This window comes from Myiozetetes cayanensis, unplaced genomic scaffold (assembly GCF_022539395.1).
Source record: "Myiozetetes cayanensis isolate MyiCay16 unplaced genomic scaffold, myiCay2020 scf5-8, whole genome shotgun sequence".
Taxonomy (NCBI): Eukaryota; Metazoa; Chordata; class Aves; order Passeriformes; family Tyrannidae; genus Myiozetetes; species Myiozetetes cayanensis.
The window spans coordinates 59,503,766-59,575,145 of NW_026087742.1; the positions used below are offsets into that span (position 1 = coordinate 59,503,766).

General features: G+C 41.2%; 2 protein-coding genes across 2 annotated transcripts; both read left to right on the forward strand.

The window, feature by feature from the left end:
* The first annotated feature begins 326 nt into the window (after window positions 1–326).
* Window positions 327–12,730, forward strand: SLC25A30 (solute carrier family 25 member 30). Its single transcript, XM_050334078.1, has 11 exons — window positions 327–476; window positions 1,046–1,134; window positions 3,060–3,138; window positions 4,993–5,140; window positions 5,777–5,871; window positions 6,150–6,235; window positions 7,591–7,690; window positions 8,561–8,681; window positions 9,204–9,339; window positions 10,308–10,388; window positions 11,090–12,730. Exons 2-11 carry the CDS (start codon window positions 1,114–1,116, stop codon window positions 11,129–11,131), a joined length of 909 nt encoding a protein of 302 aa, XP_050190035.1. The 5' UTR covers window positions 327–476; window positions 1,046–1,113; the 3' UTR covers window positions 11,132–12,730.
* Window positions 12,731–14,840: 2,110 nt separating this feature from the next.
* On the forward strand, window positions 14,841–45,550 carry COG3 (component of oligomeric golgi complex 3). The gene is made up of 23 exons (XM_050334054.1): window positions 14,841–15,008; window positions 17,103–17,249; window positions 17,791–17,852; window positions 18,886–19,051; window positions 19,869–19,943; window positions 20,065–20,157; window positions 20,458–20,583; window positions 22,810–22,890; window positions 23,104–23,147; window positions 23,352–23,478; window positions 23,980–24,071; window positions 26,529–26,668; window positions 27,875–28,035; window positions 30,355–30,460; window positions 32,207–32,331; window positions 33,958–34,047; window positions 35,891–36,011; window positions 38,306–38,394; window positions 38,494–38,628; window positions 39,834–39,909; window positions 41,346–41,473; window positions 42,071–42,169; window positions 43,384–45,550. The coding sequence occupies exons 1-23, from the start codon at window positions 14,841–14,843 to the stop codon at window positions 43,411–43,413; spliced, it is 2,481 nt and encodes an 826-aa protein (XP_050190011.1). The 3' UTR covers window positions 43,414–45,550.
* Window positions 45,551–71,380: the final 25,830 nt, after the last annotated feature.

Below are 71,380 nucleotides of genomic sequence, written 5' to 3' on the forward strand. Positions count from 1 at the left end.
AACCGAGGGGCAACATCAATGTCCTTGTGGTTAATGCTGAGGAGAAACCCTAAGGGGCGAGTGACCTGCTCGTTAATCGGGAGCGCTGAAATACCTGACACAGCCGCTCCAGGGCAGGAACGCCAGTGGAAAACACTACCCTGCCCCGCCAGCCCAGCAGCCTCCCAAGGCCAGCGGCGAGGGGAGACCTCTGACTGCAAGGTCAGGGTGGTTAATCTTTTCCCAAGTTTATTTACAGGCGGCCTCGGCGTTCCCTTCTAGCCGACTGCGACTCTACTCCCACCCCACCATCCTCGCTCCCGGCCGGCTCGGCCGGCTCGGCCTCTGGGGCGAGCCCGCCCCGGGGCGGAGCTCCGCGTTCCCCAAAAGCCGCCGCGGAAGAAGGGAGCGGGGTCGGGATTTGGGAGAGGGATCAGGGTTTGGGAGCTGCGGGGATTGGCACGGCAGGACGCGGGGGTGGAGGAGAGACCTCGCTGGTGAGTAGGGAAGGCGGCAGCTGCTGCCCCTCAGGTCGTGGTGGGGTGGGAGCCCATCTTTTGTGTGTAATTATTTCTACGGTCCTTGTTGCCTCCCTAGAGCCGAATCCATTTTAGGTAGCTAAAACTACTGTAAACTGGAGTACACCGTGAGCTTAATACGGTGACGGTGTTTTTAGCCAATGTATAATTCGGTATGTGACTTTTAAAGCTTGTTCCCCAACAGGGGAATATCGAGCTATTTAAGCAATGCATTCTTTTATGAACCCCGGGGCTTTGGTTCTATTCCGGTCGCGCTGTGGTTAAAGGCAAGCAGACTTGCTTATGACTTTTGCAGAAAGCACGTGGATGAATCTCTGTATTGGTTCAACCCAGCAAGTATCCCCACTGTCATCACTGATGTTCAGGGAACAACAATATATGTTTGATAAGGACAACATCTTTCTAGTAAAACTGAAGATTTCAATTTTTTCTTTAATGATGGCTGGATTCCCTTTTTAACTAGTTTGCCCCTCACTCACCTGATATGGAATTCTTCTAAAGAGACGCTTATTGTTTTTTTTGTATAGGGAAGAAATTCTGAGTAAGAAGCAAACCAAGAATTCGGAAAATGAACAGAAAATGAAACAGCTGAGCCATGGGACGAAATTACTGGCTGGTGTGTTTTTTGGGATTTTTTTTTTTCCTCTGTTATCAGCTCTGCCTCTTTGCTTTAATTTCTCCTTCTTCTTCCTACTTTTTTTCTAAATTAAGGAAAGCTAGAAAGAAGGATGTAGGATAGAATTGGAAAGACTCTTACAGTTAGTTTTCCATACCAGGAGAGGAGACTAGTAGACTTTCAGAGCTACAGACCTTGACCTTCACCTTGGGATATGTCAAATAAGAGTGCCCTATAAAATTTCTGCATTAGAGTATCCTACATGTATATTGAAGCTTCAACTAATATTAGTAAATATATGTGCAAATTGAAAACTCTTTTTGGCAGTGCACAGAATTACATAGAAAAAGTGAGTAGGCTTCACTGGTTAGGCAGAGTGAAATACGAAATAAACAGAAAAAGGATATATTTTACTTTTATCAGTGTTGTGGTATTTGTGATAGATGAAACTCTGTTTTAGTGTGTTGGGGCGGAGGGAGTTAACTGTCAGTTTTGACGAGTTTCTCAGAAGCAAAGATCAGTGTGTGTCTGATAGTGGGGAAACCAAGTTTGGCTTTGTCTCTGTTAATTGAATGATCTGTCATTAATCATGGCAGAACAGAAATATGAGGAACTTGGAGCTAGAACTGGCTTCCCTCTATATAGTGTCATACCCATGTGGCTCTGCTCCATTTGAATGGAAAAGCTGGCATAGTCTGTGCCTGTGGTCCTGACCTCTGTACTGCACTTTTTTTGGCAGTATAGAAGGGTGTCCTTAGTTGCCTTTTCTTTGTTTATCTATTTTTTACATCAGCAGTGTTCTAAAAAGTAAGATGGGTTTCTGTGCACATAGGTGTTGAGTATTTGAAATTGTGTGCTTTGGGGTTTCATTGTACTGTGTGTCAGAAGACCCAGGCAACTCTTCATGAAGTAGAGATGATAAAAGGAAAACCAGGGCTGCAGAAACTGCTCAGGCATGCTTCTGCAACTTCTGACACTTTGTTTGGATGCTGGATTATTGACACTTCAAGAGGAAGTGACTAAAGAAGGTTCAGCTGTACAAAAGGCTAACAAAAAGTAACTGGTCTATTTGTGATATTTTCCAGCTGGGCTGTACAGGTGAATAAACAAAATAACAGAGTGTGTAAGTGCCAAGGGAAGTACTTTCAAGTACAATTTTCCCATAAAATTAATTGGTAAAAGATAACTGTAGAGTCCAATGTTTAAAAGGATATTGTAGAAAAATGGGAAAGTATTTATATTATGAGAAAGGGGGAAAATAAGCTGTGGACAGACCTGCTTGGTTTTGGGAAAGGCAACCTTGTATTGACTGGACTAACTCCTCTATTCTTTTTTTCGAAGATAATTTAACATCTTGCAAAGCATATGCCATGGTTAATTATACTTTGTAGTCACTTTGCCAAATTCAGTTAACTGACCTCTAAGTCAGAGCAGCCTTTTTTATGTGCAGTGCCTTATACACCTGATTACTCTATTTTCGCGTAATGTGCACAAGAACGAATATTGTCAACACCTGTAGCAGAAATAGCTCTTAATGGAAGCAAAAGCTTTCTTAAAGGAAGCTTTGTCATGACAGTGTTAAAAGTTCCATTTGACTGCAGGATGTAGTCAAACTAGTTCAGCTTGGTAAAAATCCTTGGAGGCTATTCACTGCAGTGCTCCTTAACATCGTGCCTGGGAGACAAACTGCTTTAACCTTTCATGGTGAGGAGAGTCGTGGCCCAAATACATAGTAGACATTGATTCGAACCCATAGGCCTTTGTACAGTATTCCTGACTTTCTTCTGATTGTCAGTGGTATTACGTGTTTTTTACACTTAGTATGTTTGAAAGCCTCATTTTAAGTGGACCAGGCACAAAATTTTATTAAGTGTTAGCATGTATAGCATGTACTTACAGAAGCATAAAATCATCTTACTTCACAGAAAGAGGAACCTATAATGCCAACACTAAACTGGAAGCCCTTTATCTATGGAGGTTTAGCATCAGTGACTGCAGAATGTGGTAAGCATTTCCTTTACCTGTTCACATTATTTTCTTGAATCAGATAGCATGGAACCAAGCTTGTTTTAAATAGACGCTTTCTAGACAGTAGTATATGGTGGTCTAGAGCACAGGAGTTTTTTTGTGTAATGCTGACTGAAGATTTGCTCTGATCTGTGTTACCGTGTCAGAATGCTTGTGTCCGTAAGCCCTCATCCGCTGTGAGTCTTGCTTTAATACAAATTTTGCCTTTGCATTTTATTATTTGGTGTTTGTTTGATCTATTCCTAGACATTGGTCATGAGTAAATACAGCTTTTGCTTTGCTACAGTAGACAAGCTAGATTTGATTAGATTTGAACAATTACTCAGTTTGTGAGCAACACAGAATAATTGCTATAGTGAGACAGTGCATCTGATATTTTAGGCCTACTCTAAAAAACAACCTAAAATATGTACATCCTTATAAAGTCATATCTGAAATGCATGTACATGAAAATAAAGGAAGTGTGGACTTTCATATTAGCAGAACATAGTTGGGCATGCGGTTGACTTTCATGGGAAGTCTGTCTGGTAAAGTAGATGCAATATAATAATAATAAATGGCCAGTCTTCACGAGTGAAGATCCGGGGAAGGTCTTTACACCTTCCAGCCTGTGCATTGGATTTTTTAGGTGAGACACAGTGTGCGCGGAACTGAGCCCACCCTTTAATCCTAAGGTTCATCTGCCAGGGCCAAGCGAGCTTGGACGGTGGCAGCGAGGTCCTTAGGACGTAGGTGGGTTGCCTTTAAGGGCTAACGAGCCCCACCTGCCCGGGAGTGGCCCTGACCGGGAATTGAACCCGGATCTCGGCAGTGATAGCGCCGTGCCTTTACCACTAGACCACCAGGGGCTCCTGATGCAATATAAAATTACACACAAAAAAAAAAAAACAAAAAAAAAAAACAAAAAAAACCAAAAAAAAACCCTACTATTTTGTTTTCATAGAATTGTAGAGTAGTTTGGGTTGGTCTTCTAGTCCAATTTCCCTGCGCTGAGCAGAGATATCTTTAGATGGGGTTGCTCAGAGCCTTGTCCAATCTGATTTTGAATGTTTCCAGGGAAGGGAAGGATTTCTACTTTCTCTTCTGAAACTTGTGCAAAGTTTAGTTTAAAACCTCTCTTATTTGACTTGACTGAACATGACCAATAATACCAAAAGCTTTGTAAGGAAGACAAACAATTCACAAAAGCTTTGTGTGTCTGGTAAACCTTGTTAGAACAGATGTAGTTAATCTCGATTCCTGTTAGTGCTTAGGTCTGTATTGAATGTTGAGGTAGGTGGTTCTTTTCCTAAAGATAAGCTCTGAAAGGATATGCTTTCCGAATCCTTTCATAAAGAGAGCATGGAGAGTATGAACTGAACGTAGCAGTAGGAAAGCAATAACAGAAATAGGTACTGCTGCTATTGTTTTTTGGTTTTTTTTAGAATCTATAGAGCATGTCCTATGGAATTTGTTGCCTTCAGTGATGTGCTCTTCAAAGGTGTTGGTAGAATGCACATGCAAACTCTGTACTTGATTGTGACTGTAGTATCCTATTCAGTGTGGCTGTTTACAACTGGGCAATACCATGTTGCCTGAAAATACAGTGAATGGAGAATGTAAACACAGGGAGTAGGTAGGGGTAGGCCTCTGACAAGCTTTTATGAGAAACAAGGTGATATAGCATGAAGCACTTGTTTAAAAGAAAGTCTTGTTAAGAGACTTCTTTCCCATGGGACTATTTTTATATATTTTGGTATATAAGAAAGGTTGCTGTTTCATATATGACATTCTTTGTTGTCTTTGGTTAGGTAAGTACTTACTTAATTTTCTCTCTGATTTTGCTTTAAGGTACTTTCCCCATTGATCTGACCAAAACACGTCTCCAGGTTCAAGGTCAAGTTAATGATGCCAAATATAAAGAGATCCGCTACCGTGGAATGGTGCATGCACTAGTCAGAATATGCAGAGAAGAAGGATTGAAAGCCTTATACTCTGGGTAAAATTAACTGACTTGCAGCAATGGCTTATGAATAGTCTATTGATAAGTATGAGCCCACAGTGTGTGAATTTTTGGATTTTAGAATTAGAAGGTATTTGGTTAGCCTTAATCTGGAAGCTGAAAGACCAATCTAAGATCACTTCAGTGTTTGCAATTTGCAATAGAATTTTGTGTTTTAAAAAACCCGTCAACAAAACTTACTTGGAAAAAAATAGCTAAGCATACAGGTAGTTATTCTCTGCAGTGCTGCTGTGGTTGTTCCATCTTGCAGAAGAAAAATTGAATTAACCTTTGTATATAGGTGAGCATGTTTTCTTTAAAACATGTAGGATGGTGGGGGACTTACATTCTGGACATGCCTACCAGCTATTTTGTAGATCACAAGTTGAAGCATATGGTCTAATAGTAATCCTTACACAGTTCATTCCTGTTCTTGCAGGCTTTATTTAAAACAAACAAACAAAAAAGCTCCAAAGCTTGTTTTGTCTATAGTGAGTTTAAATTGTCTATTTAAATGAACCAGTCTTTCTCTGGTAGGTATCTTGTGTTCAGTCTCTCCTGCTCTAGAAAGTGTCTGCTGATCAGTTTTTTTCGATCTTGAGCATAAGCATTATCGCTGCTTTGTTTTTACAGGATTGCACCTGCAATGCTACGGCAAGCTTCATATGGAACTATAAAAATAGGGACTTACCAGAGCTTAAAAAGAACGTTTGTTGAGCGTCCAGAAGGTGAGTGGTTATTTTCCATTTAATTGAGGACTGATTTGTTTGAAGCTGGCTGTTTCCATTTGGTATCTTACTGAAGCAGTTTGAACAAGTCTGCTGAGAAGACATTCCTTGTACCAGTTACAACAAAATGAGTCAGCAAGGATAACTTGTCAGAGCAGTTTTTAAGGCTTCTGTAACTGGCACTCTCTGGTTAAAGGAGGGGAAGCATCATCCTGCCCTGATGCATCTTAAGATTTGTAAATCTGCAGCTGAACTCTTTTTCTCTGTTTGCGAAATAGATGAAACCCTGATGATAAATGTTCTGTGTGGCGTTCTTTCTGGAGTAATCTCATCATCTATTGCCAACCCTACAGATGTCCTAAAGGTAATTATGTAGAGTTTGTCCTTGGTTTTTGTTCTCTCATTGAGGAAATGCAGAATCTCTTGATGAATATAGGATTTGTTTTGTAGGCCTATTTATTCTCATCTTTTAACTTCTGAAAAATCAGTAACATCCTGAGTTCTTGGAACCTCCTTCTTGTCCATACTAATTATTTGGAAGTATACATGAGGAAACTGAAGGCTGGGGAGGTAGTTGGATACACATAACTGTTTGTGAGAGAATAATATACGATAATTCTTTTTGACTTTCATGCTGTAGTGGTTGTGTGGAAGCCACGCTACCTATTTTATCTGTACTGCTTGGTAACACTGTTTTACACTAGGATGTTTCTAGAGCTCAAAATAGGTGAAGATCAGTTCAGAGGGAAGAGTTCCAGTGAGTGCTACTTGGACTGTATGATCCTTTAACACTGTAGAGAGGCTTTGCAATCCTATATTCCACGGAAATAGTGTTCCAGCATCAGTCATTTAAAGTGAATTGGTGAAATGACCATGTCTTTAACTGAGCTAAACTGACAGATTAGCTCAGTTGGTCAGAGCATGGTGATAATAACACTGAGGGTATGGGTCTGATCCCTGCATGGTTCATTCACTTTAGAGTTGGACTTGATGATCCTTATGGGTCCCTTCTAACTCAGAATAATCTGTGAAGTAATGGGTGTCAGTTATTTGAAAGGGTTGATTGTATTTATCTTACAAAACTGGAGCTTGTGACTTAAATAGCTACTTAAAAAAAGTAAAGAAAACTTTGTTCTGAAACTACTAAAAAACTTAACCCTTCATAATGCTACTGTGGTTATGTAGTGGCATTTCAAAAATAACCTTGTATTTCAACTCTGGCTCCAATTACTTATTTCCCAAAATTATGTTTACTTACCAAGTTGCTTGTTGCCAAACTTTTACTTGGAAGTTACTATGGCAGGTTTCTAAGGGCTTTCTTAGAAATCTGTAAGGTCAAAGACCATGGTTCTCACTGGCTGAAACATTAATACCTTAACCTTTCATTTCAACATGTTCCTGTGAGAGCACTGTCAAGGGCATCCTGCAGAATCTGTCTGTCAGTCTAATCTAAATGAAGTATACTCATACAGAAATAGAAGTGACTTAATGCAGCTAAGAATTCTACCACATACTTGTTCAAAATTAGCAGCTGTGTTTGGGTAGTTAAGGTGAAAGATTATGGTTATGACAATGACAAAACTCTTAAATTTATATTCAAAAGAAATTGACTTTACTACTTAAAATTGTGACTTAATAACAAAACTGTATTAAGCTATTTTCTTGGTTGTATGTTTGAAAAGTGTTTACCTTTTAATTTTGTCTTCAAATGAATCTCAGATCAGAATGCAAGCCCAAGGTAGTGTGATTCAAGGAGGAATGATGGGGAACTTCATACAGATTTACCAAAAGGAAGGCACTAGAGGATTATGGAAGGCAAGTTTGTTTTTTTTTTTTTTTCTTCTTAACTATATCTTAACACTTTAAGTACACTTTCTTGCTCAGTTGAATTTTGTGTATTTCTACAGCATTCTCAGCTAAATTATGGAGGAGCTAATATGTATGTCATTTGTCATGACTGCTTCACTACTGGTGTCCCAGTGCTTTTAGATGAAGAGTTACTGCCAGTTGTGTTCAAGGATTAGCTGCCACTTAGAAAAGGGAAAACAAATGTAGGCTTCAATTAGGGTGACTGGCTCTAGGTCTAGCTCAGCAACTTTTTGCATGACACCTGAATGTTCTGTCTGTTTTAAAACGTATACTGAAGAACTGTAGCAGAGGTACTAATGAACATCCCCTCTATCTCAGGATTCTCATATTCAGTCTTATAGATTGCCTCTTTTGCCAACTACAGTAAATGACTGTGTAACAACTGAAGACACAAAGTAGACAATTGTTCTGAAACAGCTGGAAATAGAAATGTTTTTCTATTAGTGTGCTTTCCTCTGCAAAGTTTCTTGATCTCCTGTTTTCTGTTCATGTTATTTACTTTGTCAGTTGTTCAGTTAGCAGAGAAGGAACACAGTTTTTGGTGTTTTAGCTGATTGTGGATGCAAGAATTGAGAAATTAAGCAGAGAGAGGAAATAGCATAAAGGAAATGAAATCACTATTCCTTGTGGAAAAAATTTATTTCAAATTTGTGGTTTTGGAGCACATACAATCTAAGATTTGTATTAATTAGCCTTATTTGAATTAATAATGTTCTTAACGTATTTGTGGTGTTGCTTGGTATTATAAGAGCTTGGCTTTTCTGCTAGTGCACAAAGGTTGACTTTAAACTTCAGCTGTATCCTTTCTTTTGCCAGGGAGTATCACTGACAGCACAGAGAGCTGCTATTGTTGTTGGAGTGGAACTGCCTGTGTATGACCTTACCAAGAAGCACATAATTATGTCGGGATTTATGGGAGACACAGTATATACTCACTTCCTGTAAGTTTGTGTAACTGTGTGTAGTTCATCATTGGTTAATTCTTGTCATGGGGGATGAGTATTTTGATTTTTCTGTCATCAGTCTAGATGTAAATATACTTCTGATAGGTTTATAACTTTTAATATAATAACATCTCAAATGGCAGCACGTGGCATGGAAGCTAATTTTATTTAGGATTTGGATTTAACTTTCTTTTGAAATATGGAAATTTGTTTTGTGGGGGTTCTGAATCATTCAGCTGTGCAAACTGAGGTTAGAATTTGCTAGCAAAGTTCTAGTTAGATATTATTCACAGGGGCACAACATCTCTTCAAGCCTACTGTATAAGTGCTGCATAGCAGGTCTTCAAAAACCTGCTTTTTAGAGTAAATGAAAAGTAATTTTTCATATCGATTAGCTGATGTAACTTTTAGTTAAAAGCATTAAACAGCTATCACTACTGCGTGTTTCCTGAGGAAGGGGAATTCTTGAGCATCTTTAAATGTGATAGATAAAATTTCATTAAACCTTTCTTTCATTAGCTCAAGTTTTGCTTGTGGATTAGCTGGAGCCCTTGCATCCAACCCAGTTGATGTTGTAAGAACACGCATGATGAATCAGAGAAGCCAACATGGGGGACACTCAAACTACAAGGGCACTTTGGATTGCTTGTTACAAGTAAGTAATTTATTATCAACATAAATACTGCTGCCATCAATCAATGGTTTTGGAGTAGAGCTCAATTTTTCTGTTTCCCTAGAATTCCATCCTAGTAACTTAGGTATGCCTTTTTGCCATAATTCTCAAAGGGACTAAACTGGCAGTAATGCACTTGGTGGGGAAAGTATCTACTGTCTGGACAGAAAGGCAGGAAGAAAGTTGGTGTCTGCTACAGGCCCTTACTTCCTTTTGGTGCTTGGATGAGGAGACTAAGGCTCTCAGCAGCACTCCAGCTTACTAAACTTTGTACTATGTCAGGCTGATAAGAAATGATAATTTTCAGTTCTTGAAGAACAAGATCTTCTGGGACAGATGTTTTTTTTTCTCTGTTGCTTACTGCATAATGGAAAGCCTAGTACAGCCAGAGGTGAGGTCCGTCTCTGATCTTGATTACTTGATTTGGTTTCTTAAATCTCTAAATTTGGTATGAGGTGGGAGCATGGCAGTCTTTTACCTGGAGAAGAATGGATAGTAAACTATTGGTGTCCAACTGTTGACTGAACAGTCTAAGTCTCACTGTCCAGCAAAATTTTTTTAAGTCCGTAAAGCAAACTGAAAAATTTCAAGGAAATGCCTAATATGAGCTAAAGGCTTACATGCAGAACTCTGCAAGGCTTTTTCTTATTTGGGTGGGAAGAAGTCAAGGAGTGCAATGTGGATTAATTTGTGCTGGGTACCGAATTACATAGACTGCAACTTTACCTGCCAGGTAATGCTGCAGGCATTACTAATCTTGGTTTTATCTAGTGAAATTTTTCTTTGTCCCATCATACAATGTGTTTAAATGAAGGTTACAGGACTAAGCCCTCCTCTTTTCTGGTATAGTCCTGTTAGCTGAGATGCTGTCTAGATTTCTCACTAATAAAGAATTACGTAAGTATGTTCTTATTCTGTTGTTTGTTTTTTTGTTTTGTTTTTTTTCCTAGACATGGAAGAATGAAGGCTTTTTTGCTCTTTATAAAGGGTTTTGGCCAAACTGGTTAAGACTTGGTCCATGGAATATCATTGTATCCTTTTCAAGTGTGTTCAAGACTATTAAATTAGCCATACAACAGCAAGTATTGCTTTTCACAGAATACTCAGTGTGGAAAGTGTCCTGTCAGCACAGATACTCCCTTTTTATGAATAGGAAATGGTGTAGTTGACAGGTTTTTTTTTTTTTTAGTCAACTGCTGCTGGTCAGCTTCACACAGAGTGAGTATTAAAATGTGATCTTGCAAAATAATTCTCTGTTCTTACAATGTCATGCCTGTCCATTTCCTTAGTTTTGAGCCTAGTTTTAAATAAAATTGACCAGATGAGTTAGGAATGAGGACTATTTCCAGAACATGGGAAACCGTTGGCAATTACTGATGCAGTCTTTTTGTTTATCTTAGTCTCACACAATTTTGGTTTTATTTCTAGAGCCAGCTGATCAGAGCCCTGGGAAGTGGGTTGGTAGTAATGTTTCTTTGCCATGAACAAACCTCCCATAGCCCCTCAGAGCTAAGTGAGGAAAGACTCTAAGGGCTTTAGGAAAGTAATTGGCAACACCAGCCTTAAAGCAAGTTTTGTTGTTCCGCCTAGTATTGGGTAAAAAAAGTGGCTAACCTGCAGAATGGCATAGGAGGGAACAAAGTTTTGCATAGACACAGCTGTCCTTTAGTAGTGAAGTGACCATTTTGCACTGCATGAACAGGAAACAGTTTTCCTCAATGAGCTGACCCAGTTCTTTCTGACATATGAACAGCTGAAGAAATTGGATGCCTGACATGCTGAGCTGCATATGGAATTTTGTTAATGTACTGTCTGAGTTTAGAGCAATGTGCAAGTTGTCTTGTGTATTTGCTCTTTATTGTCTGAGCTGCTGGCCAAAGGAAGAGGTCACTGCAAGACTGTTGAGTGAGAAGAACCTGGAGGTGATTTCAAGGCAAACTGGCTCCTGTGACCATGGCTTGTGGACTATGCGCACTATTTTCTAGACCGAACCAAGCATGGTGGAATACCTTCTGTCAACTGTTTCAGTGCTCTTGAATGAGAAGATCTGTAACACAACTTTATGCTGTTGAGACTCATGCACAGTTTTTTGTGAGAGGCAAAGAACAGGTTTTTTTCTTCTGTATTTCTGTAAGGAAAGGAAAAAGATTTCTGTAAAGGAAAAACGATTTTTCTAAAAGGTAGGCAGTGCCAAGGAGATGGGCGTTTCCTGCTTTCAGAAGTGTATGCAATTTGAGTGTAAAATCTTAAGGCTTCTAATTAATTGGAAGTGTCACAAGCCATCTTTTCAGGCTTTCAGGTCAGCAAAATACCTACTGCACTGCAAAATACCTACTGCGGTACAAAATCTGCTTCTCATTTTGGAGCTTTCCTGTGTTCTAAATCCTTAGATGTCTGTGTAATCTGCTGGGAATAATCCAGCTTCATTTGCAAGTGTGGTTGCTACAGTTGGCAGTTTTGCATAGCTTGAGGAAAGTGTTTTCCAGTGTACCATGATGATTTTTAGCATAAGTGATTCTTCAAGATATTCATATGTAAATTACAAGTAGGAATGAAGTTCAGACAAGTTCATGAATATCTGCTGATCTTGCAGAGAAACTTTCCATGCCTGTTATTGTTGGGAAGAATTACTTGTACTGGTTACTGGTTGTTACCTGTAATCTGACAGGTGCACCAAGCAGTTCAGGCTGTGTCATGTAGGTGTCTATGTGAAAAGAACTATCCCCTCCAAAGGTAGGTCTCCTATAAAGGCTGCTTTCCTTCTTTAAAAAGACGCCCAAACTACTGAGCACTTCCATATACCACAGAGGGCTCAAGTTGCTGTTACATGCAGGGAAACACTTTATGCAGAAATCAACCACAACTTTTATAAAACATCACCTTTGGGCTTAAGGGCATATCAAAATTCCAGGGCCTTTAAATAGTTACATTCTTATTAAATGCTGCTGTTTGATTCCAGGAAAGGGAACGGTGAGATGCAACTCTTATGATGAACCTTCTGTGTTTATAGCAGGTAGCAAAGCAGGATGCACAGGTTTGGATTTTTTTGTGGCACTGTGTTAATCTTTTACACATTTTTCATAGAATCCTGCATTCCACTTCAAGAATTTTCATTGCGCTTTCAAAACTATTATAATCACTTGTAATTACTAATTTTGAATTCACAAATCAATTTTTAAATGCACAAGGCACTTTCTTTCCTAAGGTACAATGTTTTCTATATATATATGGTTATGCTGATGTGCAGTGGTTTTTCTTACAACTATTTCTGTACTTTCTGTGCTTTAATAGAAAGACTTGTAAATATTTTTGTACACTATATAAGCAAAGTGTATGTTTGACATTTTTAAGCTTATTAAAAGTGTTAAAATCATTGTGTAATGACTCTGAACTGCTTTCAGTTTCTATGTTTTAAATGGCAGGGGGAGTAGGGCTCAAATACTTCAATGTGATTAACAAAGGAAAGCTGTTGGTTATTTAGCCAAAGCGGACTACAGCTGCTGTAGTTAAAAGCTTATGTTCCTGTAACTTACTGGCTGAACAACATGCATTAACCATAGGTTTTCACTGTTCTTTGGCATGTGTTGAATTGCAGCACAATTTCTCACTCTGTTATGAAAACTGCATTGGTCTGGAACAGATCAATCAGCTTAGTTTTGTGTAGCAACAAAATAATTTTATTACACTTGTTACCAAAATGGGTTTCTAGAGTTCAGGGGTGGTAGGACAAGTGTGATTGACCAGCTCTGAGGGGCTGAGGAACATACCAGTTTGGACTGACAGGGTAGGAGTGCATTGAATCAGTTAATCTGTGGGACAGCTGGACAAGGTGGACTGGGATTAGTTGCTTAGCACCAAAGGCATCCACACAGTGAAACAGGAGTTCAGGATCTCAGCTGAAGGTGACTACTGCAGTGAAGACCACGAGCTATTTTCAAGCTCTTTAATTCTGATGTACCTTAGGATTTACTGTGTAATAATAAAGTTGGGTGGCGATGTGTGTGTGCACTGTCAAAATGTCTGTCTTTACCTGCCCACCCTGTACTGCCTCAGTGCTGTCCTGATGCTTGAGAGAGAGCCACTAGTGTGGGAAAGGGTGTGATGATTCCCTGCTGTGGGCTAGGTAAGTGCTGGAGCCCATGGAAGGGACAGGCAGATAGGAGGCCTTTAGTTGCCATGTTAAACTGGATCACTGGCACAGCTGCAGCAGCCAGACCCAGATGTTAACACCAGTATTTCCATGTGGCTGAGCAGGGTGGCCTGGAGAGAGGCACTGTGACCTCTAGGTTTGTCCTGTAGGTTCTCTACCTCTGCCACCTTGGGAAAACAGACTTCAGGGAATGCAGAGAACAAGCCATCTGCCAGACTGCCCATGAGTATCCCTGGTAGAGCCATGGACATGGTGGTCCCTGCCTGGAAGCACTTCAGGGCTGCCTGTGCCTGGAGGTTCAACAATATCAAGGGCCAGGTCCTGCACTTTGGCCATAACAACCCCCTGCACCGCTGCAGGCTGGGCACAGAGTGGCTGGAAAGTGGCCCAGCAGAAAAGGACCTGTGGGTGCTGAGTGACAGCTGGCTGAATGTGAGCCAGCAGTGTGCCCAGGTGGCCAAGAAGACCAATGGTATCTTGGCCTGTATCAGAAATAGCGTGGCCAGCAGGACTAAGGAAATGATTGTGCCCCTGTACTTGGCACTGGTGAGGCTGCACCTGGAGTGCTGTGTTCAGTTCTGGGCCCCTCAGTTCAGGAAGGACATTGAAGTTCTGCAGTGTGTTCAGAGAAGGTCAACAGAGCTGGGGAAGTGTCTGGAGCACGAGTTGTATGAGGAGAAGCTGAGGGAGCTGAGGTTGTTTAGCCTGGAGAAGAGGAGGCTCAGGGGAGACCTCATTGCTCTCTACATCTGCCTGAGAAGAGGTTGTAGCCAGGTGGGGGTCGGTCTCTTCTTCCAGGTGACAGGATGAGATGACAGAGTCTTAAGCTGTGCCAGGGGAGATTTAGGTTGGGCATTAGGACGAATTTCCTCAGAGAAAGGGTGATTAGACATTGGAATGGGCTCCCCAGGGAGGTGGTGGAGTCACCGTCCCTGGAGGTGTTTAAGGAAAGATTGGACGCGGCACTCAGTGCCATGGTCTGGTTGACACGGTGGTGTTCGGCCACAGGTTGGACTCGATGATCTCAGAGGTCTTTCCCAACATTTGTTGTGATCCTGCGGATCCACCCGGGCGCGCCGTGATGCCGCAGCCCCCCCGCGGTCCTCCCCGGCGCCAGGGGGCGCCATCCCGGCCGGCCGCCCCTCCCTGACGCGCATCTTCCCCCCGTTAATGACGCTACTGCCGCGCGACGCGGCGCGACGCGCGCCGAGCCTCCCCCGGAAGCGCCGCCCCGCTCCCGGCGTTCCGCCCCGCTCCCGGCCCCGCTCCCGGCCCTGGCCCCGGCCCCGCCGGCAGCAGCAGCGGCAGCAGCGGCAGCGGCAGCAGCAGCAGCATGTTGGAGCCGCCGCCCGCGGAGCCGCCGCCCGCGGGCAGGGACGTGCGGGACCGCCTCAGCCTGTGGGACCGCCGCCCGCAGCCCACCGCGCCGCTCAGCGAGCGCCAGACCGACTCGGTGCTGGAGCTGAAGGCGGCGGCCGAGAACCTGCCCGTGCCGCCCGAGGTGAGGCGGCGGCGCCGCCCGGCCGCGGGGTGGCGGGGGGCGGGGGCGGCGGCGGTGCCACGTCGCCAGGCCTGCCCGGCCCGGCCGGCGGGTCCTGCGGGGCCGCCGCTCCCCGGGGTTCGGGGGCGCAGAAGCGCTTCGCGTGCTGGGTTGTCCCGGCCACTGCAGCTGGGAGGGCTCGCCCTCCCTGCCGCCTTCCCGGGGCGCCTCGTGCCCAGCGCCCGCCCCGGCCCGCAGGGTTTGTAGGCAGCGCTGGCAGCTTTCCCCTGAGCATCCCCGAGCCTGCCCTCGCTGCTTCCCTCAGCTCACCGAAGTTTGCCCTCTCGAAATTGAGAGCTTTAGTCGTGGAGCTGCGTTCTTTTGGTCCTTTTAGTGTGATCCTCATCAATGCGTAGCTGCTGGCGCCAGTGTTACTTCCTGGTACGACTTGCAGGCGATCCAGCGAGGGTGTAAAGCCAGGAATAGCGGTGAAAAGCTTAATAACTTGTCAACGCCATAGAGGATGTGGTCTCCCGCTCAGTTGTAGAATAGTGAACTCTGACAAAGTGATTATTTGTGAACGCTCCCTTGTCCACAAAGGGAATTGGAATGGAATGTTTGCATTCCTTAGCTGCACTTTTCATGAGAGGCTTTGTATTTGATACATTTAGTACATCATTACGATGTGAGCAGCATCGTAGCACAAGATACAGTGCTATAAAATCAAGAAAGTTGGCTCTCAGCAAGTGTCAGAAAGCTCAAAATAGCAAAGGGGGAGTGTAAAGCAATTCCTCCCAGAAATGCAGCTGTTTCATTTCATTCTTCCTGGTTTCGTTTCTTGTGTAATTGTCTGCAAAAGGTAAATATTGGCAGGCATCCAAAGTGATTGTAGCAGGATGTGCTGCTGTCACAGGATGTTTTTGAGGATCTAAACCAGCTTGGCAATAGGGCAGGTACCCTATTTGCTAGTCAGGACAATGGCGATACCAAGACATTGAGTTCTTCAGTGGATTGGGACAGTGACATCTCAGCTGTTCTGGGAAATCAGGGTCTGATGGACTTACCTCTTTCTCAGTAGTAGACATGAGAGAAACCCTGGCTCCACTGCTAGGGTCCTGCCTGTTTTAGAAGGCAAAGGAGAGAGGTGTGTGCAAGTTGAAAAATATACAGCAATCTGTCATTTCTCGAATAGTTGAAATCCTGATTGTCCTTCCTTTGTTGGACTAATATTGCCAGGCAGGGATTATTTTACTAAGCAAGTTGTTTTCCAGAGAGATACCAATTTGTATTTTAAGTAGTGTTTTCTGTTTGTTCATTACTGATGTTTTCAGCAATTGAAAACATCCAGCTCATCATGTTATTTAAAAAGACTATTACATTAAATAAATGTATATAACAATATTTATCTTCTTGAATTTCTTCTATGTAAGCTAATTAATAGTCTCTGGTCATAATTAAATACAATTTATCTCAAGTTACTTTTATTCCAATATTTTTCTCACTTAAACAAAATAATTGTGGCTAAAAAATAATTCCCATTCAGCAAAGCTATTCCTTTTCTTCTGAACGAATTGTGGCAGTGTTAAGTCTTGAATTTTCCTTGAGAAAAAAAATCTGACAATTCCCGTGTGATGGTGTTGCCAGGTACCGTGGACAATAGGTTTGCTGTTTTTTTTTTTTACTTCTATGTCAGTTCTGAGTTCTTATGCTCTCAGATACATCTCTCTGCGTTAGAACCTGTTATACTGGAAAATAAAATGTAGCTTATCAACGTCAGATACATGTACCTTCAGTTTCTGTTCTTAGACAAACATGTACTTACATAAAATGCTGTACAGTGTTTTCTAACTGTTACTTAAAAATGTTAGGTGTTTCTGAATGAATAGGTGGTTAGTTGTTGGTGTAATGGTTGGACTCGATGATCTTCGAGATCTTTTATAGCCGTACTGATTCTTTGATAATCATATCGATAGATAAATGTCCACTGCATTTGTTTCTTCAAAAGTAGACGCCTGTAATTTTCTCATCTTGTTGCTTTGGATTGTGTTGTAGTTGAGCTGCATGTACTAATTCTCTTTGAGTTCTCTAACTAAAGTTTTTGGGTTTTGTGAGCAGCTTCCAATTGAGGATTTGTGCAGCCTGACGTCCCAGTCACTACCTGTTATGCTGACGGCTGCGGTGCCAGAATCCACAGAGGATGTCCTTTTGAAAGGATTTGCAGCACTGGGGATGGAGGATGAAAGAATTGAAACAGCACAGCAGGTAAGTGATGCTGAATAATCTCCAAGATGCTGTAATCTTTGGAGAATTATGTTAGTTTCTCTGTCTCTCACTTAGCTTTTGGTGGGTTTGCTAAATTTTAGGGCTGTTTTCAAGAAACATAAGGAGGAACATGGGGGGGAAAATTGCTAAAGTCTCAGCTTTTAAGTGACAGATACTTTTCCCATTTGGAGCGGAGTCCTATGTGATAGTAAGGCACCCCTTCAGTAAGGTAGTGTTGCTTTTAATGTAGAAGAATGTTCTGCACCCTCCCCACTTTCTAGTGTGACATCCTTGTTCTTGTGCAAATAAAACCAGATGACATTCAGTCTTTCCCATTTTAATTTAGTGAAAGCATAGAATAGAATGCTTCAGTTAGAAGAGAACTACAGTGAGGAATTTGTTTCCTTTATCAATAATTGAGTTCTGAAACAGCTCTGTTTTTAACAAAAGGTCATCTTCATTTCATAGATCATAGATTGGATTTTTTTTTAATTGATTGCATGTGATATCTATATTGTTCACACCATAAAATCTCTTCTAGTTCTTCTCCTGGTTTGCTCAGGTGCAAACTCAGATGGATCAAGATGATGGTGCCAAGTATAGGTATGTGTTCTTCCTCAGTTCCTTTCACTGTAAGCAGTTCAAACCTTGAAGGACTTCACCTTGTCCATTTATGTCAGCTCGTGTTCAGATTCAGCTGGGGGGGAACGGGGGAATGTGTTGGAGCAGCTGAAGCTTTCCAAGGCAGTGTGACTCACTTCCATCCTGAAGGCCATTGCCCTTGTGGCAGAGTAATTAAAGGGGACGCAGATTTCCTTCTGAACTGCCCAGTATATTAAGACAGATGGAAATTAGTTTCGGCTTACAGACAGGGCTGTACACGAATGCAGTCTAAGTTTTCCCATACTTTTTCAACTGCTGCCGCCATTGGAATGGCATCCTCTGAGCATGAGACTGTGTAAGCAGATGTGGCTGGTAGTCATTTCTGCTGTCACCATTTGGCTCACCAGTGACTATGGCTGTGATCCTTTACCTGCATTCCCTGCATTCCTTGACACTTTTTGCTCAACTCCAGTTTGGAGGCTTGTCATTCTCATCTGTTTTTGCCTAACTGACTTTCCCATCAGAATCAGAAGAACCCCTTCCCACTGACTTTGACATTTACTCCTTGAGAGTCTGAAGTACAGCTGAATGGCTTAGCTAAATCTACTGATGGCTTTTTTTGAAACTGGCTTGTGTTTTGAGACTTTACAAACTTGCCCTCGGCTGCAAAGAGGTGCTCCTTTATTTCCTCTTCTGTTTTTTCTCTGCTTTTCTTTGGGCTGTGTCGTCTTCTTTTGCTCTGACATTTGAGGACACATGACTTTTCTTAAAAGCAGAGGATTAGGTATATACTAAGCCCATGATCAGATCATGAAGAACCTAAAAAGAGTAGCAGCCTTGCTATTCCAAACCCTTTAGCTCTGTTATTTCTGCAGTTCCTGAAACGTCTGCTTATTGTGCACTCTTGCTTGATGCAAGTGATCTTTTATTCCTAGAGAGGGAAAGGTGGTGGCAGTGTCCCTGCAGGCAGCTGGATTTGCAAATACAGAAAGGGAAATTTTACTTCTGTTATCTGTTGATTCTCTTTTTCTAGACAGATGAGGGATTACTTGTCTGGCTTTCAGGAACAGTGTGATGCTATCTTGGATGATGTGAATAGTGCCCTTCAGCACCTGGAGTCACTGCAAAAACAGTATCTTTTTGTGTCCACAAAGACAGGAACACTGCATGAGGCCTGTGAACAGCTTTTGAAAGAGCAGGTAATCTTTGATGGGATGATTACTGGAAACTTAAAAGACATCTGAAACAAAAGTTTCTTTTTCTCTGGCTTAGAAAACTTGTGAGCTATGGTTACAATCCTTCCATTTGCTTTGGACCTCATTTTTCGGGTGTGCTTCACCTGTAGTTAGGGTGCCAGGCTCTGCAGTTGAATGTTCAGTATGTGTCAATATATGCTTTAATCAAGAAAGATAGCTAGCTGAGGTCAGCTTTTTTAACTGATGCCTGACAAGTGCAAACTCTCTTGAGATTAACTTACAGAAGTATTATGAAAGAATCACTTACAGAGAGATTTTGTGCTGGTTATCACAAGGAGAAAGATCTTTTAAAGTTGCGAGCTTATTTCCCAGATACTTTGTTTCCCCTCATGAACTGCTCCAACAGTGATATAAGGAACAAGTGTTTTTAGTAAGACTGGATAAGGGAGAACTTTTTTTAACTCTCCAATCCTAAAATGCAGGATTTCTATTATTCTCTTTTATACTGAGGGCAGCGTTGCTCTTTGTATGCAGTAGTGCCTGTGGAGTACTGACAAACCTGTAGAATATATTTTTTTAAATACACTACTGAGAGTAATGTGTCATTCTCTGGTAAGAGAGAGCAAGAGAGCACTGCTGTATTCTGCATCTTTTGTTGTACTTAATTAGTTGCAATCTAAGACTGTTTAACAGTGGTGCGTGCTGAGGGCTGAAAAGGAGGTTGAATAATTTATATGTATATTTTTAGATATATAAATATATATATTTAAGCTACCTGCTGGGATGCTGATGTTCTTTTATTTATTGTTTTTTTTAATAGTCAGAACTTGTTGACCTGGCTGAAAACATTCAGCAGAAACTTTCTTACTTTAATGAGCTGGAAAACATAAACACTGTAAGTAATGTTTTACTGTTAATCATCTTAGAAAATGAAAGCGTACCAGTCTTTTGAACTTTGTCGCCAACAATAAGGTGTTTGGATTCCATACAATGACACTTTGTCTTGTTTTCCAAAGAAATTGAATTCCCCTACGCTGTCCGTGAACAGTGAAGGCTTCATTCCCATGCTGGCTAAGCTTGATGATTGTATTGCATATATTTCATCACATGTAAGTAATTGTGTATTAGTTTCAGCTAAATCTTCAAAACTCTGTGTTTGTACTATTTTTGTGGGGTTTTTCCTATAAAAACTTCTCTTTGCCAAATACACTAGGAAGTCAAATATGATGGTTTATAAACTTTGGAAATTTTTACTGAATATGCTTATTATCCTGTTTAATTTTTGTAAAATATTGCTTTTAGTTAGTATAATCTAGCATTTCTAGCTACTTATAAGAGTATATGGAGTTTTGATAAATTTTTGACTCTTACTGTTTCTATTTAAAACTGCTTTTTTTTATTTCTTTCAGCCAAATTTTAAAGACTATCCTGTATATTTGAACAAGTTTAAACAATGCCTTTCTAAAGCTATGCACCTTATCAAGACATACACTGTGAATACACTACAGAACCTCACAAGCCAGTTAATGAAAAGGGTAAGAGTGAATCAGGAAGTGGTAACTTGAGCTGTACTGAAATGTGTATTGTAACACTACACAGTTTTCTTCTCTTTTTAAAAATATTTTAAGGGTGGAAGGTGTCAGCAGGTTTTCGTGAAAATAGGTTGGTGTTATGGTTTTTGTATAGGTTGTCCAATTTTCAGCCAAAAATAACAGAGACCTAGTGATCCAAAAGATTTCAAAATAGTAATGATTAAAAGATCTTGGAATTTGAAAGTGAAGTAGCTGAATGGAGGTAGGTGAGCAGTGAAAGCCAGGGATGGATAAATGGCTGTGTTAGAGCAGCAGTAGCCAGCTGGCCAGACAGTTTGCTTCCCTGGACCAGCTTGTTCACTGTAGCTCTGAATCAGCTGCAGTGCATGTTGCTGTCTCTGTTGCCAAATAAGGAGGGTGCACAGGAGAAATAGGGGACTGTGGGAGTCTGTTTTGGAGATTAATTGCTTTGGAGACAGAGAGAGGTTGCAGGGAATACTTGGAGAAAGTATACAGGAGCTGGGTGCTATAGGATGAGAATTGTTAAAGCACAACTCTGAGTTTGTGCCATGACCATTTCAGTATTATATTCCAGTAATTTTTTGGGTGCTCTTGCTTATCTAAATATTTCTTTTTTTCTGCAGTGGTTTGTGTAGCTGCAGAGAACAACTGTGACAGGTTCCTCCTAGTTTTGCCAGTGCCTTTTGTTTTGCTTTAAAATGTTGACAGTGATACTAGAGTGTTCCAGGAAAAAGTTAGGTATTTTCTCTCACTCATTCTGGTGAGATTTAAGCATAAAGGTGAGTAGGGAGGTTTTTTACTCTCACTAAAATGTTACTAGTTGTGTAATACAATATTTTGGCAGAGGAGAAAGGAGAGAGGAATGTCTCTTTCTACCCACTTTGATTCTTCAGATAATTGTCATGTGCCTTGTGCTCAGTCCTATTACAGGCAAACTTGGTGTCCTGAGGGATAACCAGTGAAATTGAAAGGTGCTAGAATTGAGAACTGACAGACCTAGAAGAAGGGGATTTTAGTGTTCATGGAAACTTGCAAAAGAATACTCCTGGAGTGAAGATCTTGGTTAACTAGCATTGAACATCTTTCATGTTTGGTACAAAACTAGGTTTTATTATAAAAAAAGGTATCACAGCTTGGTTTGATGCCAATGGATTGCTATGACTGAGCTGAATTTAAAGAGAATTGAACATCTCTGATAAGAATAATGTTTACAGAGAGAAGTGTGTAACTGGATTTCTGGATTTGAATTGCCACTTTGGAGTTTTAAGTCAGGAAGGATACCTCTTGTAGGAGTCAGATGACCTCTTTCTTCCCACGTACATGGGGACTTTGTAGATGTTCTGCATATTCCTTTGAAACATCTAGTGCCTGCTTCTGCTGGAAGTGCAGTACTGAAAGAGTGGTTTTTAGTCGAGATTTCCTGTTGCAACAAAACAAGAAGCCTTGTCAGGACTGTAAAGGGACTGATGAGATCTGGATGTTCTTTGTTGTTACTCACACATGAATGTTTTGGGATTTTGGTCTGTGTTTATAAGTGGGTGATCAGGTTGCTCATAGGGATAACAGCAGGAGGTGGGAAAGGTGGAAGCATTTTCCTGTCCCCACCATGTTTCAAAAGACAGCCATTTGATTTTATCTGTGTCATCAGTAGGGATAAGGGGAAGAAAACTTCTTCCTTAGTGGCTAAATTGGGTCTCTACTCTGCTTCATTAGTGCTAGAATTTATCCAAGTTTGAGCTCTGCCCAGCTGGGCTGGGGGCCTGCAGGGAGCTGCCTCAACACTTGATATTCCAGTTGGAGCTTAAATGCAAGCTGAAACTTAGCTTCTCTGCCCTGGGACTGGCAGGTAAAAGGGAAGTTCTGTTCCACTGTAGTACTGCAGATTAAGGACCAACAATCTGTGCTACTGTGGCAGGTCCAGAGAGAATTGTTGTCTCTAATGGAGAACGTCGTAATTACTGAAAATGTTACTTTTGCTGTAGAGGCTGTTGGTTGAAACTTTTGTTTTGGGTTTTGTTCTTCCATCTGACTTTGAGTTCTGAAACCAGCATGCCTTTCTTGGTGGGAGGTGGCAAAGAGCTGTTCCACTGGCAGTATAAGCATAAAGAACCAAGACCCTGTTTTAGAGCCTAATTATCTTGGCCATTATATACTAGAAGCCAAATATAGTAGTTTGCTGTCTAACCAATTACTCATTTCTTCTTTCAGGATCCTTCAGCTGTGCCAAATTCTGACAATGCCTTCACGCTGTTTTATGTAAAATTCAGAGCAGCTGCTCCCAAAGTCAGAGTAAGTAGGCTGGTAACTAACTTTTGAAAAGGAACTTACGAAAATGGGGTTAGAATTTATTAGTGTGAATGCTAGGATTGCATATTGTGTGAGTGTGAATATCCAAAGATTGTATAATTTGTCCATGGAAAAATACTGCAAGCAGTTTTCTAATTATTACAGAAAAATAATGTACTAATAATACTTTTTCCTTTTTTTTTCTTTTTTGAGTAGACTCTAATTGAACAAGTAGAGCAAAGATCTGAAAAAATGCCAGAGTGAGTATGTCTACATAATATGTCTTCAATAATTTGTAAGTCTTCAAAATATTTACTTTTAAGTACTGTTAAACATGTTACTCATTTAAAAGAAAGTTTTTAAAATCATAATTATATAGACTTAAAAGAGAGTATTAGAATGCATTTTATGTGTACCAGAAAATGATATTGAGGATGCAGCTTCTGTTCTGATTTCTTGGATAGGTATCAACAAGTTCTCAATGAAATCCATCAATGTTACCTCGACCAGAGGGAGCTCTTGCTTGGTCCCAGTATCGCTAGCACTGTTACAGAATTAACCAGTCAGAACAACAGAGATCATTGTGCTCTGGTAGGTAAAGTAGTCTTGTATTATGTGGTTTTTGTTACATTTTAATCACCTCTACCCCAAGTAAAATGTACTTATTTAATTCGTTCATTTACATACAAAATTGTTGCTGTTGTCTGTGGGTTTGAATCATTAAAATTTTACTAATATTTTCAAGCATCACGTGTTTTGTTTCTGTACAAACTCCATCTTGTTACAAACCTCACAAAGGGGGGAGGATTAAAAAAAAAAAGGCATAAAATGTGGGTACTTAAATTTCAGAAACGAAAAAGGGACAGCAGTTGTGCAATGAGTTTTTATTTGTCTAGTAACATCTTTTCAGTCCATAGTTTTAGAGTTCATCTCATTAATTTTGAATTTTACAAAGCTTCAATTTAATCATAGCTATAATAATAATAATAACACAATATGTGATATATAGTTATAATACGTGTAATATCTCTTGTAATACTGATGCAGGAAAAGTAATTTAATAATCAAGTGTTGGTATTTCTGTGAATACAGGTACGAAGTGGTTGTGCCTTTATGGTCCATGTATGCCAGGATGAACACCAGCTTTACAATGAGTTCTTCACAAAACCAACACCAAAACTGGAGTAGGTGGTACATGCTCGTTTTGTTTTACTGCATGTTGTATTTTTTAGTATGCTGTGACTGTATGGGCCATTCACTTAAGCGTTGGACTTGGTGATCCTTGTGGATCCCTTCCAACTCAGAGTATTCTGTGAAATCTGTGAATATAGCAGAGAATATTATATGGCAGATAGGGCTGTGTTGAAGTGGTTTGGTAAGAACCAGCAAGAAAAAACCCCAACTTAATCACTTTATGCATCAGAAGTTTGTTTCCTTTTTCTTCTAGCAAAGCTAATAGTTTGCATTCTCCATAAATAATCTGTGCAAGTGCTCCATAGATGGTCTGAAAGAGATAAAGACACTCAGCTACTTTGAAAATATCTGTAGAAGTTTACAGTGCTACAGCTCTCAGTTGTTTTTGTGCATGCTCTATGCCAATGGTTTTTTCATCAAGGATTTAGTTAGAGAGTTGCTCTTACTGTCAGAGAATATTTGCATGTTGCCTGTGGATGGGCTAAATTGAAGGCAGGGTAGTGAATGCCTGACTAGAGCAGTATCTGCGTCTGCTCTGCCTAGATCTAGGAGAGGGATAGGATGCTGCTACACATAGTAATTGCATTGTAAAAGTATTGTAAGTTTTTTACAACACACATGCAATATTAGAACAATTGAATAGATTTACACCCCTGCTGCAATTTGCTGTTATGTTTTAATGATACTTAATTTTGAAATTTGTGTTGGTCATATTCCCTTAGTGTGAATTTTAATAAAAATGTGTTTCTATTAATATAACCGAGACACTAGTTTTGAGTGTTACAATGTCTTAAATTGAGTGCAGTTTGAGTTGAATAAGTGTGTAACCTGGAAAAAGTATTGCCCGCTACACTACCCACACTTTAAAGGTAAAGGAAAACCAAACCATTTAAAAGCCTCACTAGAGATAAGCCACAGTGCCAGAGTAGTACCAGTCTTTCTCTTTCTTGAGAAATTGGTCCCACAAAAATCATGGGACATGCTCAGAATTTGAGTTGACCTAACTAAATTGGCTTAAGAGTTTAGCTCTCTCAGTCCAAATCCTGGAGTATATATCCCTAATTGAAATTAGTGTAAAATATTCATACAGAAATTTCATCACTAGTGCTATTTCACATCAAGTATGAGAATAAGGCCTCTGATTATTTTTGAATCTTGGTGGAAAGTAGTTACCTCATTTCCTAAGAACTTGCTTCCTCATTTTTGCCTACATCTAAATAAAGTACTTTAAGAAAAACATTTCAAATAGTAACTACTTCATTAGGTTTCTCTTAGCATAATAAAGAGCCTCTTTGTTTTGTACTGAAGTGCTGAGGTGCTCTGAAGACATAACAGCCAGGTGTCTATGTACAGATAAAAGTTTACCAAAAATCTAGCCAAGACTAGAGATCTGAGATTGAGTGTTGTATTTAATAATAAGGCTGGTGAAACTTTCTCCTTTCTTTTTGCTTTTAACATGGAATTACTGTTTTACCAAGTTGCTTGTAATGCTATGGGATGCAAAGGAAGAGACATTCAAAATTCAAAATGTTTCTTCTGTGAGTATTCTTTTGTGAGCATTTTTGTTCCCTCTCTGAGAGGAACAGAAGTGTCCTTGTTGACAGACATTCTTTGTGAGTTAAAAAAAAAAAAAGTTCAATAAACTGAACATCTTTATCACACTGTAAATATTTAAATACTCTCGGTGTTTATATTTCCAAGTCTAACTGGGGATTTACTTGCATTTTCAGCTACTGCCAATTGCATTATTGCTTAATCTGTGATTAGTGAAGGGAGCACTGAGAACAGCAAAAATGTCTAGAGTGGGTGCTACTGGTGTTTTTTAACCAAGATATGCATCACTTTCAACATGAAAGAAAAAAATAAATTGAAGTGGGATTTCTGGTGTTTCATATTGCATTGATATCATAACTTCAGTTAGATTGAAAGTGTGCTCTGCAGTGTTGGTAGTTGTTACCAAGTTCTCCTCCTGCGTCCCTTTTCATGTTCTCCTGGTTCTAATAAACTACTGAGTGCTTGGAATCAGATGAACCTTTTCTCAAGGGGAAATTGGGATTAGGATTCTGAGCTCAGCAGGAGCATTTCTTCACACAGAAGCCAAGTAAACCAGTTTGCAGTATCTTTCCTTTGTGACAGGTTCAGTTGTTGGTTGGTGTGTATGGGTTTTTGTTTGTCTATTTGTTTTTTTTAATTTTATTTTAAAATTACTTAAAATATGTGCCACCATTTTTAAGCAGTTGTTATCCTACATATTTTAAAAGACTTTGTAGAAAATAATGGGTTCATGTTTTAAACAGTCCTTTTTAGTGTCTTCTATGGCACTGTGTTGCTTTGTTTTCTCACCCTCATTTCAAAAATCTTTGCCACAAAATAGTCTGTGCTTGTGATAAAATTATGTTTTGATACCATGCGATCCTGAAAGTATTTTGCTTTGTTTTACTTCATAGTGAACTCTTGGAGAAGTTGTGTCTTTCACTGTATGATGTCCTGAGGCCAATGATCATCCATGTCATTCACTTAGAGACGCTTTCTGAACTCTGCGGGATTCTCAAAAATGAGATGCTTGAAGATCATGTACAGAACAATGGTAACTTGGAGATGGAAGCTGATTGTTTTTAAGTGTCTTCTTAACTGATAAATTACTTAATTGCATAGGCAAAACAATTCCTAGATGTTTTTTCTTTCTAGTGTATCTTAACATTACCTCATCTGTGACATGAAGTATGTTTTTTCATTTATAGTAAAGGTCTGTATTTAGGGGTCTGTGTATAGCATCATTTAAATTATTATACTCATGTTAGTCCTGTTTTCTCTAGATTGTACAAATGCAAGGAAGCATCCACCCAGTGCATATGCAGGATTGATTTAAATTAACTTTTGAAATTAATGAATTGCTTCACTTAGTCCTGCTAATGCATCATCCGTGTAGAGCTTTCTCCATAATGATGATAAAACAAAGGAATGCAAACTGATTTGTTTTTAAATTCTCCTTGATGTCATGTTTCCCAGACTAGAAATTGTAACTTCAGCAGAGGAATTAGGTAGCTGGTGTAGATTTTGGAGTTGTGTAAGTGTTCAGGGCTTAAAGTCTCATAAGGCTGACCTTACCTGGTATTAATAAGACCAGTGCATAATGGAATCCTTTCATTGTCTTAAACTTGCACCTGGCAATAAACAGAAATCATACTGATTTCAGCACAGTATTGCTGAAGCTGTGCCAATAATCATGAAGAACTGCTTACTTTTCTGAAAATATAATTGTAACACTGCTGGGAATGAGTCAAAACTTGCTGACCTAAACTTTTGGCTAATCTTAAGAACTGTCTTCATACTACTTAAATTTGGGCTGATACAATAATTCTTAGGTTGGATGTGAGCTGCTTTGTATCATCTGTTCTGGTAGGTAGCTGAGTTATCCACTCCCAACAGTCATACCACAGACATTGGCTGTGATAGAACCAAAGCCACCTTGCTTTGTTTTTCTCGCTGAAATGCCACTTAATATACCCACGTCTCAAATAATTAGAATGCTTAATTCTGACAAGGCCTCTGATATAATCAGTGTGAGGTTGAATTTTCACAGTCTAATGAAAATTTGGGGAGCTAAAGCAACTGCATCATGGAGTTCAGTAATTCCGTGTTTGTCACAAATCTGTCTGCATGCTGCTGTTCCAAAAATAGTCTGACTTCATCTGCAGCAAGCAGGTTTTTGACAGTTCTATATGTGATACTTCAAACTTTTGTTTCTATTAGCTGGTTTTGTAATTAACAAATTTGTGCCTTTCTTTGTCAGCTGAACAACTGGGTGCATTTGCAGCTGGTGTCAAGCAGATGTTAGAAGATGTACAAGAGCGTCTTGTCTATAGGACACATATTTACATTCAGACTGATATCATAGGCTACAAGCCTGCTCCGGGCGATCTCGCTTATCCTGACAAGTTGGAAATGATGGAGGTATAGCATCAGCTTTTTTATTCTCCTTGATTGGTTTTCTTTTTATATGCAGTGTACAAGTTCTGCAGTGCAGTGCTTTACAGCCAGGGTTTTCCAGTTCTTAGGTATATTTAGTATTACTGGCATTATCGAATTGGCACCTGCTGATTAAATTATGACCCTGAAATTTATGACCCTAAAATTTTTATTTACCCTTATAAGTAGTAGGTATTACTGGTGTATTTTTTAGTTGAGCTGGAGGTGAAGAGTAACTTTAGACAGTCACAGCTGCAAGTTTGTCTTCAGAATTACCGGTCAACTAATGTTTGATGGGCATGTGTGCACGCTTGTTCAGGCAGTGTAAGGGGAGACTTTGCTTGCAACTTCAGATAATTTAACCTGTCAGCAACAATTTCCAGTAGGCTTTTTCAGGTTCTTATCAGTATTAACCATTTTTGTAGTCATTCCAGGACCTTTAAGTCAGTGTTCCTGTTGAAATGGATCAAACTAATTCTTCCTACTTTAAAAGGTTAATACTAAATTGATGAAAGATTTCAAAATGAAGCAACTCACAGAAACAAAAAAGTGGCCAATGAGAAACTTGAAATTAGTTTTTGACTAGAGCAAATGCATTTGATGTGCAACTGAAGGATAGCATTGCATAGAAGCAGTAAAGCATAGTAAAGATTCCCACCTCAGGTAACAGTTGCCCTTCACTTCATGAGAGGCCCCAGCTGTCAATGGATTGAGTTGACTGAGAACGGCAATTCCAATGTCAACTGGCAGGATCCAGATTTTATTGCTCTATTCTGCTTTCCATCTAGATACCAGAATAGGTGGTGGTACTTAGAAAATTGTAGGACTTATTTCTAGCTGACCACTTGGTAGAGAAGCTGTTGTTTGACTTCAGAATCAGAACATTACTTATCTAAGCACATATATAAACACATTATAGCTGTAATATATATATATTATTATTTTTTTTTTGCTGTGGGCTGAAAGAAATGAACGTTGTACCTTATTGTGCTCAATTCTTGAGCAAACAGACAAAACACTGTGAGAAGCTTCTTAGCAGTGAACTTAACATTGCTATGACATTGTCTTTATACATGTCTAAAGCTTTTATTATGCTACAGTTTATGCTTTGGTGATTGCAAGGGACATGCATAGGGTTTTAGGATAGCGTTTACAAACCTTAAAGCTAGTGAGTTTGCTGAATACATGCTCTTTTGAACTGAAAGTTTAAGGACTAATAAGCGTTTGAAGACAAATCAGAAATAGTAACTGAGAAGTCCACCACACGAAATGTCACTAAATGGGATCCCTCCATTCAGAACAACTACAGATCAGAAGATTTACTAGTATAACTGTTAGGAGTGCAGGTTTGTTTGGTTGATTTGGGGTCTCTTATTATTTATTTATTGTGTTGCTAAAATTGTGTGTATAGAATTGGATTAAAAAATGATTGTGAGACCTATTTCATGTTAGCTGTAACTTCTCTAGGCAAGTAATGCAGCTACTTGGTCTATATGGGGCCCTGTTTTCTAACACAGGTCCTGTGGACCTTCAGTTAGAAAGTTCATTCCAAATTGAGAAATTATGCTGCTGTCCTCATAAGACTCCAGTTGTTGCCTGGTTTGAGGTTCATTTTGCTACTTGATTGCTTTTAGACCTCAAAACCTTGCTATTTAGAGAGACCTTCTGTCTTAGTAAATTAATTATTAAAATGTTAAAAGCATAAGGCAGAAATATTTCTTGTGCTGTTCTGCTCAAATATTAATGCAGTTCTTTGCCCATTCTTACTGCCTCTTGTTGCTTTGAAGCAGACCAAGTAGTGAAAAATGTTGAAGTGTGGAAATGTTGAGTAATGTTAGAAGAAAACTTTTGGCTGAACTCCTGCAGGGAATAAACTAGAGAGTACTTTCAGGCCATCTGCACATATTTCCATATTTGTGGAAATAAAGCCATCACAAAAATTATCTGTATAAAATCCAAGTGCATGTTGAATTGAGTTTCCCCATTTTGAGCTTCTCTTTCTAGGTAGCTTCATAGGTTATTGTTGTTTAGAGATCAGTAAAAAAGGAAAAATGGAAGGAACCGTGCTTTACACAGATCTGTGTAGTATTTGTGAATCTTAATTGACGTTTCAAGGTTCCTGCCACTGTTTTGGAAACATCTGTCTATTTCTTCTAAATGTCTTTGAAACACTGGGATCTGAGTGTACCTGACTCCTTTTGCAATTTAGTGTGCTTTCCTCTGTTGTAACCAAAGCAGTGTAAGGCTCCTTGAATAAAGGAGAAAAAAAAATATTATAATGTTACTGTGTATCTTTCTTTGCAGCAAATTGCACGGAGTTTGAAAGAGGAACAGAAGAAGCTGCCATCTGAAGCTTCATTTTCAGATGTTCGGCTAGAAGATCCCGAGTCCTGCAGTTTAATTAAATCTGGTATGAAATACATCTCATATTGTCAGATTAATGCATAAAGCTCATGGGGAATGAGCATTAAATTGAACCATTTGTGAGAAACTTGCATGTATCTTAAAGGGTTATCTTCCTAGAGAAATTTATAAGAGATTTTGAGAGGTAAACTTGTCTCAAAGTTGTTAGCTTTGTATTTTTTATGAGAAACGGCTTAATCTTATTCTTTTGGTGGCATTTCTTTGTGCTTGCAATGCAATCCATTATGTGAAGCAGCTACTTTTGCAGCCAACAGCATCTATTGTACTTTGTACGAATTCTCCATTGCAAAGTAGCCCCGCCATCAAGATGTGTACTTGAGGATGCTTCTCACTGTTATCTGTGCTCTGTGACCCATGTGTCTGTAAATTACAGTTAACTGGAATCAAATTCCATGGAATATGGTGGTTTTGATGCCAGTCATTTGAGTGTTACAGATTTTTAAATTATTGTCTAAGATCCATTAAGAGTTTCTCCTTTTTTTTTAACCATTGTTCAGAACGGTACATTATTTTTAACAGCAGCATCTTTGTCATCTCTTTATCGGTTGTTTCTCATACATTTTTTGGTTATGTGGTATTTTCTTGCCGTTGGCTTGGAAGGCCCGCCAAGGTCTTTCTGGCTGTTTCCAACTGAACTCCACAAAACCTATTGAGAATGGAGTTCATCTCACTTCAAGCCACGTGTGTGGAATTTGCAAGTCCTGTAAATCTGATGTGCATTCAGGAAACGGAAGGAACCTATAAGGTGTAATTTGAAGATATGTCTCTAAGATAATTGGAATTATTTGCCCTTGAAAGGTACCTCTCTCCCATTTCAGTGCCTGCAGGAGCAGTTGAAAAATAGCCTAGTAACCTCAAACTGATCTTACAGGCTTTCCATATTAACGTGACAATAAATTTATAGTTGCAAAAGGTAGAATGATATTGCAGAATTATTTTAGACAATTTTCACACTGATCACATAAACACAAGTGCTTTTTCCATCATCAGGTAAAACTTTAAACATTTTACTTTTTTCTAATGGTTGCTAATGGAAATCAGAGTTCTGATGCTATTGATTCAGCTTTTTCCAGCTTGATTTAAGGACAAAATGAAAATAATACAGACTTCTGTCTGTCAGGTGTTGTGAAAATCCATTTTGAGCATACAGAATTATTACAAAAGTTATTCAGGAGGAACACTTTTTTTATGTTTGCAACAACCTTGTGACAAAATTGCTTTTTTGCCATTATTTTTGCAGTTATTAACATGATGTTTAAACCCTGTATTTTCTGCAACTTTTTAATCGATGTAGGATTATCCCCAGCAGAACAGAAAACAGGAAGTAAAATAAATGGATTTTTTTCCCCTGAACAAATGGGAAAAAACAGAGTTCCTGTAATTCTATGATCTCTAACTTTTTCCCCCTTTTTTCTGCTATGCTATTTTTTTCAGTAATTGTTTGATCATTTCAGTTGTTCAACTGAGTGGGAAGTGTGTGTCATTGGAGACATGCCTGTAAAAGTAAGGGGTTGAGCTGGGCCACCCCTGAAAGGAAATTCATGTCTTTTACAGCCATGTGCCCTATTCACATCAGAAATCTAGTACTGACCTGCTCAGAAGGAAAAAAAAAATTAGCCTGTTTGGGTAAAATAAAATGTCTTATTACTGTGTAGTCAGTATAAGTGCAGTTGATCTTACAGTCTGCTTTGGTTGAGCAAGTTTCTCATGTGTGTATTTTGCTTTTAAACAGGTTCAGCTGAATCCCTTAATCCCAGGCACCAGACCACGATTTCACCAGCAGATCTGCATGGAATGTGGTATCCTACTGTCAGAAGGACTCTAGTGTGTCTCTCCAAACTGTATAGATGTATAGATGTATGCAAAAATTTCTTTATCTAGTTTTTTTAAGTGACGTGATGAAGTGTGGATAGCACCATGTCTAAATATTTTAATATAAATTCAGAATGGACAATTACTGGCCTCTTATCTCTTAGTCTTTTCGCTGCTATCTTTGTGTAAAACAGGAGAACTGAAAAATGTAGGTCATCATTTTCAAGACAATTTTGTACTTGTAGAATTAGAAAAATGGCACTGATTTGTACATCTATTGCTTTTAGTATTACAGAAATAATTCATTGTCTGATATTCAAGATACTGGTCACACCAAGGTTGAGGAGTGAATAGGACAAGAAAGAATAGAAAGTTCTGGGTCAATTATAGAGAATGATTTTATTGCTGAAATTACTGGGTGAATGTGTTTCTTTGTGCTTTGCAGGACATCAGACAAGGTGATGTTTCTGGTCTTAAACGTGGTGACTCTACTACTTCTATATTTTGGAAATGTTCTGATAATTTTTTTGTGGCACATCTTTTCAAGTTCCAAAATGTAGGAGACATTTCTATAGTTTAAGACAGTAGAAATCTTCATGTCTAACAGAAACAAAAGCAGTGTTTACTTAACACATATTTTGAGACTTGCCATTAGAATCTGTTTTATTGTCTCTCACCTAATAGCATAAAAGGCTGATAAGTCTCTGAGGAAAATTTTCTGTATGTGTTTTATCTTTATTAGATACATACAGTGCATTTCAAAATACCTTTAATGGGTGTTATTTGAAACTGCTACCTAGATGCTATTGCTTAAAAAGAAGCTGGAAAATCTGAATGCTTTATTGCTTAAAATATCAATCTCATTAAAGATAGATGAGTATTTGCCTTTGTTCTCAGCTAGACCTTCGGAGATGAGGTCGGTTTTATGTTGTTTGCAAGGCTCATTTATAGTGGGTCTGCACAGAGAATCACTTATTTTTCCCACGAGGTACTTTAGCAGAACTGGTACCCCTTGCCTGTACCCTGTAGGTAGAAGTCATGAATGAAGTGGCACTGGCAAGTCTTGGGGCAGTCAGGGCTGTCATGTACTGCACTGCAGTGCTGGTGGAGGCAAGCTGTGTTCCTACAGCTGCTTCAGCCATGGGATGTAGTTGCTGCAGCTTACTGAGTTACTCCGTGTCACCCGGGCCATGGCAGCTGTCATGTTTGTTTACTAACCTGTAGCAAACGTGAGGTAATTTGAATTTGCTCGAGGTTAAACTCGTGCGAATGATCCTGTGTCTGCTGCAGGTATAACTTGCACGCACAACACAGGTAGTTTAACACCCTGGCACACAAAGTGTCTGGTTGGGTTACCCAGCAAACATCATTCATGCTGGTAGCTCTGAGTGCGTGAGGTGTCACTCACCGTGTCACTCCCTGGGTGCCAATTCAGAGCTGGAGGGTAAGCAGGGCGTGCTCAAGAGTGCGCCTGTATCCAGCCTGAGTGCTTGTAGCAGCCTGTTGTGTCACGCCATCCTGTCTTACTGCATGTAGACAACATGTCTGTAGCTTGTTGATCTAGAGGTTTGTATGCTGGTAAGCACATCGTTCACAAACTGCAACTCTTTAAAATTCTGCCTAAGCTTTGCTAACACGTTTTTTGTTGGTCTGATGTCCTCTTCCCCGCAGAGGGCAGTGTTTCAGGGATTATCGCAAGAGGCCTTATCTGCCTGCATCCAGTCGCTGCTGGGAGCTGCTGATTCCATCAGCAAAAACAAGGTCAGAATCTGTGGTATGTTTTCCAAACCCCCTCCCCTCCACCCTGTGTATATCTAAAGTCATGAAGCAGTTGTTCAGAATTCTATTGAAATCTTAGTCAAACCATGTTGCTCTGCCCCCAGAGACCTGACGGATTTGCCAGCTCTTAGTTATGGTTAATGTATTGCAAAGCAAAGATAATGATTCACATGCTAGCCTCTCTGAAAATGGGAAATACAGGTCGTAGCAATCATGTTTACAAGCCGCTCTAATTCATGGGAATCCAGTGAAGTGATGTCTAAAAATTTTCTGCTAGAGGACTCTGCTCCCTGTGTTTACTTTCACTGTCACTCTTTTTCTCTGTCTCCGTTGTTTGTTTGAACTTTCAAAAGTCTTTCTAACTGTTACATTAATTGAGAAGATTTTTAAAGTATTCTCTGCTCAGAGCTCTATTATCACAAGATCTGATCTGATGCACTGCTCAGAATTCAGTGCAGATTCATCAAGTCATTTTAACTTAAAGTGTTAGTTTAAGTAGTTGGAGTAAACTTTATTTTTTCCTGTCACAATTCCTTTAATACAAATACTGTAGTAATTTGATAATTCTTAACAGCCAGGAAGTGAATTAAAAAAAAACAACAAACGTCTTCGTAGGATAAAATTGCTGGATTTTTATAAGCAGTAAATGTTTAGTAATGAAAAGTTTTAGTTGTGAAGGGCTGTTTTGAAGTATTTGAGTGTCCTTTGAAAAATACCTCTTAAACATAGTATCTTTAAAAAGAAATTCAAACTGCATTTCCTTTAGTTTGAGCAGGTAACTATTACCTATGTAATTGATTCAGAATTTTGCAGTTAAATATCCATTCCAATGCTGTGTTCAGCATTAACTTAAATGTATTATCGAAAATGAAACTTATTCTGCCGTGAACCCTAGATAGGTTGGCCCAGAACTAGGATCTGTACCACTTTGTTCTTGATGCATGTTAATTTAACATTATCTGGTGAAATCCTGCATGTAAGAATTTAAAAAACAAAAAGCCAAAACCAAACAATTCAAGAAGCATTTCCACCACTTACTTTTAGTGAAATTTCTATTTGTTAAAACTGCTTATTTAAAACTGATTTCTTACTTACTGTTTTATTTAACATTATATCAAGGAAATTACTCTTCCAGCTTGCAAAAGCAAATTTGATTTCTTGAGTCCTCCTCCTTTTACCTCAATGAGCCAAGGACTTCAAAGATTAAAACCAGCATGCATTATAAAGCACATACTTAAAATAACAAGCAGTGCAAAACATCCTCTGGGTGGTGTGAACTTGGCCTTGTTTTATTCTTTCTATCTTTGCTGTACTGTTTAGAAATTAACTAAGCCTTGTGTTTAATGACATGAGAAAAATGCCTTGTAAGGCCTTTGCAGAATAGCACAGTTAATCAAAGTTATTACAGGAACATTAACTGTTTGTGGGGTTTTTTTTAGTCATCATAATGATTAAAACAAATATAGAACCTCATGTTTTTCAACTATAAATTACATGAATTACATTAAATAATTCCTGGCTCTTAAGAAGAATAAGTTTGTATCTTTCAAATAGTGGATACCTTTACTTAATGGGGACATTGAGTAGTATGTCTGTATAATCTAATTCTTCTAAGAAATGTGAATAAAGTCTGCTTCTGTAGTGCAGTGTATTAGGAATAGTACAGAAGTGGGATTTGTTGATCCCAGAGCGTAGTTAATGCCACTACAGACTAATGGAAAAAGCTTGTTAACTCATAAAAGCAGAAATGTTGAAACTTTGCTCTTCATCTAATTGTTTGGGGATTTTTTTACATGTAATGCATGTTCTTTCTCTTCTGCTGTAGACCCAGGTTGATGGACAACTTTTCTTAATAAAACACCTTTTGATTCTTCGAGAACAAATTGCTCCTTTCCACACTGATTTCACCATTAAGGAAATTTCCCTGGACCTTAAGAAAACTAGAGGTACTGAACAGTTGCTGGTGACAGAATGGGATGGGATTGTCCTCCCTTAATGTGCCAGCGAAAGTTCTGGGTTTATTTTATGTTCACTTGCAATGACCTGTATGCTTTTTCTAATCTCTTGCTTTGTTCTTAGCTTCTCTGAAAAAAACCCAAAACCACTCTCTTACTCAGGGCAATTCAAGATGCATCTAACAAATTCTTTATTTTTGTATGAAATGTGTTTGTTTGCTTTTTGCTGCTGACCTAACTTATTTATCCAGTCCTTTTTAAGAACAGCTAAGTAACCTGCATTTCTATTGCACAAAGATGTCTTTCCCCTTTTCTGACCCTTTGAAGGAATATCTTTTGCTACTGCTGTTTAGCAGGTGAATTTAACAATACATAGTCAACTTTCCTAGAACAAATCAAGATTTCCTAGACATTTCTGTGAGGTTTTTATTTTGGAAAGGTTTTCTTCTTTTGCAAGTTCAATAAACAGTATTGTTTAATGGTATTATGTAGCAAGCGTGTTTGTTTTAGGAAGTGAAAATAGAAGTAGTGGCCATGGCCATGGTTTTCAAATTGTGCTATGGTTCCTTGGTAAAATGCAAGAAAAAAGCTCTCAATACAAAACTGAACTGTCATGCACTTTCCAAGTTTATAAAGATAATGGGAAGAATTACTGGAAGCATGTCAAATTTCTCTCCTTCCATTCCAGAAGAGAAAGCTGAAGAAATAACTTCTCTCTCCTGCTATCTGATAAGCTGCTCTCTTAACTCTGAAGCAAGCAATTCTCACACTAACTATTTCACTTGTTGCACTTGAACATCAATGAAACCTCCTCCCTGTTTAGTGGTTTCTAGTTGACTGGAGGTTAAAGGGCAAATATATCCTTTTGGTGTTTTGTCCTGGCTGACACACAAGTTTGTTCTCCATTTTCATGTAATGGAATAAATTTTTGTGCCAGCCAGTGCTTTGCAGATGGTAGTGGTAAGTAATGGAAGGTACTTTCTTTATATTGGGTGGTGGCAGTGGTGCTGAAAAGATGTACATTGTGCTTAATTCTTAATGTGGTGTAGCATAGAACCGTAGGGCTTTTATATTTGGGCTGAGTTGTAGAAGAAAAATAACTAATTAGCTAATGGGCTAATAGGTTTACTGTGTTCTAGCCAAACTTTCTGCAGATAGATTTAAGATTTAATTTGGAATTTATAGACAAAGGAATACTGCTTAATGTAAAAGTAATGTTTTCACCCAATTTTTTTTTTTTAAAGTATTATAAATGTAAGGTTCATGTAACTGAAATATGCAGTGGGAAAAGGACTTTCTCACTGACTGGCATATAGACTTCTAATCAAGAGCTTGGACTGTCTTTGCAATTGGTGAAGTTTCTGGGAAATAATTCAGAGAACAAAAAAGTCTTTCTCTGTGGTCTCCCTTAACTGGATAAGAGTGAAGATTCTTAGTTCAGTGCTAAACCTACATGCCTATGTATTTGGTATTCCCTCTTGATTTAATGCCCTGTACAGCACTTCTTTAGCTCTTATGTCTTGTTTCCCTCACATTGCTTTATACAGCAAGAAGGGCACAGAATTACTTTTGAAAAAATAAAAAAGCAGATGGATATGTAGGATGATAAATGAATGAGAGTAGGGCAGTAAGCTATATTGAAACTACTGATAATTTTCTTTTTCCCAGTTTGACTAGATTTCAGGTTGACAACATCCTGTTAGCACTATAGGAGTAATTTCAGTATCTTGTGTTAATTACTGTTGCTTTTTCTTCTGGGACTTCTGTAGAGAACATAAATATGAATGTCTATCAACCTTGATGTTTTGTTATTTAGTTCTAACTAAAACAATTAAGCAGAGAGGAAGAAAGTGGCAATTCTAAGTTATTTCATGCAACTGTACTTGGTTTTCCCAGGCAACGTGCAAAATTCTGCATATTGTTTCTAAATGTTTAACTACATAGCTTATGTAAAAGTCTTTCACTTGTAGGTACAGTATTAAGGAGAGCTTGCACACTTTACATGCTCACAGCACTGCAGTTAATATCAGTAACTTGTTAGTTTCTTGCAATATATTCATCTGTTTAGAATGCAACTGTTGGATTCAGGTTTACCATAGGTACAGTTGAAAACCAGAAGATTAAGCTTTGTGTGCTTCTGTGCCTGTGCACTTGTGCATCCACTCCTAGCAGTACTGGAATCATTAATGTCACCATTGTAATAATTCGTGCTGGGTGATTAGAGTTCCTAAGTCCTAGAGATGAATCGCATTGACTTAGAGTGTGAGTGACTTTCTGATTCACAGATGCAGCATTTAAAATCCTGAATCCCAAGGCAGTTTCAAGATTTTTTAGACTGAACAGCAACAACGCCTTGATACAGTTCTTACTGGAGGTAATATGGAGTCTTATTTCATTACGAAAAATTTTGTCATTTAAGTGTTTGGTGATCTCTGGCAAATAAAAAGAAGAGAATTGTTTTCCTCTGTTCAAGGGTACTCCAGAAATCAGAGAACATTATATCGACTCTAAGAAAGATGTAGATCGTCATCTGAAATCAGCTTGTGAGCAGTTTATTCAGCAGCAAACCAAGCAGTTTATAGAACAGCTGGAGGAGTTCATGACAAAGGTACAAATGTGTTGTGTGTTTGTTAACCTAACTGAAGTACTGGTAGGACAAGGGAATTAGTATTTAAATTGGATATAGGAGAAGCTGCTGGTTCTGTCTGTTTAGCTGAAGATGATGTGCTTTCCTTTAAGTTCCAACAACAATTTTCCAGGCATTTTTTGAGATTAATGGATTAAAGGTACATGACATAGTTTGTTTTTAAAAGCAACCCTTGTGGTCTTAGATCAAGAAGCTTTAATGTTCCACTGAGTTGAAACAGGTTTGTGAAGGTTGGCAGGAGCTTTTCTATTTGCAGGAAAATTCCCACCTTGACTGCATTTGTAAGCCTCCAAAAACAATCTTGGGTCATTGTGTTCTTGAGGGAGATCTTATAGTATGGCTGTGAAGCGTGTTAAAATTTTCTGTTCTCAGCGTATTTTACACCAATGAGGTGTTTGCTGAGCAAGACTTTCTTCTGTCCCAAGTTCTGCTTGGGACAGAAATTCCTGGTAAAAGTTGATCAGAAAGATTCAGCATCTTAGGGGATAGAAAAAAAGAAGATATCTTTTTACAATACATCTCTTTCTAGAACCTGCTCTAGAGCTCAGTTTTTCTAGGTATCTTGAGAACAACCACTCAGCAGAATCTATTCTGAAAAATTAAGAGTGATGTGGATCCGTATGTGCTGAGAATAAGTGACATGATCTCTCAGAAACTGGGGCTACAGCATTGCATGGACAGCAGATATCCCAGCTGCTGATTTTTGAGAATTTAGAAGATTACAGTATTAAATTTACTGATGCCTGTCATGCTGGGGCAGGGGTCAGTGGCATGCCTAAAATATATAGATGGGTAAGTGGTGAGATTGATAGATTGTCTCAGTGATCCCAGTGATTCATTGAGAATCTGGGGAGTTTCACTAAGCTGCTTAAGTATAAATCTCTTTTGAGGTTTTGTATCCTTTGGTGCCTAAGCGTCTTTGTAAATTTAATCCCATTTTGAATTTTACTTTCAAGAATTGATCACAGTTGTAATTTTGAATTGCATTTCTGTCACACTGCTTCCCCTGTGTGCTGTTAAGTCAGTTCAGAGAAGAGAAAGAGCAGGGGAGATTCTGTACACTGCGGTATCTGAGAGACTTGCGCAATTTTTACTTGGTCACTTTGTTGTGAATTCAACTGAAAGAAATTTCAGTTTGTTGATTTTGTTGATTTTACTTTTTTTAGGTAGCTGCTTTAAAAACAATGGCCACTCAAGGAGGTCCCAATTACAGCCTATCACAGCAACCTTGGGCACAACCAGGTATTTGCTTTGGTTTATATTTATGTTACTAGTAGGAATCTGAAAAAGTGTCCAGAATAATGTGGACTGTGACACTGTGATTGATTTTGAAAAATTGAACTGTCTGCCTTTTTCTTGAAAATCCTGCCTTCCATTTTAACCCATGTGCTAGTTTAAATATCTTAGGCCACCTCTCAATCAAAACCTGACAAACTTCAGAATATGTATTTAATTGGTGCAGTAGATGAATGTCTCGAGTATTTCTCAAGCCGTGACTGTTCTTGCATGTAAACAGCATTTCTGCAACTGCATATGGAATCTCCTTACGGCATTATTTGATTATATTATGATAAAACTTTTGCTTTTGTACAAAAGAATGAATCCACCTTGTAGCTTTTATTGTCTGTACATTTGGTACCTACTTTCTTTACAGTTTTCCTGTCACTGTGCAAAAATGGAATCTTTGTTTTCCTGTTCTTAAGGATTTAAATGTGAATGCTTGATAGGAACATTTGGAGCAGTTTTAGATGTTCCTGGGTTGTTTTGCTCTTCACAGTACAAAGTTGTGCTTCTGGGTGAAAAAAATCTGATTATTCCAATTCATACATCAGAACCTTCTGTTGCATCGTGTTCTTGAGATGCAAAGCCAGCCATATTCATACATAATTCAGTGCTGCTCTGTGGGTCAGACACTCTCAAGGGCTAACTTGAGCTTCTACTTAACATCTCCTGTTTCTTCAGGAGTATTTTTAATGTTTGTTTGTAGATAATTATGTGTGTAGAGGCAGATCTAAGTAGAGCTTCTGCTGTTTCTTGGAGTAATTTGTCTGGGAAGCAGGATTAGGCAAAAAATTTAGATACAGCAGAAACTGAAGGGAGAGTAAAAACAATAGTGTATTAACTTCAGTACTTTAAAACTGCAAAATGTATTTTTCCCCTGGCCTTTAAGCAACGATCTTGTAAAATCATTAAAATTCCTAGCAATAAAAAAAGAAGGTCTTGTCTGAGAGAGGATTCCTGTCTGGTTGATTCAAAATCCAGATGTCTGTGCAGACGTTTCTTCTCACAGATATGGCCTGTGGTCAGTAAGGAGAATTTGTGATATTCTGTTCTCTTTACTACCACTGTGTATTTCCCAGCAGCTTCTTTTCCAGGTAGGTTTTCTAGGGGGAAAGCCTATGTAAAACTTGGTTGCTATTGGAAGGCTGTGACTTCAGAAACCTCAGGAGGATGTGGTAGCTTGCAGAAATGGGTTGGATGCATTTTTGGCAGCGTCTGGCATGCTGTGCTCATGTGATGGGTTTGATACTGCACAGCCTAGCCGCCCCCTCTCTCTCTTTCTCTCAAACCCATGATAATGGTCAGCCCCAGTAAAATGGAGTTGATCTTCTGGAGTGTAGGTTTCAGCTAGCAGAACTCCATTTCAGCCTATTAAGCACATTTTCTTTTACTTCCAGCAAAGATCAATGATCTGGTCTCTTCCACTTATAAGACAATAAAAACGAAGCTGCCGTCAACGTTACGAAGCATGTCCTTATACTTGTCCAATAAAGATACAGAATTAATTTTGTTTAAGCCAGTCAGGGTGAGTATTCCTGGAATGTTTTTCTGCAGGGTTTTTCTGCAGGGGTTTCATGATGATATCTTTAGCTTAAAGAAAAAACCCAAACAGCTGTCCTGCTCTCTGCTGTACTCGGCCTGTGTAACACACGCACACTACAGGGAAGTAACTGGTCCTGTTTATTCTGCACATCTTCCACATGGCACCCTATGAGCTACCGTAAAGAAAATTAACTCTGTCCCAGCCAAAACCAGTTCAGTTTGGTCAGTTATGCATGGGCAGAAGCACCAGAGGCAGAGAAGATGATGCAGATTCAATGAAAAACTTGCCATAAACTACGAGAAGAACCAAGCTTGAGTTTTAGGCTTCCAGGTTAAGTCTTTAGGACTCCGTGTTTCAGTTTAGCACATCTTGGCTGAAGTTTTTATCTCACAGCCAGCATGGATTCCTTGTAGCTCTTTCCCAAAACAGCTTGTTTCAGAAGAAAAGTTCTTAAAGCTTGACTGCTTCTCCTTGCCTGGTCACATAAGTAGCTAGTCCATGTACATTATGCTTATTGTGGTTCATGTTTGAGATGAGTGTTGTGTTTTTTAATACAGAATTTTTTCTTTTGTTTAAAAGAATAACATTCAGCAAATGTTCCAGAAACTCCATGCTTTGTTAAAGGAAGAATTTAGTAATGAAGATCTGCAAATCATAGCTTGTCCTTCAATGGAACAGGTATATATTGAAGCTCTCAGTTTTATCAGTTGCTCTGTCATATGACTTGCTTTTTTAAACATTGATTTTTTTCATTTTTAGTATTTCCAGTGTTCAGAATCTTTATTTATTATCCCCCTTAATCTTGGGTGATTAAACTCAGGGCATTATCTGAACTTTAGGCTCTCAGCTAGAACAGGGCTTTGTTTGGTTGTTTTTTAAAGAATATCGAATAGAGTTTCTTAAACCAAAGTGATGGTTGATGTTGCTGAGATTGAGTTGTACAACACCGCAGAAGAGTTTTTCTGTTTCTAGGCATTGTCTTTTCAGAGAGATACCAAAGCCAATGAATACACCTTAAAAAAGCCTGTGCGTTTGAAGGCAGTCTTACTTTTGACAAATATAAAAAGCAGCAACTTCTGCATTCAGGAAGCATGAGAAAGAATTGCTAGGGTGCATTTCAAGTAAATTGCGTTGGGAAAATGTGCAATTGTTATGGAAGTGTAACCCTACATGGTAGGTAAAGTCTTTAGTCTCAGAGATGATTTGGTTTAAGAATTCTCTGTATTAGGATTCTCTGGCAGAAACCAAGTAGGTTTTGAAAATGCCACTTTGACCTCAGTGGTCTAGGCAATGTGGATAGAATCTTATCACAGGGTGCTAATATTTAAACAGGTAAACTGGTTTGTGGATTAGAGGATGTTTCCTGCAGTGAATGTGGCCACAGGAATGTGTGATAACTGTCCAGCAGCACAGAGTGATGCACCATAAGGAGGTGGGGTTATCCTAGAGGAGATGGCTTCCTCTAATTGTTTATCTGTTAAAACTTAGGATCACTTATCCTACAAACTGAATTGTATGGGAAACCATATTGTAATCTGTAGGAAACAAGTATTGTGTAGGATCCCAAATGTATTTCAGGTATCTGAGATGAATGTTACCATTTTTTGCCAGCGTGCCTGTTTTTTGGAATTTCTTGACAACACATGAAGTCATCTTAGAAAATTTGACAGAGTAGCTTATGAATGGTGAAATAAGTAGTCAGTATGGTCAACAACTGCATTTAAAAAACCCTATGAGTAGGCATTTGACTGGAAATTTTGGCTGGTTGTTTTGTAGCTGTCTTCTCCTGACTAATGTGCTTCATAGGAATTCTGTTTAAAGGTTAAAATATAACACATCAGTTCTGAAACTTAGCTACTCTGTCTAACATAGGCTTTCCTTTTGTCTTTCAGGTGAACTTATTATTATCGATGTCTAAGTAACCCAGTAATGATGCTGCTTGAAATAAGCTTCGGGTGAATGCCAGGCAGTGAAGGAAACACGAAGACATTTACTTGAAGTAGACAAAGGATCCCACTGTGCAGTCCAGTCTGCATCAAAACTATCCAGGCTGCTTAACCCTGTTCTAGGGAAAAAAAAAAAAGAAAAAAACCCCAGATTTATTGATTTGTTCAAAGTTTTCCTGTTTATAGGCTTGAGAATTGGGCAGATGAAAACAAAACAAAAAACCCTTTGTGGATCACTCTTATGGAAGCTCAGTTACTGCCTTATCCAGGTGTTTTCAAAGCTGAAACGTCTTGTTTTTTGCTTTTTAATGTAAAAACCATTTTTGCTTTCCCTTAATAAGCTGATGTATGCAATGGGAATTCACACTTTCAGTGACACTCTGGAAATAAAGTGCAGGGAATCAAATGAGAGCAGTAAGAGATATTAGCAAGACTTGGGAGATAAGCACATTGGTATGACAATTTGACTTAAGCAGGCATGCCCTGAGTTTTTCTTTAACTGCCACAGAAATCCTGGTAATCCACCATGTGCTTGAACATAATTCAGAGGTTCTTAGTTGGGAAAACTTTATTTCCCACATGTGACGTGTTTCTTGAAACACTGGATGTGCTGTTTTTCTTACACTGTTGTGATTGGGAGCTGTGAGGTCTGACCTGAAGTTTTGCTAACCTTCCTCTGTAAAGGGTCTCACTTTCCTCCATAAAGGGTCTCAGATCCTTGGGGTTTGCAGTAGAAAACTGTGCAATATAAGTTCTGTTTTTTCTAGGGAAGCGCATGTTTTCAGATGCTTTACAGCAAAACTTGGCATTGAGGTTTTCAGGTACTTAGTTTTAGGGTAGAGTTGGATTTTTTCCTTTCCCAAGATCAAATGGTGGTGTCATATTGTTTAAAGTGGGATCCGAAACTGGAACTTGCACAGCCTTTGTGCTGTGGAGTAAAGGGTAGAGGGAGTTGCCTGAAATTGAATGTGCAAGGCTGTCAAATCAGCATTGTAAACAGAGGACAGGTACTGGTACCTGTTAAACAATGCACGCTGTTCAGTAGGCATTTATTGGTCATTAGTGTAGAAAGCTGAATGCTAAACGCCTGACCATTAATGGAATGAAACACTTAAAGCAGCCTCAGGGTGTATCAGTGGGTAAATCCTTGTTGGTCACCACTGCAAAAACCAAATGTAGTGAGAAACGTGGCAGATTTTTTATTTATTTATAAAAGCTGTTCTGTACTTCTAAATCTGAAGAAATTTCCAGGCACATTGGTGGTATTTTGATTTAATAATTTTCCTATTATAAATTATATGGCTGGAGAACAAGATGGTAGGATTTAAAGCTACCACAAGAAGTGTTGCAGCAGTGGTGCTGAGGTACGTGAATGGTACTCCTAGGACCTTATATGACCCTTTAAAAATTAACAAGGAGGAAAACTTGCCCTTTCTCTTTACTTATGTACAAATACAGGCTGTAATATAATGTCCAGTGCACTGTAATATATGTATATTTGTTTTTTATGAAGTTTTTCAGAAGGACTGCATGGTCACTGTACAGAGTTATGACTGACTTAATACAGACATTGTACAGAAAAGACATGAAGGCTAAACCATGGCAGTAGTCACTTTTGTGGTTGGGATCTTTTTCTCTCTTAGAGTACCCAGACAGCTCTAGGACAGCTGGTGGAAAGATTAGAAGAGCAATCAGTTTATACAGCCTGTTTGCTAAGTGAACATTTGTTTAAACATGTACAGTTTCAGATATTTACGTTTACAAATAGTGTAAATACTTTCAAAAGATTAATTTAAGATGCTTTATATTATCTGACTAGAAACTTACTGTTTTTAATTTTTTTAAATAAAAATGTTACCTCCTATTTTGGTCCAAGAGTAAAACTTTATTCTGTATCCTGAGGCTTGTCTGTCAGTGTAATACAGAGACAATAAACATCCTGTAAGCACAGGCAAGTGCATTGCTGAGAAGTGTTCTTTTTTTAGGAGTAAGAGAACTGGGTTTATTTGGCACAGATACATACCTGAGTGCTGAATGTACAGCTAATTGTTAAATTAATGCCTCTTTATGGTTATAATAAAAGTAAATTTGTATTTTCTTTACTGACAAGCAATGTTGTGTGACTAAATGGTCTCTTTCCTTACAATTTTGTTAGGGGGAAGAAACCCCAACTGTAATACAAAAACGTATTTTAACTGTTGGCTTTTACTAAAGGAAAACTTGGGAGTTGATGGCAGAAAACACAAATATTACTGTATTTGATAACATCTTTCCTGTTTACTCACAGACTCATCTTCCCATAGTTCCTCACTACCACAGTGTTCTTCCTTGGTATTGTGTCATCCAGAGGCTTGTGGTTTGTCCCCTGTAACGTCACAATGAAGCTTCCCTTCACCCTCTGTTTTTGACAACGTCATTTGACTGACATCATCTAACCCAAGTAGAAACTCCAGTGCAATTCAGCTCCTGTCTGACAGGTGTGGGGGCAGTGATATGTGACTGTAGCTTCCTAGAGGCTTGGAGCCTCCGAGAGAAGTTTGGCCCTTTGGATTGCATCTCATAAATGAGGTGAATACCAAAGCAGCTGGCTGGGCATTCACCCTTCTTTTTGTACAACAGTGATGCCTGAGGCATAACCTTACACTGTGGCATGTTTTTTTCAAGCAAAACTAATAGTTCTTTCCTCACACTGCATGTTTGGTATTGACAAAGTCACGTGGGTACAAAAAGTGGAAATGGAAAAGTGTGTGCTGCTGAAGCAACTGCGTGTTGGTGACTGCAGTTGGATCCAACTCTTTGTCCACAATTGCTGTTTTCTCCTACTCATGCATTTTCATCCTCATAGGTCCTAGACCCAAGCCAACACTGTGGAGCAAATCAGATCTTTGATGTAAAGAGCTCTAAATAGAAAAAAAGAAAACAGAGTCAGTTGATCCCTTCCTGAGGTGCCCAACCATGCCACTAAGCCATGGGAAGTGCCATCTACCACCAGCTGGAGCCTGGAAACCCTGGAGACACCTCATCTTTCTTCTCTTGGATTGCCCCTGGTCCCTGTACCTAAGCTGCTGGTTGCCATCCCCTCTCCACCAACCTAGGTATCTCTGGCTGAGAGCCAAAGCAGGCTCGTCAGTCACACTTGGTACAACCAGTTCCCAAAGTTTCCAGTTCCTTGGCTGTAGGGTGGAAGCCATCTGCTTCAGAGTACTGTGCATTCGGTGTGTAACCCCACTGATCAGACTGTGATGCATCAAATGCTGTCAGCTGAAAGAAACTTGGTGCTACAAGGACCTGATGTACAGATAGGCATTGTGAGCTTGAAAAAAGGGGCTTTATTTTCATCGCAAAGTGACTGCTACCACCTTGATGAAGGAAAAGTTGATCTGAAATGCTGATGTAACTGCTTGCTGTGAGCACAGATATCTTCATTTCAGTATTTCATGCAGATAGAAGATGATGGAACACAAGGAGTGATATCACTGAGAAAGGGATTGCCAGAAGTATTGCAACATTGTCTGATCTTTGGACGGCAGGCTCCTGAGCTGAATCTTTTTATACTGAAGGAGGAGTTCATCTTTGCTTTCTGGCAGCTTCAGTAGGTGACTTTTTTCTGGGTCTTTCAGCTGCAAAGAGAGTCCACACAAAGTGAAGAGTGTTGATGCTAAACTCTCTGAGGGGAGGCCAAATAGGAGAGCATCCTGCACCTCTTGTAACCCAGCCTTTTGCATTTATCCGTGTAATGTGTCATGGGTGCCTTTTCCTTTCATGGCTATGGAGCACACTAACACTTACAGCTGCCCTTTAGAGCTGATCCTCTTACAGTACATGTACAAAGGGACTGAGGAGCTAAACTCATGATTTGAGACTTCTCTGGTAGGAGTGGGCTGCTCAGAAGTAGTGGGGCAAGGAAGATAACCTACTTACCTAACAAAGCAATTGGTCCTGAGAAGTCTGGTTTTGGGGGTCCAAGAAGCCAGTGCTTTATAGTTCTGTGTACTTGAGGCCCTGTGTAGTCGCCACCTTTCTGAACAGCTACGGCAGAGGCCTGTTTCCCTTGGTGACACATCTGTGGCCATCTATTGCTGTGAGAACTGTCAGCATTTGGCTTGTGCCTGCACCAGGGAAGACAACTTGAATCCAGAACAGCATTTCCACCTCCGAGGAGGGGTCAGAGGTAGGAAACCTCAGTGACAACAGATACCAGAAGATTCTGGTGTTCCTCTCCCCAGATGCTTGTTCCACGTTAAGTGAAATGCTGTTTAGATAAAATCAGAAGCTTTGTGCTTGTATTGACATTTAATATTAATGTTTTGAAAAGAAATAGTGTTTCAAAATGAGTTTGTGAGTCTTGTTGTTCTTACCCTTCAGCGACCGCATTTCAATCTCGTCTAAATGCTTTCCTGAGACGGAATTTCATTAAGAGTCACACAGGCAGGAAATTTGGTTTTGAAAGAAATGGTGATTTTTCCACATGAAAATTTGTGACCAGTCCCAGGCTGCAAGTCCCAACCTTATCTCCACTGGGTGGTTTCCCTGCTGCTCTCCGAGGAGCTGGTGGACAGGAGCTGGCCAGGCAGGGCTACCACAACAAGTGCTTGCCTTGAGCAGGGACCCCACACTGAAGCAGACACAATTGCTGTGGCTGGGGAACAGTAAGTCAATTTCATCCTAAGCCAGGGTTTTAATAGTGATCTTGCAGTTTGATTTCATGGCGATGGACTGCAAAGGAGAGCTGTGAGGGTGGTGTCTGAAGTCATACCACTTGCAGCGCTTCTCACTGGTCCCTGCCCAGTCCAAGTAAGATCCCTGTGCCTGGGTCCAGGGTGGTCTTGGGGAGAAACACATGGATGAATTTAGACCCAGCAACTTCCCAGTCCCAAATGCCGTATTTTGTCTGCAATTGGACCAAACTTCCAGTTTTCCATTCAGGAGTCACTTCTGGGACCTGATGCATCAAGTCGGGGGCTGGTTTTTGGTGAGATTTTGCACGCTACAGAGATTGGGGGACCCCTGGGAGAGCAATGAGTCCCCAAAGGGCACAAAATATCCTTGGGCAGAGTGTGGGTTGTGTGTGTATGTGTTCCCTTCTTCCTGTTGCATATCTACATCTTCTGAAAGTCCTTGGACATGGGAATTTCTTTTGCCCTGGCAGTCTTTATGCTAAAAATAGGTCTTCTATGCATGCATGTATGGTTGTGCATGTGGCTGGGTGAGGGAAATGGCCTTGCCAAACAACAAAGGAGAGAGAAAGACAGCGTGTGAGGGAAAACAGCCCATATTTATGCATACAAATACAAATCAGTACTCACTATCTCATGACATCCTGGGCAGATGATTCTGGGTGCTGGAGCGTCCCCCTAGCTGTGGCACATGGGGAGCTTTTATCATTCACAGCATGTGTTACATTGATTTTTTCCTGCCTAAGCATGAAGAAGTTGATTCTCACTGGGCTGCAAGAGTGGCTTGGCCTCCCCCAGCATTACCTTGTGCTGCAACTTTGGAAAATCAGCAGGAAAAAAAAATTCTAACTTTGCAGTGCTGGCCATGGGCAAGCCTGAACCAGTCCATAAGTAGGACAGGCTGTTGGTTTTCTATTTTCCTCTCATCAAAACTGTAATATTCTCTTTACAAATAACGGAGTGGTCTCTTAGCACTGCCCTTTAGTGCTGGGGGAGGCCAGGTGGGTGGTAGCAGCCTGCCCCAGCTCAGCGGTGAGCCAGGAGCTGGCGCGTGGCTAACATCGGTGGGAAGCGTGTGATCCCGTGAGGTCAGGAGAGACCCCGCAGCAGGTCAGCGGTGCTTTAGTGCTGCCGGGGATCGCCTTGGCGTCAGGCTGTAAAACCTGGCTGCCGTGTGATGGATGGAAGACCAACATGTCTGCAGGCAAATGGTAGGACTGCAGGAGTCTGATGGAAGCGTTATTGCAAAAGCTATTTAAAATGATTTGTAATAGCCAGTTAGACATTTAGGATGTCCATTAATTAGCCTCAGCACAGGGAGGACTTGTAAAATTGAGATGGGATTTACTGATTCCCCCAGACACTAGCTTTCTGAAGCGAAACTTTGGACACTGGGTATGGGGTGTCAAAAATTAATATTTGATGGCTCAAACACTAGCCATTTTTACTAAAGCCATCAGTCATTTCATATTACAACTTAGACTGCAAGAAGGAAACTACTCTAGATAAACCTGCCTTGGCAGGGGGGTTGGACTAGATGATCTCCAGGGGTCCCTTCCAGCCCTAATGATTCTGTGATTCTGTGAAATTGGTCACCTAAGTCATTCTTTAGTGAGAGGCACTCACTGGGGATGCGAAACAAACCAGAAGCAATGCTAACCTCAAGCTAACTGACTCTGGCTGTTTTGGATTCCCCTTGTGCAGATAACAAGCCTGTATTTTTTAGCATGGCCACCTGGGGCTCCATGGGAAGCTGGTAAAGTAGATGCCAGGATCAATCCTCATACCAGGGGATGTGAGGACATCTGTGGACATATGTCACTGGCAATTGAGATGGGACAATCCCCAAGTGCCCTCGTGCTGTGCACCCTGCCTGCATCCAGAATCTTAGTGCGCAACACAAGAAACCACCACTCTAGTGGGCTGTACTTTTCATGAGCTTTCACATAGGAAAAAATAAAACTGGAGTAAAAAGTTTAAGGTACTCTCAGCATGCATTAAAGCCCTGGGATGCCACTGGGACAGGTTGGTTGTGAGATGGGACCTGGTGTCCCTCAGGCTTGCAGTCAGCAGAGGTGGCCATCAGGGTGGGAGCAGCCCTGTGACCATGGCTCCCAGAGGCAGTTCTCATCCCTGGGTACCTGCTGGTCTGCATGCAATAGGTCAACAGGCCTTCCTATACAAAGCTCAGCTCTTCTTATGCTATGTTATTAGCTGCTCTCTGATGATATAATTTGCTAAGGGCCCTCTTTCCATCAGACACACAAGTAATTTATCCTGCAAGGTACCGACAAGCAACATAGAAACATTTCTTTGCTAAGGGCTTAGCTCCCAGCATTACAAGGGAGCTGGGTTTAATGCTTTCTAATAGAACTAAGCTGCATTACCACCTGCTTCTCTGGGAAGAACGGAGAGCAAACTAGGAGAGGCAAAAGCAAAGAGATCATCATTAATGCAGGAGCTAATTCCCATGCGCAGAAAGGGACTGTGCTCAGGCTGTATCTGTCTCAGGGACCTGAGGGACTTGTCTGCAGCAGCTCCCAGGTAGCTGCATTTCATACACGTGAAGGGTCTGACTCCAGCTGTAACCGTGGCACTAATTTATATATAACCTGAAGATGCACATTTTGGCTCTGCAGAATAGAATCTGCTTCCTGGCTATAAGGGATGGAGGGGAACAAAAAAAGCAGCAAACCAGCAATTTGTTCTTGCTTCCATTTTTCAGGCTTTTTATGAGGCTAAAAAGACAAATAGTCCCAGGCAGGAGGATTTGCTACCCCTGTACTTCAGGATGGGAGAGCAGTATAATGTGCTTCTATGTTGAAAATAAAAAAGCCAACAAAATCACTGATTGTGTGATAAATCACAGGTAATTTTCTTGCACACTGACAGAAACTGCAACGCTGTCTGGCTGGGGAGGGGAGAGGGGAGGCAGGGAGGGAAGAGAGCGCTGCAGGGGCCTGAGCTGTCAAGGAGATCCCATCCAGCCCCTGGCTGATGAGACAGAAATCCAGTCTTTGCTTGCCCTCCCAGGGTCACCAGGGCTGAGACAATAGGCACTGAGGAGCTGCTTCTCTTGGCAGCTGGGTTGAGGGGACACTCCAGGACACACCATTCCTTGCTGGACACAGTGGTGATGTCCCTACTGATGAATTCAAGGCCACTTGGACCCTATAAAGCTTTTGCTGTGCTGTTAAATTCTTGGATTGGGGCTTGGCCTGAGACCAGGAGTACTTCCCCTCATGATTTCTAGCTGAGGAGCCTGGATCTGACCCTGCTAGGCAGTTTGGATGGAACAGCCTGGTTTGGAGGGTAAGAGAAGGGAATGATATGGAAGTGAGTAGAGCCCGTTTTCCTGCCTTTAGGTCAAGTGCAGCTGCAGGTGATGGGCGAAGGCATGTGTATGCACTTCCATAGGTGAGGTGAGTCCCAGCTTTTGGGACATGCTGCTCACACAGTTTATCGCACGTGTGACTGGGAGCCCTGTCTTACTTCACCTGCACGTTGTGTCCCTGACTGCCACTCCAGTCTCTCAAGGCAAAACTCAGCCTGCGTGGCTGGTGGGACCAAGCGCTGCAAGTCACTTACATTGCTGATCTCTGCAGAGCCAGAAGACAGACCCTGCCCAAAGGGCTCAAAACAGGTCCAACTTGGAGACCTGAGTTGCACTTGGACTTTGTACTGTCCCTCAGAACTGGAGGCAAATTTCAGTGTGGACTGTTGCTTCCATGAAGATATGATGGCACTTGCAAGTCTGACCCAGAGGACCAAAATGATGGGAGAAAAGAAGAAACAGCAACAAAGCATGGATAACTCAAGTGATGCAGAAAACCTTCTGCTATCTGGGAAAGCATCCTCGTTTCTAGGAGGAGAGGGAAACATGTTCTGTGTGACCCTGTGGCTCCAAGGTACACCAGTGGACAGGGATGAGGAATCCTCCACCAGAGCAATTAACTTGCTCTCCAGTTTTTTCCCTAGGTGAATTAGTTTCATGCTCACCTCTGATGCTGGAGTGATGTTCAGTCTGACTCCTTTTGGCTACAAATAGCAGCAGCAACTCTCCAGCCTCTTCCCCCAAACAAGAATGCCCCCAGCAGAAAGAAGGGCCCTTGTTGTTGCTCCCAAACACTGATCCCTGCACTGCTACAAGGTGCTGCTTCCTGGGGAAAATACACCACTGAAAAAGTGCTCATCACTGGTAATTTCTGTTTTTTCTCACTAACCGACCAGTTGGGTCTCACCTTGCCTGTGCAGAGGGCCGTGACTGCTCCATCATCCTCATGCTCTCCTCCCATGGATAGAGACTCCTCACCTGACTCTGGCCTTGGACTCCCTCGGGCAAGCTCAACAGGCTCCCAGGTCCCTTTTTGCAAGGAAGAGTTGCCAGTTACCTCCTATTCGTTCAACACAACTTTGTGTGCAGGGGTTTTCTCAGAAAAAGGCTTTGTCATCCATTGCTTCCACTCTGCCTCCTTTCCTTCTGCACACCTCTTCGTGCTGGAGCCCATCTTCCGCTGGTGTGGTGGGGGAAGACACATACCCCAGCAAGTGGCATCAGCCCCTCATCCTGTCTGCGGAAGGGGAAGGGTAGTCATGCTGGTTAGGCACAATGCCATTTATTCCCAGAAATGCCAGCTGCTCTCCAGTGACACCCCAAGAGCTTAGGAAACTGCATTTCTTCCCTCTCCTTAGGAGACCTCACTTCAGATTTGAGAGAGGAAGCTGCTAAATGAGCCTAAGCATTGTTCTATGCTTTCAAAATATTCATAAATAATCTCAAAATAGCAGCAAGCAGGGAGAGGAGAAATTTGCTGATGATATTAAGAGTGGTTGAGGCAAATGGTTTGACTGTGAACAGTTGCAGAAAGATCCTCGTGGCACTGAATAAAAGGGTAATAAAATCACAGATGAAATCTGATGTAGATAAATGTAAAGTGATGCGCATGGGAAAAGATGATCCTATCTTTACATACAAAATAATGGGCTCTGAGCTGGCTATTTCCACTTGGGAGCAAAATCTTCAGGTTATAATAGATAACTCCATGCAAATGTCAGCTCAAGACTCAGTAGCAATCAGAAAAGCAAACAGAAAACTAGGAATTATTAGGAAAGGAGGAGAGAGCAAAACAGGGGAAATCATCATGCTGCTGTATAAATCTGCGGACTTCCTTCTCTTGAATACCGTTGTGCAGTTCTGATTCACTGATCTCAAATATGGTACAGAAGAAATAGAAAAGTTATAGAGGAAGGCAATTGAAGATGATCAAAAGCACAAAAGGGCCTCCATTCAGGGAATGACTGAATAGATTAAGACTTTTTATCCTGGAAGAAAAAATGACTGAAGAAGAAATATGACCGAGTTTTGTGAAAGGAAGAACGATGTGACTGGGGAACAGCTGTTCATATTATTCAGTGCCCTTCAAAGGAAGAGAGTGAACATCAAAGAAAATTATCAACTGACAAGTTCAAAATAAACAAAGGAGAATTTTAGCTGCAGCACTCCTCGTTATAGGGTACAGTGGATGTTTAAAATTTGTATTGATTCAATAGGGTGTAAGCTAATCGATGGGAGAAGGATCCATCAAGGGCTATTAAATGTAGAGCTGGCACCTACAGTACAGGGTGTTCCTTAGCCACAGACCACTGGGGAAATGGAGAGTATTCTGGGAAGTATAAACAAATGTTTGCTCTATTTTTGTATTACTTCCTGAGCATCTGCTGGGCCTCATCCAGAGCAGGATACTGGGCCAGGTGTATTTTGGGGGACAACCCTTTGCAGTCATCCCTATGTCCTGCATTTCACACCAGGCCATGACTCCCACTAAGGCAAAGTAGCCTGAGGTGTCTGGTGCTGTTGCCTGTCACTGTTTCTGATTCAGCCCCCTGCATCACAGGGGTAGAGCTGCTTCAGCCACCAAGGCTCTACACCGGGACTACTTTTCAGTGCTCCACCAAGACTCACAGACAGATGCATCCCATTTTCCTTTATTTCCATAAGCAAAAGCCTTCTCTGGCATGGACAAGTCTTCTCTGCAGGTCCTCAGCTGGAGGCCAAGTTGTTCTGGAATGCAACCTTGTGCTCCATGCAGACATCTCATGTGCCCCTCACTCTGAAGTGAAAACGTGACCTGTTAGTGGCTGTGCCTCAGAACGAGGGTGTTCTATGGCAGTCAGCTCACATTCTTCCAGCCTGGCCTGGATCACTCTGGATTTATGGTTCCAAGGCATCACAGAAAGAAAATGCCTGGTTATGAGCAATAGGAAATTGAGGGGGAAAAAAATTCAGCAGTGGCTGTAATGGCCAGTCCAGATCTGAGTGATTCACTAAGATTTCCCTCAGTAAATTAAAAGTGAACACTTGAACGCTACACTGACACAGCACACAAGTGCGTCTTATGGTTGAAATCTCACCACCTTAATGACAGAGACATTTGTGTTCCTGTGCCACTTTCCAAGGTAGCCTTAAAAACTATGCCTTGACAGTTACTGGCTAATGGACACAAACTAGGGTGAACCTCGCTCTGCACCTCTTTTCCAGCTAGAAATGAGAATGAGGGATAGTGGCTATTAAAAGGCAATCACACCCAGGGGGAAATTCCTGAGCTCAAGTATCTCTGTTCCCCAGATCAGAGTAATCTCATTGCATTTGGCTAGCTGTTGGCAAAGCTTGTCAAGCTAGGCTGGCTTGTCACTCTCAGCATTTAGGAGCCTGTCCCATTTCTGGAGGCTGCTGCATTGCCCAGCCATCCTCGTGTCGATGTCGCATGCTCAGCAATGTGGTGATGAGGCTTATTTTCTGAAAACCTACCATTTTCACCTATAAAGCCTAATTTAAAGTAAATTTAAGTTCAAATTCTATTCTTATTGACACTTGTGCTATTTTGCAGCAGCTGAGTACTGATGATATACATTGAATGGGAGGACAGTCAGACATCTGTCCTGTCAACTGATCTGCAGGTGGGGGAGCACAAAAAGGCCCATTAAACACACTGAGGCAAATACTCTGATAGTGACTGTTATGAGAAAAAAAATCCCCACCCACATTTCTTGCCTCTAGATTTCTATTAGGAAGGAGGAGTCCCTTCTTGATTTGGCTCTGGCAGGAAGATGAGAGTCTTGGCTTTAAGTGGGAACTGCCAGTGGGGAGGGGTAGGAAACGCCAGGTCCTGACTGCAACCTGGGGAAACCGGGTGGCTTCTGCTTCCTCTTCCCCAGGGTGGCCCCCAGCACCAGAGCCAAGACGATGAACTAGGGCAAACCCCAGCCCAGTTCCTATCGTGAGGGCTGGCACTGTCCAGCCCATGCTGGAGAGTGTTTTTAGCCACAGAAAAGCAGAGCCCTGACACCCCACAGCCATACACTCTGTGCATGGGCTGTGGGTGCAGCATTGCTGGCACAGGCTCCTCACTCCTGCAATGGCCTTATTTTAATATATTTGTGCTGAATAATACATATTTCCTATGAAGAAAAGAGTGTATTTCTGTGCAGGGGGAGCTTGGCAGCTCTGAATACTGAGCAGCCATTTCCTCAAAGCAGTAGGATTCAACCCTGTAATCAACCCTATTAGCATTAAAAGAACTGTCTAAATGTCAAGCCAAGTTCAATAAATAAGCACTAACACATTTAGAAATGGCTTAGAAAGGGGAATTAAAAGTTTTGTTGCTAATCGTGTTTCTTATTTTAGATTTTCTGTCAATTCTAGCTCTTCCATTCAAATGAGAAAAGCATTTGCTGCCAAGGTGGAGGAACTGAAATGGCCTGAAAGTGGGAAAAGCTGTTCATCCATAACAGGGAGAGAGCAGGGACCTCAGCTCCTCTTGCAAGCTTCTGGAAACACAATAAGGGTGGGGTCAGCAGACCTTTCAGTAAAGCTGTCTCCCAGTTTCCTGTTACGATGAGTGCCAGATCCTCTGATACCTCTTGATCCCATTAGAGTCAAGAAATGCCATAGGACAAAGGACCAGCTGAAGGTATGCACCTCAGGGGCTAGGCAAGCAGAAGCAGGGAGCACAGCTTGCTGGTGGCACATTTTATGAGCAGCTTCAGAAATCTATGTCAGTTTTAACAACCAACTCTGCTCCTCCAGACCCAGCCACCTCCAACCCTGCCTGGATGGAAGTGGCTCACCCACGTCTGGTGCTTTGATGTGGTAATAACACATAACTGATACTGATGGCAAAGGCTAATCCACTCTGCTCTGTAATGTTCCCAGTCAATCAGGCAATATTCTGTTATTGGAAAAACTAATTTTTGTCCCTCTGATGGTAATCAGTGTATGCCCTGAAGCACGAGGCTTGATAGCCTGTGTAATTTGCAACCTAGCTAAGTGTAACTGCAGATGTTAATCCTATTTATACAAATGCCTGGCAAGCAAAAGGAGGGTTGGAGGGACAAGCTGCCCGCCAGGGGAAGGCATAGAGCTGGATTTCCAGGAATTCTCCTGCAGATTTCAAGCTGCTGTGCCCTAGTGACAGGAGACTGAGAGGTTTGGAATGGACAAGGGGAGATAACACAGGCAGTGAGTGACTCTGCAGCTGTGTCACTCTGGTTGCCTGGCATTTCTTCTGGAAAATGCTGGAGCAGATGTCACCATGGTGCACATCCCCTGCTTCAGGCAAACCACTCTCTACCTAACAAATGCAATCCAAAGGGACCTTGACAGGCTTGAGAGGTTGGCCTGTGCAAATCTCATGAAGTACAACAAGGCCAGTGCAAGGTCCCACACATGGGTCAGGCAAACCCAAGCACAAACACAGGCTGGACAGAGAATGGATTGACAGCAGTACTGAGGATTTAGGGGTGTTGGTTGATGAGAAGCTCAACATGACACCACAATGTGATCTCACAGCCCAGAAAGTCGGTTGCATCCTATGTGGCTGAAGCAAGGCCCAAGGTCATTCCCCAAGTGAATTAGGAGCCTAATATTGTCAACAGCAAGGAACAGACACCTCCAGCAAGCCAGCTGGAGTAGTAGGCACGTAGCTTTGGGGGAAAGAGATGTGGACACAGCTCTCTAGTTACACCCTCCCAAAAGGGCAGGAAAAGACATTTCCTCACCTCACCAGAGTGCAATGAGACCTGAACATGCTAAATGGCATATTCTGGGTGAACTGAGCCCTGAAGCGATGCTTGGCTTGTCTACTCAGCTGCTCAGTACTGAAAACACCTTCCTAACTCCCTGGTGCAGGTGTAAACTGTGGGACGAAGGGTTATGTATTCAGAGAGTCACTGACTCTGCTCCCATCACAGGTGGGTACTTAAAATAGACTTGCAGTGGTGATGCAATGACTCAGTCCTGCGCCTGTGATGACTCACTCCACCTGTTTCACCAAGGAGAGGGAGGAAGGAGGTCACTGCTTTGCAACCGAAGGAAAACCCCAATCTCCAGGAATTTATGCCTTCAGGTGAAAACTCACCAAACAAGTCTCTCAGGTCTCAGAGAAGAGAAAGCTTTAATACTGCCAAGCCTGTGCTTTGCAGGAGCTGTGACATGCCAATGACAGTGGGTCCACTGGTACAGATGGGACCCAGTGTCACAGGGACTCAGCAGTCCAGCAGCATTTCCAGACTTGGATTTCCCTGGACTTGCTCCCCTCCCAGCAGCCCGGCAACACCCAGCACCTACACTCTAATGTGTTACTGCTGGCACCTTGTCCTGCAGGATTAATGAAATAGCAGCATTTCCCTGGTCTTATTCCAAGTTTAGCTAACATAAACTGAAACCCAAAAAATTCCCCAAACCAAGGAAAATTCAGCTCCATGACTATTCCATTAAGAATGATACATCTGGAAAACGATAGACTATATTGTTTTTGCTGTGGTTTGTTTTCCTGCTGTTATTCTCTAGCAGTGCCTCCCACTTGGGCAAGAAACATTGGACATGCTAAGAGCACACACTTGTGGGTGCATGCAGCCCTTTATTGCACCAACACATGCTCTCTGTCTGGTGACACTGATCGGGTTTGATTTTTAGAGCAAGCCTGCGGCAACTCAGCTGTGTCACACATTTCTGTAGCTGCAGGACACCCAGCGGTGGCAGTTTCAGCTGAAAGGTCCAAGGTGAGCAGCAAGGATGGGCTGGCAGGGGATGGTAATATATTTAATTGTATCCAATAACATAGATGGAAAATAACAGATGAGCATTTGGACACATTTGTGTTCTTCCAGACCTGAGAAAGAGTTGTGTTCATCCAAGAACACATTTTCCAACCCAACTGTATACTACAATTGGTCTAATAAAAATGTATTTCATTTGCCTACAAAAATCACTCTTCTGGGCACTTCACAGCTGTAAAGGATGCTGTTTTCTATTCCTGGCTTCCTTTAAAAGGCCGAGTCTTGCTGCTGTGTTGTTGAATTCACCAGACACGTGGTACAGCCCAGTGAGCACTGCTGTAGGAGTCTTCACGTTATAGTTCTCTAGGCTTGATCCTCCATGCACATAAATGGATTTTACACTCATGGTACTCCTGGGACACCAAGGCAGCTGCTTCAGGTTTTCACCCGTTTAAGTAAGATTAGTATCGGACCCAAGAGCTTGTGTGCCTTGCAACAGCCTATGTGTCACAGGCACTTAACCTTGGTGAGCTCATATCTGTGTTTCCAGAGGACAAAGAGTAGGAGTGGGATACATAACTGGAATGTGTGCAAAACTGATGATTAATGGTGGGAATGGACAAGCAAACCTAGATGAAAAAAAGAGGCAAAACTGGTCTAGGATCTGGTTGTGATGCATGTGCCAGCAAGCAGCTTCTCGTCAGGCAATGTGCAAGGGGTGGTTTGGTCAAAAATGATGTATTCAAACCAGAACCTTATGTCACCGCCACTGATTGTCTGTGGGCTTAAGGCTGCTCCTGCCACCCACTGCCTCTGAGCTCTTATTCTCCTCTCCTATTATTGAAACAGCCTAAACATCATGTTTTAGTTATAAAGTGAGTTTAGTGGATAGAAGGGTGGGAGGGAAGGGGGATTAAATTTACTGCTTCAGTGACTACAGATCTGAAATAAATCTCCGATTCAATGATAGATCAATAACATCAAGATTGGGTTTAAATTATTAATAAACTATGAGAAATGAGGATAATTATTCTATGAGTCACAGCTCTCTAATGCACTGCACATTTTTTTCCCTGAGACATCTGCACTGAAGCACGACCTGCCTATCTTTTGGCAGAAAGCTGTAGCCAAGCAGTTAATGTTTTTTTTTGTTTCGCTAGCTAAGCATTTCATGAACCCTAGACAGCCTAGTGACAGCATGCTTCACTCATGGAGAAACCCTTAGGCCAGGATCCCCTAAAACACTGAGGTGTCTTATAAGTCCCTGGAAATCAATGTGATTGATTTGAATGCAATTTGTGTATGGTTCAGAAGGTCCTCAAATGTCCTTTGAAACCTGGATGTCTGGAGATAAAGAAGTTGCACTAGCCTAAAAGGAAATGCCTGCCTTGAAAAGTGGCCTTGGATGGTTGCAGAGGCCCATCTTACTGGTGGCAAGAAGGAGGGACAACCTGAGGACTGCTGGAGGCAGCGAGGGGAGGAACAATTTTTGCACATTGCTGGTAAACTGTAATGACAGCACCATCAAACTGCTGGTGGATTTCAGGTAAATCAGCTCCCCTTTTCAGGCAAAAAGAGAGGTAACCATCTACCTGAGGAGGCCTGTGAAAATCAAGAAGTTAGAAACTAGAATATTCCTCCATTCTGCGTCACAACCATCTCTGTTGACTGAGACAGCTCACACTGACACAGGCTGGAGATCCTGAGAACCTTTAGGTATCCTCCCACCTCAAGCAGCTGTCATCCCTCAGCTGTAGCATTATGGCTTAGGGTGGTGATGGATAGCAGCTTTTCAGGGGCAGCTAACCAGCTCATGCCTGCTCTTTGGCAGAGTGGGGTCAAATTGGCTCAGAGCACTCTTGATGATGCTCGTCAGCTGCTGGGCTATCAGGTGAGGTGCTCAGCACTGCCCTGGAGGGTACCTTACTTACTTAAGAGGAGAGGAACAGAACAGAACTTAGGATATTGGTAATGAAAGGTATTTATCCTTGTGAAAGTTAGGTCTGCAACATAGAGGTGAGAAATGCACTCATGAAGGTAAGGACAGCAGAGCAGAGAGGGGGAACTGCCAGCACACCAAAATGGACAAGGACTATTGGTAGCAGCTGTGCACAAAGTCTTCCATGATCTTGCTGCTTTCCTCCCCTCTAGCTCAATGGCATTACGTGGCCCCCCCCACCCCTCAGCTGATGATATGGTATCACTCTGCACCCACATGGACTGGAACTCTGCTGGGACACCCCTCCTTTACCATGGCATGTCCAGCAGCAACTGGGGCTTTCCATACACCCTCCTTCTGTCTCCTTTCACCTGAAGTTGTCAGTCAGTGTATGAAATCATTCTGAGCCTACAGCACGGAACTATCAAGGTGTCCAGGTGCCTCTATCTGGACAATGTAGGGATAATTTCTTATAGCCCCTGTAATATAATAATTTAAAGATGCCTGTGTCCTTGACAAATAAAAAAGAAACTGAAAAAAAAAAAATCATGAAAATGAGATACTGAACGAACTGTGTTTGGGGCTTGACTGTGATCTGATTCAGGGTAAGGAGTGAAGGGCTTTTTTTAAAATTTTTTTTATTTATCTCCATTAGTAATACAACAAGGCCTTTACACATCACGGCTTTCTTATTAGTTACCTATAAATTATAAAGGATTCTGGGCACAGCACACACAAATTATTGCATCTGTGGATGAAAACTTCTGAGTAATAGGGGAGTAGTGATGCTCTGGTGCCTCCATTGTGTGTTTGCTCTCCCAGCTCTGCTGAGGTAGTAAAATGCCATCATCATTGCCTTACACATGAGGAGCAGAGCCCAGTAAAGGGCCACGTGCAGGTAAACAGGGATTGGTATCAAACCCAAATCTCATGGAAGTCCCCATTCCTGGGACCAGGGGGTAGGTGAGCGACTCAGGACACTCCACGGTGTTTGCTTGAGGATGAGACGTGATCAGACTGTGATCAACCTGCCTGCCCATTAAAGGTCAGGGTGCAGCCTCAACAATGCATGGGCAGCTGGCTGCATGCACCCCAGATCACAGTCAGTCCCTTAAGGACAGCTCAGGCCAGGCCTGCTGGGAGCTGGACTGCTGGGTCCCTTCTCACAAACCTCTCAGATGGAGGGAAAATCTCTTTTTTCCTTGCATTTGAGTAATGACTTTGTGTTAGCCAGAAAACTTTGACTGATTTCCCTTGTTATCACATCAGATGTTTTACCTCAGTCCATAACATTTTGAAAATTTGGGAAAGAAATAGAGTCTGCAGTCTTTCAGGCTGCAAGTTATGAATTTATAACATTTATTTTTATAAATATTAAACAATTATATTTATATATATAAATTTCATAACATATTTAAAATTTATATGAATAAAATTTATAAAATAAAATTAAAAAACCACCATGTTGCATGTTCATGTAGCAGTGCAACAGCCTTCCCTTGAACAGCTGTATCTATTTCCCTCGGTGCCAAGGCAACATCTGGTAACATCTTTTAAGAAAAACGTATAAACTTCCCTTAGATATTCCTATAAAGATTGTTATCAGTGAGTGCCATTTAAAGCACATTGAAGAAGAATTTGGTCTTTTTCTCTTGAACATATGTCTCTATTCAATTTCTTTTCTTTGCATTCTCTCTGCAAGGAAGATTAGATATGTCTGTACGTTTATATTGGACAGACTAAAGGAGTGAGCTACGTCTCCAGCTGGTGTAAATCTGTGTTGCTGCAGCAGCATCGGTGGTGTGAAGGGTGGTATTATGCTGATTTATAGTGGCTGGAGAATCAGACCTCCTTTTCCTCCCCAGCCGGAAGAGCAGCCTGTAAAATAAAAGTCACATATCTCAGTTGATTTGAGAGATACTGCGTGGGATTTATCTGTCTAACAAAATTTAAAAAAAAAAAAAAAATTAAAAAAACTCTCTGCAGAGGCTGGCAGCATCCCTTTTAATGCAGCAAATGTAGAGGGGCCCAAAGACAACCACTCAGACAGACATAACTTCCAGTTTATTAATAGCAGGGGCACAGCAGTGGCTGCCAGGCTGTGAATGTCTCTGGCATACTGTAAATTTCCGGTTGTTAGGTGTTCCTGCTGCTCGCCTGTGTATGGCATAAATACAGCCTAACGTGATTGAATTATATAGAAAAATGTTACCAATTACTCTGCTTACTTGGATTCCTTCGGCACAGATCCTGTGGGCTGAGCTGGTGGAGAATATGTCGCTGGTGCTGGAGGGGAGAGAGAGAATGAGAGAGAGAGAGCTTTCTTTAAAAATAAAAAAAGATCCCCTTTTTGTGTGGAACAGCGGGGATTTTTTTCCTGCCTTGAGATTTCTTGCCATTTCATTATTTTGTATTTCAGATAAAACCTTCCCACCTTAACGAGGAACATTTTTCCCCATCAGTTTTAATGGTACGATACATTGTGGGAGAGCGAAGAAAAAGCTGCTGAAAATGAACCTTAAAAAAAGTTGCTGGAGACTGAAGACAGGCTTTGCAGAGGAAGAGACAAGAGTTACAAGCTAATTTGCTTTGCCTTTGTGTTCAGGTTTCATCTGTAAACAGCTTGGGTTTCTTTATTTTATGGACTCTTTGGGAGAACATATTCCCATGGGTGTTTCAGCTTCCCTGCGGCTGCACAGAGGCAAAGGGGTGCAGGGGACTTCAGTTGCCCCTCTGTGGGAAGGTCATGATGCTGCAAGAATGAGGAGGAAACTGGCAGTTTTGGCCCAAACACCTCATACAGTCAGGTGTGGTGCCCTGAGGGGGTTGCTGTCAGAGCAGCACCTTTCTCCTCCAGGTTTGCACTAATTCCGTGTCCACAGGCTGCCTGTTCCCTTCTGTGCAGAGCATAGCAGACCTGGGGTCTGTCACAGCCCTCGTCTACCAGGTTAGTTGTACATCTCAGCTTGTCTCAAATGCTCTGTGAGGTAAAACAGCTCTTATGCAACCTACCTCAGTGTCTGCATACCGTGTGGTGTTATTTCCAAAAAATCAGAAAGGGCAGATGGAAGAGATTTAGGGTAGGCATATGCAGAAGGTGGTGGGAGAGAGGAGAGATTCCCTTTGCCTGGGGAAAGAGGGTGGACAAGAAGGCACTTGGAGAGGCTAGTAGAGTGGCAGGGGAGATGGTAGAGAAGAAAATGTAGGAGAGTAAGACACATGGAATAAAGGAGAGGTATGGCTATGGCAGGGAGCTAGAAGAGACATCAAAAGCACTGAAGTGAAGGTTACTGCTAAGATTACATGTCATCCTTATGAAAGAAAGAAACCCAGTGAAAACAGGTGAAAAGCAAAAAAAGCCCTGTGGTTCACTGTACTGTACAAATTTTTGAAGGCATATTAAATGTTGACACTGGATCCCTAATGAGGCACTCCCATATTTGATTGGTAAATCTTCTTCTGTCTAAATACTAGCTTGCTACTGAAACAGTCTGAAACAAACTTCATATATCATCTGGATTTTAATTATGATGTAGAAATCCAAGAAACGACTGCTTGAAATAGCACTGAGATTTCTGCATGCATTTGCTTCCTGTCTTTTGTGGCTGTTTCAGACCCTCAGCCTCTTCCCAGGACAGATTCATCCTCAAGGAAACAGCTCACATGTATGCTTGATAAGAATACTTTATTTCCACATGGAAAGCCCTTAAAAAATAAACCTTCCATGTGTGAACAGTTGATCTTTCTCCTTCTTAGGAGCTGGCAAATTTATGTTGAGAAAAATGTGAAAGTGAGCAGAAAACACTTCTGTTGGTAAACCCCCAAGGAGGACCAATTCATGAATTCCTCGGGAAGTAGGTAACCCTTTACTTCAAGGAATAGCCTCTCTCTTTCATGCTGGCTGTGCATTTCTGTCTGTGCCAAAGCAGGCTGTGCTAGGCGCTCTCCCATAGCAGGTGAAATGTGTGCCTATAGCATGTTCGAAGAGGAATTATGGAAAAAGTCCAACCTTTCCATCAAAAAAAATTATTTTGACTTAGGATAAAGCCAAATTGTCCCACTTGGACCCCTGTTTGTGATCCAGACTCTGCTGCAGAAAACCAGACTTTCTCTGTGTAGGCAACCAGTTGCAGTTTCCCACAGCTGCTGTGTGGTGTCCTGTGACTTTTGACAGAGCCACTTTTCCCTTTATCACCCACTCTCAGGAAACAACTGTGACCCTGTCCTGTGTACAGACACAGGCCACATCCTGACTTGCAAGCAGTGTCACCACAGACAGCCAGAACTGAAGTGGGACAAGTTCTTAAAGTCCTTAAAAAAGGGGGTTTATCCTCTATAACTTAGAGGGGTTTCCTTTTCATGGATTAAGTGTATTTTTGTCCCTGCTATGTGCCTCCAGACATTGGCTGGATTACTTAAAGAGTTGTAAAATATTATTAAAAGCAGGGGTTATATATATATATACATATATATATATATATTTATATATATGAAGTAAACACAGCTTGAGATATCTATTAAGACAGTCTGATATTAATTAGCTTGCATTTACATTCAACAGAGCAACTCTTATCCAGACAAAACTAAAATGGATGCTGTCTAAAATGGATCAATGACTTTTGTGTTTAAATTTTGTGCTGGTTTCATTGTGATTATGTTGAAACAAGCTAACAGTAAAATCCCATTCTTTCCAGACTAGTACCTTGCACTTTTGATAAGCTCTCTCCATGGCTGGAATTCAACTCTGGATGCTGGCGCCCCATACCATGTTCTCACAGCTCAATATTTTTTCCCAAAACATGGTACAAACCAGTCCAGCAGTCCACACAACTGCATCCCTCACTAGGAGGCAGGGAAGGGTAGGCCTATGTTGCTCCTAAAAATCTATCACTGTTTTAGGTGCACGTGCATGCACTCATATTTAAGCACATGATGGAGTGACCGCAACAGTCAACAAGGGAAGACTGACCAGTGTCACCTAGCTAGACTTCTGTAAGCACTTCAATGTGGTCCCAGATAACTTTCTTATCTCCTTATTGGAGAAACACACGTTTGAAGGGTAGACCATTTGGTAGATAAAGAATTGGCTGAATGGATGCAGCCAGAGATGTGTTAAGGGCTCTGTGTTCAGATGGAGGCTGCTGACCAATGGTGTCCCCTCAGGGCTCTGTTTTGGGACTGATACTCTTTAGTATCTTCATCAGTGACACAGACAGTGAGATCGAGTGCACCCTCAGCAAGTTTGCTGATGAAAACAAAGCTGAGCAGTGCAACTGACACAACAGAAGGATGGGATGCCATCCAGAAGAACCAGACAAGCTTGAGAAGTGAGCTTCATGATGTTCAAGTCCAAGTCCAAGGTGCTGCACCTGGGTTGGAGCAATCCCAGACATCAGTACAGACTGGGAGAAGAACTCATTGAGAGCAGCCCTGTGAAGAAGGACCTGGAGGTTCTGGAGGATGCAAAGCTGGACATGACCTGGTGATGTACTCTTGCAGCCCAGAAAGCCAATCGCATCTTGGACTGCATTAAAAGAGTTGTGACCAGCAGGCTGAGGGAGGTGATTTTGACCCTCTAATCTGTCCGTGTGAGATCCCTCCTAGAGTACTGTGTTCAGTTCTGGGGACCTTAGCACAAGAAGGACGTGGACCTGTTGGAATGGGTACAGAGGAGGGCCATAAAGATGATCAAAGTGGTGGAGCACCTCTCCTGTGAAGACAGGCTAAGTAAGTTGGGGTTGTTCAGCCTGGAAAAGAGAAGGCTCTAGGGAGACTTCAGTAGAGGCCTTTCAGTACTTAAAGGGGGCTTATATAAAAGAGGGGGAGGGACTTTTTACATGAACAGATAGTGACAGGACAAGGGTTAATGGTTTTAAATTGAAAGAGGGGAGGTTTATATTGACCCTGACTCAGTTGGTCAGAGCATGGTGCTCATAACACCATGGCTTGTATTTGATCCCCGTACAGGCCACTCACTTAACAGTTGAACTCACTGATCCTTGTGTCCTTTTCAACTCAGAATATTCTGTGATTCTTCTGTGATTAGATTTTTGGAGGAAATTCTTTACTGTGAGGGTGATGAGTCACTGGCACAGGTTGCTGGGAGAAACTGTAGATGGCTCATCCCTGTCAGTGCTCAAGGACAGGCTGGATGGGACTTTGAGTAACCCAGTCTAGTGAAAGGTGTCCCTGCCCATGGCAGGTAGGTTGGAACTAGATGATCTTCAAAGGTCCCTTCCAACCCAAACCATTCTATGATGGTTCATTCTATGATGGTTCATTCTATGAATCTATTATATGCAGACAGAAATTTAGAAAAGATCAAGGACTGACTTATTCTTTCTCCTTTCCTCTAAAAGATTGCAAAAAAGTACCTGTTGCTATCTTTCCTTTCTTCAGGGATCTTTCAGGAACCTCAATTGCAGGTTTTTTTTGTTTTGCAGGAGGGGATGAGGAGGCTCCTTCAGGCTCTGCATCACAGACAAAATCTCTGCTGGTTCTCCTACTTGTCTCTTTGTCAAAGAAATCAAGATTAGTCTGCTCAATATAATCTTGTACTCTCTGCATTTTGAAGGCTTCTTTAGAAGCTGCATATTCCTCTTCCAGCCTTTTCAAATTTTCCACTGTGAGAGTAGAACTGGAATCTGATGACCCAGTCCCAAGGGTAAATATTTTTGGTTGGGACTGGTTATTGCGAGACCCTGACAGCTTGCTTCCATTAAACATATCTGCAATGCATTAAGGAGATGAGAATCTTTAGCAACAGGCAAGGTTAATTCATCATTCTTGTAACAAAGAAAGAAAGAAAAGAGAAATCCCATTAGTCATTTACTCCTGACGGGCATATTGATTGATGTAGTTAAAATGTTCACACTAAGATAACCTTATTAGATTGAAAATCACTTTCTTTTCAAGAAGATCTACTAGGCTCCAATTCAACAAAGCACTTAAACAAATACCTGATATTAAGGGCATGCCCAGGTCCTATTGGTGGGATTTTCTTAAATAGTTCCCAGCCAGCACTTAAAGGCCCAAGCTTAAGATAACTACAAAGGACAGGCATAATGGCTTATCTGTGTTTTAGATAGGACCAAAGTTGAGCAACCAAATACCTCACATCATAACACACAATGGTACCCTCTGCTCCACTAAGGCTGTACTAAAGATTGCATCAGTGATTTCATTATTAACCTACTTTGCTTTGGCTGTAAAATTGTGTACAGCTGAAACTTACTGTGTGCAGGCTGGAATAGAGTGCACTTTATATTCATTACTAGTACTCAGACAAATTATTTTGGGCATCTTTTGCTATATGCTGATGGGGAAAAAAATAAAAATGTACAGTGGAATCTATTGAATCTGTTTAATTGGACCTGCTGGTGGCCATCCGACCATGCCAATTAAATAAAGACAAACAAAAGCAGCTCTCAGAGGACCTGCAGTGAATAAACCCAGGGTAAATACTGCATAATTTTTGTTATTGCATTATTCTGTGTAGTTGTGTGTCTGAAACATAAACTAGTCATAAAAAGCGACTCACCCTCCTGTTTGCAATATCTGCTTAATTGTGTCTCCAACTTCTGTTTACCCACTCAGTCTGTTTAATGTCAAAAGATAAAGGAAGGAAAAATAATAGGATTAGTTCAGCAGAACTAGTGCTTTGCAACCTCCTTTTTCCCTGCCTGTCCCACCCTATCGTTTCCCATTGGGCATGATGCTCCCTGCTCTGTCTGACTGCAAACTGAGATGGCTGTTTCCAGGTGTTTTATCAGTGCAAAGCCCAAAACCCTTCAGTGCCCTGCGTGTCAGCTTTGTGGCACCCGTGAATCACCTCCAGGCTTTGCAGACCCCTCTGTCCACATGAGCAGAGTGGTCTCTGCCAGCACTGTAGCAGCCCACAGACACACTCTCACTCAGGCACTACAGGTGTGCCGGGGATAACTCAGCAGGACATGCTCTTCAACCCTCAGCCAGGCTTCCCCAGTGGAATAATTTCTGAGGAAAATAGGCAAAGGCCAAACAAGACCAGCACAGCACTGTCCAAGGTGAACATGCTGACTAGACAAGGTCCCAGCCAGCACTGTTTCTGAGGTGCTCTGGCAAGGGTCATACCTTACCATTTGCATACCAAAGACCATAGGTCTGTGACACAGTGGTTAGCATGTTTAATCCACAAGGCTGAACTAGTTTACTTGCTTAATACAAGTGTTTGACACAAAGAACTCAAATGCTATGGAGAAGCACAGGTACAGGGTATCAGTATTTTCCCTTGGTCAATCATGGAGTTACAGAATATTCTGAGCTAGAAGGGACCCATGAGGACCATAGAGTCCAACTCTTAAGTGAATGGACTGTATGGGGATCGAATCTGCGGCCTTAGTGTTATTAGCACCATGCTCTAACCAACTGAGCAAATCTCAGGCTCAAACTTACACACCTTATTAAAAGAAATCACTGAGTTGGTCTGTCAAAAGCCATATTCCCTAACTCTGAGCTGATTCACATTAAGGATGGTCTTTAATTCTCCTCTTATCTTTCTCCTGCGATATTTTTTGTTGGTTTTCTGGAACTTTGCTTCTGATCCAAGCACTTGTGAAAACCAGTACAAAAGACCCAGAGAGACCCCTCTAGTTTTCTGTTTTACTACTGTCAGGTTTAGGTTGTCTGTCAACACCTAATTTTAAAGCACCTAGCTTTACTAGTGCCAGTTTAACACTGCATCTTTCATTGCTGCAACACAAAGTTTCCCAAAATATCCCAAATAGTATATTATCATGTAATCTAATTACATCACTAATTTTAATCTCCTTACAGAACTAGTTTATGAAAATTCTGTCGTTTCTGCCTTTCGTGAACAATTCTGTCATTTCTCTTGCAACAAATTGTTAAGATTCCTTTGTTGCTTCACCATACTTAAAAAACATCTCTATGTCATTAGCTCTGCTGATCATTGTCCTGCTGTCATTCTACTTTATCTGTCAAGTTTTCCTGGTCACAGACCTGTAGAACAAGCCAGGTTGGAAGTTGCCTCTGGAGACTACTAGAGTCCAGGACTTTCCTCAAAGCAAGTCAAGTAAATCAGGCTCATTGGGGTTTTGCCCAGTCAAATTTTAAGTATTTCTGAAGGCTGAGATCCTGATCCTACAGTCTTTCTGACTCCCATGTTTAACCACCTTCATGCTGAAAATATTTTTGCTAAGATTTAATTGGAATTTCCAATATTCTAGCGTATGTCTGTTGCCCCTTATCCCACAGCGGTGCAGTTATGAGACGTCTGGCTGTCTCCTCTTCACCCTCTCATTTGGCAGCTCCAGGCAGCAATGGGTTGTACTTGAGTATTTCCTACTTCAAGCTGAACAGTCCTAGTTCTCTCAAACTCCTCTTCCATGTGTAGGCTGCAGCTTCGACATGTCTTGGTGACTTTCTCTCTAGTACATCCATGTCTCTCACACTGGGGAGCCCCAAACTGGACACACCATTCCAGATGTGCCTCTCCAGTGCCAAGGAGAGTGTTACAATATTGTCTCTCCACTTTGTGTTTGTAAGCCAAGTCTAACTGGGCTGTTTTGGTTGCTGCTTCCTCCAGCTCAGGACTGCCTGTGTTTCCCTGCTGTAATGCCCTGTAGTTGCCCTTTGCCTTGGGTTGCAATGCACACATGTGGGCAAGCTCAGAGAATGCTCTGGGGCAAATCAGTGCCATTTTCACAATGTCTGCATGGCAAGGGCTGTCCTGGCCTTTTACCTATGCACAGTGTTTCACCTGGGTATGTCTGTGCACACCACCACTGCTTTACACTGACTGCTATCCTCGAACTCTTCCTCCTTCATCAATGTTTTAAGGGACGTTGTATAATGTATTATTAGTAAGGCTTTTCAAAAGCTTCCTCTTGCAACCTTGAAAATAGGAATAAATAAAAGCACAATTAAGCTGAGCATTTTTCAAACCCAGTGGAAAAGCACAAGCCATGAACCTGCAGGCTTAGCTCACTGACTGGCTCCACGCAGCAGCGGCAGCAGTGCCCAGGGGCAGGATCTCATTCTTCATGTACAGTTTGTCTATGTTGCCTTATTTCACTTCCTATCCTGACTTCCTCCCAAACAAAAGAGAAAAATCACCTTATACAGCAAGTGTGGGGAACTACTCTTCCAGTGGCAGAAAAATGTTTTGAATGGGTTTTCCCATTCTCCCTCTGCCGCTCCACACAAAAACTTAAATCTGATGGTATGGAAATCAGTATCAGGAGGGTAAAGCCTTCAGGACAGACAGTTTTTGGTTCTGTGCTTGTACTGTACATGCCAGGTTGAGTTTCACACTCATTGGGAAGGTTCTGCAGAGTAATATGAATTACAGTAGCTTTTAGAGGACCCTCTCTTGGCACTTGGCACATCAAAGCTGCACAACTCACGGATCAGCAGTTTCCGCACAGTTTGAAGAAATGCAGTACTTGAATGTTCATGTTGAACTTTTCCAGGAAACTGAAGAGGATCAAATGAAGTGTTTTATTGAGTTCTAAATATGGAGTATTTTTTTTTTGTCTGCATGCTTGCTTTCATCAGAAGAAATGTTAGAAAAAGAATCCTATGGGAAATTAAAGGGGTGGAATGCCACATTTTGAAAGTGCCAGAATTAAATATTCCAGCTTTGGAAGTTTGCCTCCCTCTCTCTAACATGAGCCATTCTGGCATTTTGATATCAAACCCATTTTTCACTTGACCTGATGCATATTTTTGTTACAAAGCCCAATCTTTTTTCTGCAAAATGCAAATAAACGTTTTGCTAATCTGGCTAGATAGGATCACCATACAAAGAAGAGTGCTCTTCCTTTTGTAAGCTCATAGTTCATAGGGACTGGTATTAAATAGAAAAAATCAGTTATATCAAAATGTCAGGCTTAAAAATCTCTTAGATGATGGTAAACTGCCCATTATAGTGTCAGAGGATCTTGTCCACTAAGTATTCACAAACACATCTGCAGCACCGCAATGCATTTTGTCCAAAGCCATATCTGTTCCTGACATCAGAACTCTCTCCATAAATAGCAAGAGAATTCAAAGCAACATTTACTGGCTATTTCTTCTGTGAAGCTTCTTCTATAGCTGTTCTGTTCTCATAATGATATGCTGAAACCTAGTCAGAATATTTGAATCTTAGAGAAACAAAACACAGCTGAAGTAGCTGGAAGGCAAAGGGCTCGAGAGGCAATTTCCTCTGATTCATCAGGAGACAAAGGCAGAGCAATGACTGTATTTGTGTTAATAACAGTGGAATTGC

Excerpts from the sequence above, each read along its gene's own strand:
- SLC25A30 (XM_050334078.1), top strand. The coding sequence starts at position 1,114 with ATGGGACGAAATTACTGGCTG. Across the intron at positions 5,141-5,776 it reads TTGAAAGCCTTATACTCTGG|GATTGCACCTGCAATGCTAC; the intron begins GTAAAATTAACT and ends TTGTTTTTACAG. Across the intron at positions 9,340-10,307 it reads CTTTGGATTGCTTGTTACAA|ACATGGAAGAATGAAGGCTT; the intron begins GTAAGTAATTTA and ends TTTTTTTCCTAG.
- COG3 (XM_050334054.1), top strand. The coding sequence starts at position 14,841 with ATGTTGGAGCCGCCGCCCGCGGAGCCGCCGCCCGCGGGCAGGGACGTG. Across the intron at positions 15,009-17,102 it reads ACCTGCCCGTGCCGCCCGAG|CTTCCAATTGAGGATTTGTG; the intron begins GTGAGGCGGCGG and ends TTTTGTGAGCAG. Across the intron at positions 34,048-35,890 it reads ATTCCATCAGCAAAAACAAG|ACCCAGGTTGATGGACAACT; the intron begins GTCAGAATCTGT and ends CTTCTGCTGTAG.